At 44.7% G+C, this 70,956-nt stretch overlaps 4 protein-coding genes and 1 long non-coding RNA gene across 14 annotated transcripts in view; 2 read left to right on the plus strand and 3 right to left on the minus strand.

Moving 5' to 3' along the window:
* The first annotated feature begins 1,734 nt into the window (after nt 1–1,734).
* On the plus strand, nt 1,735–7,369 carry scxb (scleraxis bHLH transcription factor b). The gene is made up of 2 exons (XM_023814642.2): nt 1,735–2,545; nt 6,385–7,369. Exons 1-2 carry the CDS (start codon nt 2,045–2,047, stop codon nt 6,421–6,423), a joined length of 540 nt encoding a protein of 179 aa, XP_023670410.1. The 5' UTR covers nt 1,735–2,044; the 3' UTR covers nt 6,424–7,369.
* A 4,421-nt stretch (nt 7,370–11,790) lies between these two features.
* Nucleotides 11,791–13,516, minus strand: LOC140592522 (uncharacterized). The gene is made up of 2 exons (XR_011992835.1): nt 12,919–13,516; nt 11,791–12,780 (listed from the first exon to the last, which is right to left on the minus strand). It is a non-coding gene; the product is annotated as an uncharacterized lncRNA (long non-coding RNA).
* A 10,003-nt stretch (nt 13,517–23,519) lies between these two features.
* On the plus strand, nt 23,520–33,914 carry csnk2a1 (casein kinase 2, alpha 1 polypeptide). 3 transcript variants are annotated; one of them, XM_023815687.2, is made up of 13 exons: nt 23,520–23,656; nt 26,255–26,395; nt 27,948–28,059; nt 28,215–28,316; nt 28,416–28,466; nt 28,552–28,611; nt 28,989–29,072; nt 29,350–29,460; nt 29,558–29,659; nt 30,329–30,429; nt 30,550–30,698; nt 32,564–32,650; nt 32,755–33,914. In XM_023815687.2, the coding sequence occupies exons 2-13, from the start codon at nt 26,295–26,297 to the stop codon at nt 32,868–32,870; spliced, it is 1,176 nt and encodes a 391-aa protein (XP_023671455.1). In that variant the 5' UTR covers nt 23,520–23,656; nt 26,255–26,294; the 3' UTR covers nt 32,871–33,914. The 3 variants fall into 3 exon arrangements, with proteins under 3 accessions (XP_023671455.1, XP_023671474.1, XP_023671465.1); XM_023815706.2 differs by having other exon boundaries at nt 28,555–28,611; XM_023815697.2 differs by lacking the exon at nt 23,520–23,656 and adding an exon at nt 23,969–24,181.
* A 2,470-nt stretch (nt 33,915–36,384) lies between these two features.
* Nucleotides 36,385–58,840, minus strand: ptp4a3b (protein tyrosine phosphatase 4A3b). 8 transcript variants are annotated; one of them, XM_023814313.2, is made up of 7 exons: nt 43,093–43,747; nt 42,822–43,007; nt 42,030–42,512; nt 41,174–41,266; nt 38,510–38,640; nt 37,550–37,624; nt 36,385–37,397 (listed from the first exon to the last, which is right to left on the minus strand). In XM_023814313.2, exons 3-7 carry the CDS (start codon nt 42,132–42,134, stop codon nt 37,280–37,282), a joined length of 522 nt encoding a protein of 173 aa, XP_023670081.1. In that variant the 5' UTR covers nt 42,135–42,512; nt 42,822–43,007; nt 43,093–43,747; the 3' UTR covers nt 36,385–37,279. The 8 variants fall into 8 exon arrangements, with proteins under 8 accessions (XP_023670081.1, XP_072572843.1, XP_072572845.1 ...); XM_072716742.1 differs by lacking the exons at nt 42,822–43,007; nt 43,093–43,747 and adding an exon at nt 58,634–58,840 and having other exon boundaries at nt 36,385–37,438; XM_072716744.1 differs by lacking the exons at nt 42,822–43,007; nt 43,093–43,747 and adding an exon at nt 58,634–58,838 and having other exon boundaries at nt 36,385–37,422.
* A 10,303-nt stretch (nt 58,841–69,143) lies between these two features.
* The window catches only part of ccn4b (cellular communication network factor 4b), a 7,733-nt gene continuing 5,920 nt past the window's right edge, over nt 69,144–70,956 (minus strand). Inside the window, exons 3-5 of the mRNA XM_023811527.2 lie at nt 70,523–70,780; nt 70,207–70,400; nt 69,144–69,732 (exon numbers count right to left, since the gene is read on the minus strand). Of these exons, the coding sequence (XP_023667295.2) occupies nt 69,433–69,732; nt 70,207–70,400; nt 70,523–70,780 (752 nt within the window). The 3' untranslated portion in view covers nt 69,144–69,432. The remainder of the gene's footprint in view (nt 69,733–70,206; nt 70,401–70,522; nt 70,781–70,956) is intronic.

Here is a 70,956-nt window from a genome sequence, read left to right on the forward strand (position 1 = left end):
CAATCAGGTCACACTGCATCATCCATCGTCATGGTGACAATGGCTTTGTATTGTGATTGTGTTATTAAACACAGCAACAATGTTATTGGCTGAAAAGAGCGCAATTTATTTGAGTGATCAGTCTAGAATTGGTTTTAGTTATGCTTGCTAAGCAGAAATTTCATGCTAAATGTACAGATCGTATTCTGCTATGATCATATCGACCATATGCATAGTGTATTGTTATTGCTTTGCATAAGTAGATAAATGCAGTGCTCACAGAAAGTCTTGGGATGCTTAGTTAATTCTGTAAAAATGTTGCAAATTTATTGGTTTCATAACAATAGTCCATTGACAAGCAATATTTAACATCTCTGCACATATGTTCTGCACAGACATTTTCTTTTTATTGTTATTTTTTTTATCTGTCTTATTCTGTTCAGTTCATTTTGCCATAATTGCAATTGTAGTCACTGGCTCCCAAAGGGATACTAAACACAAATATATGGTATTTTATGTTATTGCAAAGGTGTCACTAATTTAAAAGCACCCAATGAGACTGCTTGTCAAGGAACTTTTTAACTCAGAACAGCTCTTCAAGGACTATAATTTGGGTTCCAGTTTATTGCTACTTGAAATGAATATTTTAATTAAACGAAATGGAAACGAATGGAGTAACTGGATTTTTGTTACAAAACCAAACATTTTTGCTGAATTAAGCAAGCATCCCTTGATGTTCTGTGTGCACTGTATTGGAATATTGCAATATAAAATTTTGGAGCATTGCAAAATTTTTAAGATATTCTGTCATTTTGGTGTTCAGACTGATTGTGAGCATATTTTTTGTTTTATCTTTCCATATGTTTCCAATAATTTTTTTTTAGAAAAATCCTTGCACGTCAGCAGTGCTTATAATAAGACACATTATTATATTAAGAAGTAATAACTGCATAGCGGAGCCGGCTGCAGGCACGTGAGACATTTGAAATGCGAGGTATCAGCATGTGACTGCGTTTCAGTGAACGACGACCAGCTGACACTGACATTCTCACCTGTCCGCAAGGCTCTGACCCACCACCCCGCAGCCGTGTCGCTTTCCAGCTTGTTGCTCTCCCCGCTCAGCCGACCCGCGCCTTTCGCGTTTCCCGCATTGCACGGCCAGTTATAGCGCCGCGGCTTATGAACTGCGCGCGAGCCGCGGTGATCTACACGCGCCCAGTGAGATCCGCTTTCTGCTCACTTCCTGCCATCCAGTGCTGCCATGATCGCTGAGATCGCTTGCTCTCGCCAAATCACATCAAACATCGGCGTAACAAGGAGACATACGTCCACCACTGACGTCATGAGTTTTTAACAATAAAATCTGAACAGTCAAAAGCATTTCCATACATTCATATTTCAAGGGATAAGGAGTCTGGAGTTTGTCGGCTGAAAAATCTTTTAAAGAATCATAGAGTGTTGCCATTTAAACCCTATAAATTGAACAAATGGGCCTTTGGGAAGAGACCACGGTGCGCGTCGCCCCGTCCTGGGTGACGAGTCCATCAACAGAATGTATTCCACACATCTGCTTCCATTAGAGAAGCGAGCAGCCCTGTGTTGTGGGACAACCCCCCCACCACCACCACCTCACTCAGCGAGTCAGCCCGGGAGGACTGAGTGAATGGGGGGGGTTGGGGGGGGAAGGGGGCGGGGCCTCACACAAGACATTCCCACTGGCTATAAAGCTGCACCAAACTGAAACTGTGAGGCAGAGACCACACGTGGGTCCATAGCAGGAAAAGCAGATGGTGGGATGAGGGGGAGCTCAGGCCCAGGTATCCTGTCGGGGGGGCTTTGAGGAGCCGCCACCATCTCCCACAGCTGGACAGATTTTTCCAAAAACCTGGAATCATGTCCTACGGATTTGTACTGAATTTCCAGGGGTAGGTGGGAGGCATGCTGGCATTTCTGAGGGATGGCGAGCACTAGCCGGTATGCATGAGCGAGACGGGGCCGCACGCACACGTCCTATGAATAACGAGAAGTGAAAGAGGACAAAAGGCGAGAGCAAGGCTTAGGGACAATGTCCTCGGCGATGGTGCGCACTGTTTCCAGCAGGATCCTCTACTCGGAGGTCAGAATGCCGTCAGAGGACGAGGAGATGGGCAGCGAGAGCTCGGGTTCGGAAGAGAGGCCGCTCCACCTGGACGGCACCGAGGGTGGTTGGAAGAGCCAGCCGGGGGGCATGGCACTGCCCCCGGTGGTGGAGGTGCAGCAGCGCAACGTGGCCAACGCACGAGAGCGGGATCGCACCAACAGTGTCAACTCGGCCTTCAGCGCCCTGCGCACCCTCATCCCCACGGAGCCGGCCGATCGCAAGCTATCCAAGATCGAGACACTGCGCCTGGCGTCCAGCTACATCTCGCACCTGGGCAACGTGCTGCTGGTGGGCGATGCCTGCAGAGATGGGCAGCCCTGCCACAGCACCTCCGCCTACTACCGGAACGTTCCAGCCGGCCGCTACGCAGAGAACCCACAGCCTAAGCAGATCTGCACCTTCTGCCTCAGCAACCAGAGGAAGATGGTGAGTGCATGGGCAGCCATCAACCACACACTCACACACACATAAACATAGACTGACACACACACTCAGACAGACACACACTCACACACATAAACACAGACTGACACACATACTCAGACAGACACACACTCACACACACATAAACACAAACACACAGACTGACACATAAACTCACACATAGACAAACACACAAACTGCTTCACTCACACACACGCAGACACACATGTACAAACACACCCCACTACACTTGCAGGATGTGCCTCTCACTTTTCTGAGGCTTCCATACATTTTCTAACACACCAATCAGTGGGGTATGAGGTCTCAGTGAGGCTACACATAAGATGAGATAATGCCAGTTCACTCACAATGAAAACCGAACTGGCTTTTCGGCAGAGACTGAAATTTCATACTCGAAACTGTGTGAAAATGCATAACCTAAAGTAAGTCGCCAAGCAGAAGCAGCACCACGTACCGAGAGGTTTACACTTGGCTATGTCAATATCTCGGTACTTACAGGGCTAATCAATTAAAGATTATTGATATACACAAAGCAAACAGAAAGAAAAGATTTGTGAAGGAAATTCAGGTAAGACTTTTGGTTTAAAATCTTTAAATTTAGTTTTAAAGTGTGAAAAAAAGTAAAAAGAAAAAAAGATACCTGTTTCAGAAATGCCACTGGCAGGACAGGGTCTGGAGATGGGACCAGCCAACTCTGTGAGGCTTCCAGGGATACTAAAAACATCTGTCTTTTCCCAGAAGTACCTGTGAGTCTTCCTGAGCAATTTACTGCACCCACTGCACCTCTACTGATCTAAGGAAGCCTCCTGCCTTCTCATTATTAATGCTGTAATTGTAATACCAGTCAGGCACCTTTACATATTTGGTACACATTATTGTATATTTGTGTATTGATTTATATTTTCAGAACTACGAATTCTTGTTAATGTATGTCACACAGCTCTCTACAAATGAATGCAAGTCAGAAATTAAACTCTGATGGGCATTCAAGTTTGAAGGGCATACTTTTAAAGAATTTTGTTATATAAATCTAGAGAATTATTCACTAATAATGAAATATGTTCCATTCAATACCCAACTTAAAACTCATGTGATGCGTCAGCTATAACAAAGACCAAACTAATCATTCATCAAGTGTATATATACCAATATACCAGGCCTATATTTAAAAATAACAGACACTTAAGTAACAAAGTAAGTAAATAACATATTTTTATTTAAGCAAATGAAGAAAACGAATCAGATTATTTGGACTTTTCTGAGTCATGAATTCGGTAAGAATAGGGTTTTGTCTTGATGGCATTTAGAAAACTTTAGTCATGTGGCAGAAATAGTGATTAATAAAGAGGAATAACACGTTGGCTTAAAACGAAATGGCTGCAATTATTTTAGTTTGTAATCAATTTTATGCTACCTTGAAACGTTAAGCTTTTAACTACATTAAACTGTTTTAAATATTTCATATTTAGTATTTAACAACTGGAAAAAATGCATTGTACGACGGTGAGGTTACACTGATATTAAATGTTTTACAACATAGTAATGACACATGCAGGAGGAATTAAAGCAGAAAACGCGCGCTTTCACTAATGTACTGAAATTCGCCAATAATGATATGAGTAAAATAGAATCAAAAGCCATCAGCTATAATTCACTTTGATCATGCCTATTAAAGTCCAGCACTAAAAATGAAAATAAAACAGAGCTCAAAAAAGATTATAATTATAACTGCAGACGTTAAAATAACACCTAAAATGCGTATGTGACCCAGGGAGCGCGAGCCGCCCTCGGCCGCGCGAGCTTCATCACCGCGCGCCGTCTTGTCATGTCCCATAATTCATTTCGGCTTCCAGCGGTACACATCTGGCACGGGGCTGCATTTTTCTTGGACCAAGCGTGGCACACGCCTTTTTATTTTTTTAAAATTAATACCCGAGTTAAACGACTTAAGCTTATAAGTAACACATTTCCAGCCCTTGAATATTCCTTGCTTTTAAGCGCATGATGAAATCAGCTGAAATTTTACAGTTAGCGCCTAAAATTGACAATTTAGAAAAATACACTGAAACCACACTTCCCATTAATCGTCCATAATGTGAAAAGAGTTAAGCCATTTGGTCCAATAAAAAGTCCTTGATTTTTCCTTTTGAGTTTCGTTAAATTTAATTTGCTTTTTTATTATTATTATTCAGTAACCTACACTCAGCAGAGTATGTTTCCTGACATAGTTGTAAATAGCCTTAGTAAACACTTTGAAAGTATATATATCTAAAAATCAATTAATGGAACTGCAACCAAAAAGGGAATCTGTAAAAATCACAAGCATATGTACCAAGTAGGCTATAGCTACTGAGTTCCAGCGACATGAAAAGTTTCTTCATATATAAAGATAGCTGCTTATAGAGAATATACTCCCCTGATCGAGTCAAGCTTGTCCTTAATATTTTCCTCTTTAGCCATGCGTTTGCTGTGACTGTAACACAGTAACTCACGTTACAGTATAACAGTGAGCCAATCTTAACTCGTTCGTGACTGTTATTACTTTTCAATACCAAAGTGACAACTAATGGAACTGAATGATAATAAATGAATATCGCTAAATCTGTTTTAAATAAAATTGCTTAAATTCCCGAATACTCGCAAAATAAAAAGCTTTGAAATTAAAATGATAAAAATTGTAATGAAAATAAGTACAAACTAACGCATATTTTTAAAAACTATAAAATGATTTGGTCCATTTTGTTATGGTGGCCATTGTAGATGTATCTGTTAAACCCCGGAGCGATTTCGTTCAGGTATATACGATATATAGTGAATGACAGCTTGAGCCGAAATCACACATCGCTCAAGTGCGCCCAGGACTCATATTTATTCTACATCATGATGATAAATTGAGCTCTGAAGTGATGGTTAATAACCCAAACAGATGTGTCTTCAGAAAGGGTAAGATTACAAGTCTAACAATCCGCAGCCCGTCCCAGCAGGGGAAACTGGCAAGCGCAATCACTTAACAAGCTGCCAAATTTACCCGTCTGGCGGCAAAAAAACTGAAATACTGGTGTTAAAGTAAAATCTCTTTTTGTTAGATGGGGTGTGGAAAATAAGATGTATCTCTGGGAGTTGTTGAAGTATTTTAAAGCTTAATTTCTGTATGAGTGTAATAATCATTTAACAATATTCTTGTCTCTGTCTTAATTGAATCTATATGCATTATATATGTGTATACTTGTTTTTAAATAGTAATTTATTTTAGCTTTAAAACTTATATATATTGTGATATTTTACGTGAATATTTCCACAGAGGTTAATTACGTGCGTGATTTAATTTACACTGTAATTAATATTTTTTATTTCAAGAATCTTGCATGTAACAGTTGACCAGATAGACGACTGCATGTGACGTGGCACCAAGCGTAAAACCCAGCCTGCCTCGTGCAGCGGAGCTGACCAAACAATGACATTCCAATTACGCGGCTTCTCAGCAGAGCAAATGACAGTAATGCAAGCCAGGTGTGTCACTGAGCCTGGAAAGGTGAGAACGGAAAGGCTGAGACTCACTGATCCCGCAGCCTGCTTCCTGCCCTGGAAATATCGTCCCATTCTGCGACATAAAGAAAATGGAATCATCCGGCAGTTCAAGGCTTGGGCTTCGCCCACGTGCTAGGATAACCAAACTGATACATTTGCCCAGGATGCGTGTATTTTTAAAATCAGATTATTTATATTTGTGGATAGAAACGTAGGGAACAGTTGTTTATCTGAACTGGCAGGTCAAATTGATAACCAAATTTGATTTTGTTTTGTTTTGTTTTTTAATGCAGAACAAAGGCAGAGACAGAAAATCAACTTTAAGAAGTTAATCAAAGAGGGACACTGAGGATCTGCACCATTTCTTTAAAGAACATCAAATACATGGAACATCCACTTGGCTGCGTGTGGTTCTATGAATATGTTCCAGGTGTCTGATTCCTCATGGGCCACAAAGGACACCTTTTCTTGCTGACTGCCTTTTGTCTGATGCCTTCATGAGTTTTTCCTAAAAAGGTCCTCATCTGACACTGGGCTTTGTCTGCTTGGTCCAACGCTCTGAGTTGCGGGGACTCCTTCTCCAGCACCTTGGAAATAAACCTGAAGACTGGATTACCCGCCCCCCCCCCCCCTCTCTTGTGAAAGGAAACAGGCATCCTCCCACAGAAGGAAAACCCTGAACCCATGTGCTCCCATGAGCCCCTGCTTGCTGGGGTGGGGGATGGGGGAGTGTGTTATGGGGGGGCCTTTAAAGCACCTCCCACCCACAGGTGCTCTCTCCATGAGCGTGCTGGACCTTATTTCTGTTCTTCACCTTTGATTCTGAGCAGCAAACGTACAGTTAACACTGAAAAATACAAAGGCCGTAAAGCGTGTGCAGTTATTGATTTGTTGAGGGGGGGTGCTGGTTGATGAATTTTTTTACTGACGGGGAGGCTGGGTTATGGATCCTGACAAGGAAGATGAGGGGCAGAGGGGCAGTGGGGAAGTACAACACCCCCCCCCCACACACACACGCACACACATACCCCCAAGCCCGGCTTGTCCAGCTGTGACTCCTCCTTTGGTCCCTCTTTTCTCTGGTATCACTCCCCCCTTTCAGATACTCTGCACAATAATCCCACCTTTCCACAGAAAGTAACAGTCACCTGCTGGCTGTTTTGTCTGAACACAAACAGCTCTGGACAAAATAGAGATCAAGAGATGTTCAGTTCCACTCATTTCTCAATCTATGGGTATGTGTCTGTGTTAAAAATACATTTTTTTTGTTAACTCCAACCTGACTCTTCTGTTTCCCATTAGCAACAACCTTCTTCCTTGCTTTGTGGGACTTCAATCCTGCTTCTAGGGGCCTGTCATGAATTGTCCTAGCAGTGCACTTCACACCTGCACTCAATGTTTCCCATTCCTTTTCAAGGTCACTTGATGTCATCCTCATATTCATGAGAACCTGTCAGATAAGTTAATGGTCATCTCTGACATTAGAAAGCCGCTTCCGCCCTTTACCTGGCTGGTTTCTGGTCATTCCCAGTGTCTCCTGCTTCACCTTACTATACTGCTGTCTTACAAATTTTCAGCCTGGAAGCACACTGTGTAACCTTCTGCCGGAAGAACCAGGATTAAACCAGGATTTAACAATGCAGATTTTTCAGAATTATGGAGGGGTTTCTTAATTTTTCCAGAGCTGTATGTCAGAGAGTTTAGAGGGCAGTATTAGGCTAAGGCTTTAGCAAATGGCTAACACAAGCCCCCAGGCCCTAAGCCCCATAGACCGTAGACTCTTACATCAAACAGGAAAATAGCAATAAATAAATTAGCACCTATTCACTTACCCCATCTTCCTCTGCATGGCAGACAGGCAGGTGAGAGCAACCTTGGCAGCAAAGAGCAGTGGCACCAATGGAGCTCTGGGTTAAGGGGCTTGTTGAAGGGCCCACAGATATGACTACTCTGGTGAAGCCAGGCTTGACCCAGCGACCTTCCAGTCAGACACAGAGGCTTAGCGCCCCCCCCGCCGAGATGTTAATTCTCATTCTTTTCCATCCATTATAAGTGATTAATTTGGGGTGTTGTGGTCCTTTTGGGAAAAAATGCAATTCCAGGCTTCTGCAATGTAGAGAAAAAGCACAGCTGTCTGTCATATTAGCTACATGCGCTGCTGTGTTATGCGGCGCCCGACAGCCGTCTCTCTGGTCATCAGCAGCTGCGTCGTCAGCCAAAGCACCACATGGGGTCCGGGCAGCCAGACCCGAAACCCGCCGGAGAGAGTGAGCGAAAAGCACAGTGCATAAGATGGACAAAAAAGCACGAAGTAACACAGCAGTGCTATGAACACCATTGATATATTTTGCTAACAGGATTCTGCCAGCTGTTGTCCTCTTTACTTTTCAGCGCTCATTCTTTTTATTGATATTACCATCCTGCTGCTCTATTCGCTCATGCACTTGCATGACTGATGGCAGCCTCCCTTTCATAAAATGCCTTGGTGACATTTTTCTGAAAGTGAGCACGGTCAGGAGTTGCTGACGGGCCTGAGGGAGAGAGGGAGGGAGGGTTGTAACATTCAGAGTAACACTGAGAGAGAAATAACAGTAACATTCAGAGTAACACTGACAGCGAAATGACAGTAACATTCAGAGTAACACTGACAGCGAAATGACAGTAACATTCAGAGTAACATTGAGAGCGAAATGACAGTAACATTCAGAGTAACATTATGAGCGAAATGACAGTAACATTCAGAGTAACATTGAGAGCGAAATGACAGTAACATTCAGAGTAACATTCAGAGTAACATTGAGAGCGAAATGACAGTAACATTCAGAGTAACATTGAGAGCGAAATGACAGTAACATTCAGAGTAACATTCAGAGTAACATTGAGAGCGAAATGACAGTAACATTCAGAGTAACATTGAGAGCGAAATGACAGTAACATTTAGAACATTCTAGCTCACAGCGCAATGCGGTGGATGCTTGTTCTAGTGGACTCGTTCGGGATACAGTGAATCATCTATGCACCTGCGATGGCTCCGATAACAACAGTACTGTCTGGTAGCTTCTCCGTAAGCTTTTATGAAAGCCGGCGTACAGTTTTATTTATACCGCACTTGGGTTTTACTGAAGCAAATCATTCTAAGTTTATTCTACACAAGCCTATGACAGCCCCTGAGACTATTTGCAGAAAATAACATTTATCTGAATTGTTATTCATAAGGCCCAGTAGAAAAGGGAATATATGAGATTTATAACAGATGTAATATTACACATCATTTCTTTCACAGGTTGAAAAGAGTAATTAGTTGAACAAGTAGATGGTAAATGAAAGGAGACGACCATGGGAGTGCTGAGGCTTCCTCATCAGACTTTTTACTTATTTTTCCCAGAAACAGCCATACATTAGTGTTTGGACCTGTGAGCTGAAACCTCACAGCTCTGAAGTACAGAGCTGCTGTTGCAAATTAGACACCAAGTGGTCTAGACAGCTACTTTCCTCCGGACACTGAAGGGGGGGGGCTTCTGCACTGCCGCTCTGTCCATCCCCAGCCCCCAGGGGGCCTAGCGGTTAGAGAGCTGCCATACGCATGACAGCCCCCAGCCCCTCTTGGCTCCGATCGTCAGGCCTCTGGCAGGGGGGAGTACTGGGGGGGGCAGAGCAATGCAAAGACCGGACGAGGGGAAGTCCTAAAATTACAGCTATGGAACAACAGGTGGCTGTTTTGGCAGGGGGCCCCCTCTCCCCCGCGTCGCCACACCTGCAAGCGTCCCTCTCACTGCACCATGGGCTGTTTGCACACCCCCACCACGGAGGCCCAGGCTCTGCCAGCACACCAGCACGGACATTTAACTTGGAAGAGAAGTTTTCCCTTTGAGAGACACTAAATACCATTTCCTGCCTAACATACTTTTTCCTCTGGACCAGGTAATGTTTATCATCTTGATTTTTAAAGAACAGTGCTATCTGGAACAGCTACAAAATTGCATAACCCATCCCCCCCCCCCCCCCCACTGCCCCTCAAAACATATGAGCCCTACAGCATCTTTGTGGAGGTGAGAGACGGCCAAAAAAATGCCAGTTTGACAGGAATGCAATCTCCTGACCCAGCTGACAGGTGGGTTTGACCTCTCTGGAGCTCCTTGCAGGCACTAATGCAGCTCAATAATGAAGAACAGCCAATGCCAAAGTGCAGGTTCTCCTCGCTGCACACTAATGCAGCATATTAATGAACTACAGCAGATGCCAAAGTGCAGGTTCTGCTCACAGCACTCTAATGAAACACATTAATGAAGCACTGTAGAGGCCAAAGTGCAGGTTCTCCTCGCGGCACACTAATGCAGCACATTAATGAAGCACAGCAGAGGCCAAAGTGCAGGTTCTCCTCGCTGCACACTAATGCAGCACATTAATGAAGCACAGCAGAGGCCAAAGTGCAGGTTCTCCTCGCGGCACACTAATTCAGCATATTAATGAACTACAGCAGATGCCAAAGTGCAGGTTCTGCTCACAGCACTCTAATGAAACACATTAATGAAGCACTGTAGAGGCCAAAGTGCAGGTTCTCCTCGCGGCACACTAATGCAGCACATTAATGAAGCACAGCAGAGGCCAAAGTGCAGGTTCTGCTCACAGCACTCTAATGAAACACATTAATGAAGCACTGTAGAGGCCAAAGTGCAGGTTCTCCTCGCGGCACACTAATGCAGCACATTAATGAAGCACAGCAGAGGCCAAAGTGCAGGTTCTCCTCGCTGCACACTAATGCAGCACATTAATGAAGCACTGCATAGGCCAAAGTGCAGGTTCTCCTCGCGGCACACTAATTCAGCATATTAATGAACTACAGCAGATGCCAAAGTGCAGGTTCTCCTCACAGCACTCTAATGAAACACATTAATGAAGCACTGTAGAGGCCAAAGTGCAGGTTCTCCTCGCGGCACACTAATGCAGCACATTAATGAAGCACTGCAGAGGCCAAAGTGCAGGTTCTCCTCGTGGCACACTAATGCAGCATGTTCATGAAGTACAGCAGAGGCCAAAGTGCAGGTTCTCATGGAAGGATGCGTCTTATTTTGTCCAGCGAGGGGAATCTTACGGTGTTGTATTTTTCTGTGAAATTTTCAAGGGTCAAATACAAACATTTCCACCATAAACATCTCTAGACACAGTCCAATTCAAGCAGTAAAATCACTTTAAATGGGTCCTGAAAATCATCTTTAGCCTTTAATTTGCATCCAGAGCCGGCAGTGAATATGGTGAATACTCCCAGCACAAAGAAAGCAGACTTCCGCAAAAGTCACCCGGGTTAACTTTTGCATGTTATTTTTTAAATACGTGGTTATAGAAGAAACAAAATCGATCAGAAGTCAAGAAGCTGCCAAGGCAGCATATGTGCAGTGCATCAGGCCTCAGTGTCCTGCAGTATCCAGGGCAGAGACAGACTTTTGGGAGCAGGTGCTGAGGCGATCGGGAAGGAATTCGGCAGCGATGGCGCTTTAGCACTCTGTGGGGGAGAGCAGAGCTGGCGGGAGACCCTTCCGTCTCGCTCATCTTGCCGGTATCACATTCTCTTCATCCCCGCTTCTCCTCGAGGATTGAAATGTGCTCAGCTTGCGTTAAGCATTGGTGCAGATTACCATCGAGGCAGACCCTGGATCTGCTGGCCTGGAGTCTCTGTTTTTAACACAAGATATGGTAGGCGATTCGTGTTCATCCACTTAGCATATTTTTATTAAATACTCATCGAGTGAAAGCTGTAGAACTAAGCTTCTGTCAGAGATATTAAGCAATGTCGTAAGTATTTCTCCAAACTGCTTTCCTGCCCTGATACTAAATCTACCACTATATCTATGAAAAGGAAAAGTAAGAGCTGATTATTTTAAAATATACAAGCTGTACAAATAAAAAAAAAATACACCAGGATAAATTTCACATCAATATGTTTTTATGAGCAAACGACTGTGAACATCCATCCACCTATTTTCTGTGACTGCTTGTCCTACTTGGGACAACTGTGACAAATGAATCAAAATAAGAAAGCAACAAACATGAAACGCAAGTTCTTAAAACTAAATAAAAAGTTATCTAAACCACACAATAAAAGCACAATTGCAGCAGTTGGATGAAACATCCTCCATGTTGCACACAAAGCCAGAACAGCACACAGTGCACATGGACAAACGAGTCTGAGGGTCTCCATGTCCTCCTCACCATGTTCTCTTCTCCATGTTCTCTTGACCATTGCCTCTTCTCCATGTTCTCCTCTTCTCCATGTCCCCTTCTCCTCGTCCCCCTCTCCATGTTCTTCCCCATGTCCTCCTCCCCATGTTCTCCTCCACTCCATGTCGCCCTGTTTGTGTCTTCTTCCCCATGTTCTCCACTTCGTGTCCATTTCCCCATGTTCCCCTCTCCATATTTTCCTCTATTCCATCCTCTCCATGTTCTCCTCTACATGTCCTCATCCCCATGTCCTCCTGTCCAATTTCTCCTCCACTCTATGTTCTCCTCCTGTCCATGTACTCATGTCCATGTTCTCCTACGGTCGTGGCTGGTGGGAAAGGTAAGGCAGCACTCCCTTTTACCAGGGAGCTGAGGAGTTTAATGAATGGCTTGTCAGGGAATTAAAAGTACGACAGTAAATTCCCATGGAGCCATGTACTGTATAGACAGTTTTTTCCTCTGGTCCAGAAAACCTGTATGAAACATATTACTTCAGGAGTTATTAAAAATGTTAGTTACATAAAATATTTCACAGTAGGCATTTTATGCACTTTTGCCTGAAAATATGTGCTTTATTAATAATAAAAGCACTTTAAATATGAAAAACGTACCTTTCATTTCAAACACTCTGCTGCAGTGTCATTGCCTCGACTTAATTAGCTGAACTGATTACTAGCCACACGTGTTCCATAGCTGTTTAAGCTGCTCTGCCCGCTTCCTCAGTGCGAGTTATTTGTTGAGCAATTTCTGTCTTATGTGTCATACCTTGATCTTTCGCCCCTCTCCAGTTCCTGAGTTCTACTCTCCTAACATTCTTTGGACTTCCTGCGTGTCCTCACCATCCTCCTCTTGTGCATTTGTAGGACTGATTCCCCTGGCTATCGATTGCTTCGCTCCCATGACTCCGGCCGAGATTCCTGCCTGCACTCACTGTTCACTGGATCCCCTAATAAACTCCCCACTTTCTGCATTTGGGTCTCCCAGCTTCTGTTCTCGCATACAGTAGGACAGATAAACACAGCTTAGAGAAGCAAAGACAGGGGATTCAGGCATGTCCAGCCCTCCCTGAAGTTACTACGTTCCCCTGCCGCGCTCTCAGCCTGTGTGGCCCCCAGTCTGTGAGTCCCTATATGGTCTTTCGCTGGGAAGTTACCGATTTAAGAAGAAAAAAAAAAGTTACTAGTCCCTTTAATTGGGATCACTTCATATTTTGATTATAGTGACACCTTCTTGAATGAATAAATAACCCCCCCCCCCCCGCCCCCAGCAAACTCCTAATTTCCCAAGAGGAAACGTGACGCAAAGAGAGACGAAAGGCAACGGTGGAGAGAGCGGAAGAGCTGAGGGCACCTAAGTGCGCTTAAACATTTCCGCAGACTCTGCTCGTAAAACTCTTCAGAAATTATCATTCTTTTATTTGACTTTTAGACTTTATTTTACTCGACTTAAAAAAAATAACATGGCTCCTTTGCACCTGAGGACCCTGAAAGCCATCATAGATTCCTTGAGCTTAAAAAGCATGAGCTAACGAGTTCTGATCGCTGAAAGAGCTTTTCCTCCTCAGGGCCACGTCCTTGCAGCCGACCGCAGAGGCGACGGCACGCAGCCGGCAGATGAAAAGAAGGAGAACGGCCAAGCTCCCCGGAGGCCCGGCAGCTGAGAGGCTGACCCCAGCACGGCCTGTCCTTTTTGATTGGGCTTCAGTTTTAATGTCGGGGCTTAAAAAGGGGGGTAGGGTCGTCCACTCGCCATCAGGCTCAGCCTTTAATAAAAACAGCATAGGCTCGCAGTCCTGCTTGCGGTCCCACTAGCTCCCGTCTCCCTCTGAGAGTCTGGGCACGAGAGCATCTGCGGAAACGGAGAAAATCCCCGCTTTTATTGCCCTCAGTGAGCACTGGAAAAGTGAGACCACAGCACATCCCCATCTGGAGCACATCAGCTACAACACCTGGAGAGACCCCAATTAGAAAATTTAACATGGGGATTATGCAAAAAAAAATCTCAAAGGCCAGCTTCCAGATCGCTGCTGTTTTTATTAAGCTTAAGCAGTTTTCCAATAAGGGATTATGAAACGCCTTAACTCCCGTTAAATACCTTGCTTTGGAAGATAAACAGATGGTCTGCTTTGCATTCACTCGTTACCACATTTTGAGAAGAGTAAGGAAAAGACGCAATGATTAGCTGGACGACCAAAGGCCAAGAATGCTGAATGATGATGTAAACAGTACAAAGTAATGGCAAAACCAAAATGTATGTGCTTTGTGATGGATGCCACCTAGCTGAGTGTCTCGACAGTCTGACCAGGAGGAAAACTGCCCTGGTATCCATCCATCTTCCAGTCGCTTACCCTGGTCAGGGTTGGGGGGGCTGGAGCCAATCCCAGGCAGCACAGGGCACAAAGCTGGGCCGGGACTGGATACTATTCGCTAAAGAAGTATTTTTCTTGCTACGTTTTTGGCAACGTGAACTACATCTGGTTCTCTTCTGGCTGTTTACATACTTATCCATCACATTTTCACTCATGTAAACAATAAATATCATTGCGGCAGGGCACATTATGTTACATATTGTGTATTTCTGTTAAGAAAAAAAATATGTACAGATATTTTTAAGAATAGATGAAAAAGAAAAATGTCACATGACCGAAACAGGAAAAGGTGTTCTTACGCTTTTGCTTCCACGATGAAGGAAATGATACCGATTCACAGAATCACTTGAGGAAGTGTGTCTGTAGACACCAAATCTGGGAAAGAAATTTGCACAGTTCTGGGAAAATGCTGCCAGCTCCAGCCGCTAGGTCATCTGGGGTTTCTGGGTTCAACCTGCAGCGGCATAACAGAAACGCTACAGCAGACTGGCCAGATGCAGTGTAAGGCGGGTTTGAGTATGACAGTGTGGCTCTGTGAGTTAGGGGTCTGTGGTTGGAAGGTTATGGGTTTGAATCACCATTGCGCCATTGAGAAAGACCCTTAACTACAAAAACTTCCCCAGAAGTACTAGGGAAAGATGACTGACCCTGTGCACCGAGCCCAAGCTTTGCTCGAAGAGTAAGATGATATCAGTCAAGTTAATTTATATAGAACATTTAAACATGACAATAGTTAATCCAAAATGCTATACACTTTAACAGACCCAAGTGCAATTTAATAAAAGATGGAATATAAAAGTAATCAAACATAATAAGATAAAAAAAACAAATAATGATATAAAGATGTCAACAACAATACAAATTAAAACAAAAAACATATTAAGAATTAAAACATCAAGCAGACCCAAATGCTGAAGAGTAGAAATGAGTTTTAAGCCAAAAAAGTGGTAACAGGGAGACTGACTATACCACAATTTCCACAGGCAAAAGCTAAGAAATTCCTATGTGCCTGTAGAAATTTATTACAAGTTTGAAACAAGTGCTGAAATTGTAAACTATGAAAATACTGTGACCAGACAATTCGTGTCAGGGAGGACACTTTGAGCTGGGACAGGACTGCTAAACTGCCATTTCAATTAAAAGGACCCGGGTTTCACTTGAGCGCTGAGTTCTTGCTGTGTGCTGATTGGTCAGTCTCCTATAATCATGCACGTCTCAATAACGTTAATGTGACACAGCTGAATGAGTCTTTCAATCAAGGAAACAAACCAGTCAAAGCACAAGAACAACTATTTAGCCAAGCACAGGAGCCTTACAGAATTTAAGTAGTTTGTAAAGAGTGAAGTAGCCTAATGAAAACCAATGTGCTTCTATACGCTGGTCACATTTTCACATAAATAGGAATTTACTGGTTCAGAGTTCCTTTCATGCACTCGATTAAACTGGTTTACAGATAAAGGAACACTGCCCTCCAAAGGCATTTTTGTGAACTACATCCAGAAACTTTGGAGCTAGGAATTTAATTTCTATTCAGTTAACATAAGAACATAAGAACATAAGAAATTTACAAACGAGAGGAGGCCATTCGGCCCATCAAGCTCGTTTGGGGAGAACTTAGCTAATAGCTCAGAGTTGTTAAAATCTTATCTAGCTCTGATTTAAAGGAACCCATGGTTTTAGCTTCCACTACAGTAGCAGGAAGACTATTCCATACTCTGACTACACGCTGTGTAAAGAAGTGCTTCCTCAAATTTGTTTTAAAATGTTCTCCTGCTAATTTCCACTTATGGCCACGAGTTCTAGTATTTAGACTAATATTGAAATAGTCATTTGGCTGAACGGCATCCAGACCCGTTAGAATCTTATAGACCTGAATCATATCCCCCCTTAGTCTCCTTTGCTCAAGGCTGAACAGATTCAGTTCCGCTAACCTCTCCTCGTAAGACATTCCTCTAAGACCAGGAATCATTCTCGTAGCTCTTCGTTGCACCTTTTCTAAGGCAGCAATGTCCTTCTTGAGGTATGGTGACCAAACCTGCACACAGTATTCTAGGTGGGGTCTTACCAAGGAATTATATAAGTGTAACATCACCTCCCTTGACTTAAACTCCACACATCTAGAGATATAACCCAACATTCTGTTCGCCTTTTTTATTGCTTCCCCACATTGGCGAGAGTGGGACATGGAAGCATCAACATACATACCGAGATCTTTCTCGTAATCAGCTACCTTTATTTCAGTGGAACCCATAAAATATCTGTACTGTATATTTCTGCTCCCTGCATGTGTCCATAGTGAACATAGGAAACAAAATAGTAGGATAACTGCACAGTGTATTTGGCGATAAAATGTGGCCTGAGCTGAGGGTTTGCTCAGGTGTCTTTGACATCAGTGTTGGACAACAGCTGTCATGTTTCAGCAAGCGAATCACTTCAGATTCCCTGCAGGGCATTTCAGGGTTAACGACCGGGGGGGGGGGGGCTCCCTAGTGGGACACCGGTCTGTGTTCATTCGTAGGTCCCCCCCCCCCCCTTCTGCCGGATTCTTCCAGGAAGTGTGGAGGCCGTGAAAACAGCGGTGTTTGCCACCTTTCAAATCATACATTTGTGTGGGGCCCCCTGTTGGCTATAAACAGTAACTACATTAAGGGGCCCCAAAATAACCTCTTCAGTTGGGCCCCAGAAACAACAACTATGCTCCCTGCCTGAGAATCCAAACCCAGTTTCCTCTCTGTCAAGTGGCTTAGAGAGCTGGGTTCCTCTCCGTCTCTGTGGTAATACCTGCTATAGCTGAACCTTCACTATCAGTGTTGCACACGTGTCACTCTACTCTTGGAAACTCCCAATAAGTCCAGCAGTAGGGAGGAGGTAACAGGTGATTCTGGACTGAGAGAAAGTGTGGGGCAAACACAGGGCAACTTGGTTTAGCGAAAGCAAAAACTCAGCCTCATCTCGAATGGTGTGCTATCAACAAGAACAATCTGCAATATCATTAGTGCAGATTTATTGCTTCTCAGTTTCTGCTATTACATAAAATGCAAATAAGGAAAAATTCAGTAAGCGAAACAGAGCGCTTGTTCGATGAAGATATAGAGTCAGATTTATAATGCTTTCATTGTTCTGGAGGGAATGGCTTAAGATTATAGACTGCATGGCACACAACTACACGAACAGACAAAATCAGACACTACACAGTATTCATACAACAATTTATGTATTTTTTTGACAATAAGTACAGTAAATATTGTACAAAAAAGACATAAACAGATATTGATAGGAATAGAATAGATATTATTGCACATGTGCGCTAAGTGGTTCACTGGCTGTACAGTCTGACGGCTTTCGGAAGGAATGACTTCCTGAGGTGCTCAGTGAAGCATTTATTGTTGAGCAATCTTTCCCTGAATCTGCTCTTCTGTCCAACCGCAACATACACTGCATCTTTTGTCATTTTCCACCTTTTAATTTCTCTCAGAGGAATCCCTCTCTTTAGAGCACTACCTAATTCCACTGGGTCCATAACAGTAGAAAACACAAATAGAAGAGCACTTAACCATCATGGATCTAAGCTAACTTTATGTGGGAGGAAACCTTGGCAGAAGTGACACAAACTGAAGAACGTCAAACCTAAAACATTTGTGGGAAAATAAGGATCGAAATATCACTGTTTTCTCCATAGATCCAATTGAAAGTTTCCACTTTTCCCAGAAATTTTAGCCATGACCCATCGTATGCATAGCCAATCGACTGTCTCAAAAGCTCTTATGCTCAATGTGCCATAAAGAGGCACACATCTTCCAGATGCAGAGATGGGGCCCTGTTACATTCATTTCCCATGAAGGTAGCCACCTGTTGCATATTTTAATTGCGATGTCCAGCAGCATTTCTCAGCCTTACACAATCGTCGTTGCAGAGCAAATCCTGGGAGCCAGGAGTATTTTACTAGCAAGTGCTTTGGGACAAAAGTGACTAAATTAATGAATATTGGATGGCGGTTGGGTGGAGGAAGATAGTTTGAGGACGTACACCTGAGAAAACACTGAATACTAGTACAGGTCATCGTTGACTTACAATTGACTGGTCGTAAGTCGATTTGGTCGTAAGTCGGCCCCTTATTTTATATGCAAAAATTATCATATGTACAGTATACTGTATAATAAAATGATATCATGTTCTTAGTTCATTGCTGCCGGCAGTTGGAGCAGAAACGCTCCAGAATACGCTCACGCTGGGCAGCACTCGCACTGCCAGATGCAACGCAGTCGCGGCCACATATTTGCAGTCTCGGAACAGTTGTAAAGTTCATCAGACTAAGTCGTATAGGTCGTAGGTCGATGACGACCTGTACAGACCGAGCTGGACGGTGGACTCATAGTCACCTTCTCTGCTTTCCAACGTCCTCCTTACTGCAAATGATATGTGCCGGTCCCGCGGTGGGGAGAGGCTGATGCTCTCAGACATGACGATGACACCCACCACCATGTGACTCACTGCTGACCCCTCCCTCCTCAAATACTGGTATTCTCCATTATCATTAACGGTTTCTTCTTTGTGACTTTTTCATCCTTCCTTTACAACTTTTTTTTTTTCCATATGATCAAATCAGTCAACAGTAGTAGATGTTTTTATCAAAAGAAAAACATATTTTTGAGAAAATAGGCTCAAACAGGCCCTAGAGCAACGGCGCTTTCAAACCAGTGACCTTCCAGTCACAGGTAAAGCATCACAACCAGTTTGACCACTCAATGGCCCCATGACGCCTTGCATGCAATCAGTGAAGTGCAACAATAGACTATTTATACAGTCTGCCACTCAGAGCCCGCCCCAGAGCACTGAGGAAGTAGAGGTAGCTGATACTGCCTGCGGTCGTCTGATCAAGGCAATGTCACATTGGACAAGTAGCCTGTGAAAGTGGATTGATGGATGGTTATCGTATCAAAAACAAGCACAGTCAGGAAAGAAAAGAATGCAGGGCAATGAAGACAGTAAAAATAAACCTAGCTACTTAAGTACTTTAAGTGCGATAAGTTATAAAAAGTATATTTGCAAAGATTAAAACAGCTATAAAGTTACAAAGATTATCCCCAGCAGGATTAACTGCACTGAAACACGGGGGAGCCTGTATTATTTCTGGCCATATATAATCATCTATTACACATATTTTGACGGTTTGATAACATTCTTAGCATATAAATAAATGTTAAATTTATGTTGATGTTACATTCTATTTCTCTCCACTGCAAGAAGCTATTTCATTATACGACAGTCTAGGTCTATAAAAACATTACTATTGTAACAGACACAGTATTTGGAAAAAGGCAGCAGAGATGAAATCAGCCAAACGCAGCACAAATAGTAAGTGAAGTTTGAAAACAAGTTCTGCTGGACTTTAAGTGAGGTCTGCCCCCACCCCCCCACCCCCAACCAGTCATATGACCACTATCACCAGGAAAAATGAAGTGCGGGGTTGCAGAGAGGCTCTGGATTAGGTCGAGACGCAGAACTGTCAGACTGATGAGCTGACGGAAAGGCCGAGATGGGAAAACAGCAAACCTACATCCACCGCTTGCCCTATTCTTTAAAAGTTTCCAGCAGAAGGTCTCGCATATGTTTTAATGAAGAATGGCACACGCCATCTGTAGATACACTGATGAGGCGAGCGCCAGCCCCCGTTGACCGAAAAAATCTGCCCTGCTGCTAAGTTACGGATCACAGCGGGAGAATCCATGCCAGGCAGCAATAATTAGGGTTTGAGTTTGGACCCGCAGAAGGCCGAGAGGTAACACTACGAAAGGCACTCACGCACAGCACGCTAGTGCGACTCGCACGATTCCACGCACACCTTCACACCTCCTCCCTCGCAGACCCCAGACACCCGCCTCGCTGATGCCAAACACGTGCGTCAGAGTGGAACCGGTCGGGACGGAAGCACGGCTCGTCTGTTCTGGGGGCTGGGGAGGGACCCCCCTCCATTCGCCCACGCACGGCGGCGGTGCAATCAGAGCGTGGCTGCTGCGTGTAGGCCTCCCGATGGGAACATAACCCCAGCGCTGGCACGCTACGTAATGGGCCCAAAGCTTCATTCAGAAGAATCCAGAAGGAAGGCAGTTTGAAATGGATTAAAAAGCTGCAGGAGAACAATGTGTTCTGCTGACTCCAGACAGAGATTTCAGGCTTACTGATTACTTCCAGAATGTTATGACGCTGGAAATGCACCATTCCCAATTTACCATAACCCTTTCCTAGCCAACCTAATTTATGATGTGTGTGCAGTCTGTTCTCCTGTTTAGCTTTATTGCATGATAAAAAGCCAGCTTAGCCTTTGCTTAGGAAGACAGAAGTCACTATATATATTTTGCAAGGATGATTATGAATCCTTCAGCTTCAGCTTCAGCCATTGGCTCGTGCTCGTGGCACATTTCTGTAACTGGTCAGTTCAGAGAGACTCTACCAAAATGAATATGCTGTGTTTCATATCTTCTTGGTCATCTTTTTGTTTTAGTTCACCGTGCTGCTATTATGATACAATTTTAACCCAATGAACACAGAAGGACTGCATCAGCAAACATTACTCATATTACTGCACATGAGTTAGGTGAGTTATCGTGTTGGTTAATCACATTCCCCGGTTTTCCTCATAAAGCCTTAACGGGAATTCAGCAGCGGAGTCCAGCTTTAACACAAAATGACACAAAATCTCAGAAGTACAGCACCCCTCACCTCATCGAAAGTACACTGCATTTTACAAGCTACACAGAGAAGAGCGCCCCCTACTGACCATCAATACCACCAAGCAGCAACTTTCAATTCCCCCCAGAGGGCCCCAGCTAAGCTCAGTCCAGGCCCAGCCTTCCTCAGCATCAGGCGTTTGGCAGGCAGGATGGCTTGGCTGCCAACATTCCAGCCACGCTGCGGTCCTCCGTGATTTCAGCGACTAATGTGAGTTGACTCACTGTGACATTTCTTCCATGTGATCTCGTAACGTGAGGTACAAGGAAACACACGCACATTCCTGCGATCCTTTACAAAGCTGCCACCAGATGATGGAGTTTTTCCCAACGGCCTGCCAACCAGTTGGCCGAGAGACGGGCAGTGGGTTGAAGGGGTACATTAGCTCCTCATCTCACACAGCAGCTGCTGCGCATGGTCAGCAGGGGGCAGTCTTACGCCACAGCGCCACCACTGATTCATGAAGAATGACAGTGACTTCATCCAATACGCAACAGCCGTGTGATGAGGAATGACTCCTGAATGTGTTTAGGCGACACTTTAATGTATACTAAGCTCTGCTGGGATTTAAGCAGTCATTTTAACTTCTGCCAACTGGAATAGCAGACACATAAACAAACAAAAAACATGAAAGCAATTCGGATGCTAGCAGGCAGCTTATGGCCCAGAAAGTGTTTTGTCATATAATGTGGCTCTGCTTTTGGGCTGAGCCACTAAGTCAATTCTGGCTGTGTTTTTTTTTTTTACAGTGTGAAGAGGGCAATGAATTCATTGGGAAATGCAGGTATCTCAGAAGGACATGGATTCCATGACAGATTCAGCAGGCTCAGCACTTTACAGAGGCCCTTGAAAATGTAAAAATTACAAAATTATGTAATTAAAATTATGTAAGTGGGGCGGGGGGGCAAAATGACATTATGTCTAGCTACTCCCCTGGAGAAATGACATGGTCACATTCACACAGAGGTGTTAAGGGCACTTAGTTCCCTGACTGCTGCCTGAACCTATCCTCATGTTCCATGTCTGGAGTAGATTCTGCATATATATTTCTCTGAAAGATGTCAGCTACACAGGGAAGGTGTGCCTAAAGTGTTGCCTTTGGCCAGCCTGCAGTGAGCTGCCCCCCCCCCCCCCCGCCCCGTTACACGTGAAGCCTGCATCATCCACGTGGAGGGAGATGTTCCCTGGAGTGCCACGATGTAAAGAATGCCGTGCAGTTACACTTCAGAGGGACCATCAGTATCACCACAGAGCTGGTCACTTCAGATACAGGCAACTGACCTCAGTGCAACCTATAGGTGTTCAGAGCTCCCTTGGGCTACGCGATTATTTTGGAGGATCGGTCCTCCTGTTGCCCCAAAGTAAGCCCCAACCCCAAGCTCTGGACAGGATGCACATCAGACATGGTTATTGGTCACTGACCAAATCCCAGAGTGTCTGTCTTCACTCCAAAAAATGTCCCTAATTTTCCATGACTGAAAAACATGTGTGTGTCAAGAACTCTGGCATCCAAGGGCCTCTGAGGTAAAGTGAGGCTTGGGGACTGAGGGTTATTTCATATGATGCTCAGGTGTTGATAAGACTTCATAAGACGCTAGATACTAGACATGCCTGTGACCTGCTTACTTGGGCAGGGCAGGTCACTGCACCTGAAGCAGTTGTGCCAGAGCTTCAGCTTGTATTATCCAGGACAGCTGCATGTCTTATTTATTTATATATTTCTTTTAATTGCACACCATACTTCATTCCTCTAGGGGAACATTATATTTCAGCATAAAATTTTACACAATGCTGCATTGTTGCAACATTCTAGCTGCAGTGAAGTACAGTATATCTGAGTGATTGTGACTGTTTAGCATCCTGTTATACTAATGGGTAATTAAGTGTTTTTGAAGTGGTATTAAAATCTTAAAATGCAAAGAGACATGTATGTTAATTATACATGAAAGTGCATTACAAGATAGTCGCCCTAAACAGTCCCATATCTATATTTCTCTAGTCTTTGGTTAATTTGCTATTGAAGAGAACGTAATACCATTCTGCAGAGTTTGAACACAGCACTTTAATACCTTCACCGACTCCACCGACCCCACCTACCCATCCTGCCTGCCTGGCCCACTCTCTCCGGCTGCAAGAGAAGGCGCCCCCCAGAGGAATGGAGGGCGCTCTTTCTTTTATCGCAATACCGTTCGCCGTATTTCAGCGTCTGCTGCATAGGACCCGCCATATTGTCAGCCAGGAGACGCTGGGAGGTAATATAATATACATACACTATATTATATCGTATTATTTTTTCCCCGTGTAAATGCACGCTTGTTTTTCGTAAAGTATGACCTATATTTATTCGTTATTATAGCTGTTAATAATAGTTCGTGCGTTTTTCTCTCCTTGAGGGAGTTATTGCCGGACTTCTTTCTCCTTTCCCTTGGCTATATCCATCTCCAGCTTGTTACGTTTAAAACCACAGTGAGGACAAAAAGCTACTGGAAATAGATCCGCACAGTTACACGGCCCGGCTTGGCGGCGTCGGGTTTAAACCAGTCTCTCCTTGTAGCAAACGGGCTTTCCGAGGTTCGGTCCAGCAGCGCTCGCCGTGTTAGACGCCGAAGCCCTCACTCCGTTGTCCAGCCTGCCCCTCAATGAATGGCTGCTTAGCCGCCGATACGGCGGTGTAGGGGTGGACCCGGCCTGGTGGGGATGTGCCGACAGCGGAGATAAACTACCGCAGCCTTGCTATGTGTGGAGGAAGCCATGCGGACCTTTTGCGGCTGACTCCGGTGGGCGCAAACCATTAACGTTAGCCAGCCAGCCGGCGTGCTTCAGGTGGTAACCTGTGTTAGCTGGCCGGCTAGCCGTCTCAGCCGGGTCCCTCAGGTACTTTATTGGGATAATGTGTGTTAGCTGGCCGGCTAACCGTCTTAGCCGGGGTCCCTCAGGTACTTCATTGGGGTAACGTGTGTTAGCCGGCAGGCTAGCCGTCCCAGTCGGCGTCCATCAGGTACTTCTTTGGGGTAACGTGTGTTAGCTGGCCAGCTAGCCGTCTCAGCCGGGTCCCTCAGGTACTTCATTGGGGTAACGTTTGTTAGCCGGCCGGCCAGCCGTGGTCCCTCAGGTACTTCATTGGGGTAACGTGTGTTAGCCGACCGGCTTGCTTAAGGTACCATGTGAACTGTATCTCCATCTGCAGGCGGACAGTGGTTCTCCTGCTACAGGTACCAACTAGACATTTTTCTTGCAGAACTAGCCTGCTAGGCATATTGTTAGTGTGAGAAGCTACTGTAGGGGCTCCTACCTTTTAGGCAGAATTCATCCTCCCTTACCTTTGCTCATGCGTGCAGGGTGTGGTGTTGACGCATGCTCAAGCGGGGACGCGGGTTCTTTTTGGGTGTTTAGGCACGCCGAAATAAACCCACTTGTTTTTTGGCGCTCTGCTTGTGTTGACTGCATCTTTCCCCTTTTTGGAGCACCGTAGCTCGACACTTCACAGTGCTGTTTCTGACCAGCGCAGACTTACTCAGTCGCTGAATTAGCAAGCAAGCTCGTCCCCTATAACTTGGCGTTGGGAAAGCCTCTGAGGTGCAAACCAAGTATGGTTATAATCACCTGATCAGTTTATACAGGCGGCCTCTGCATATCACACTCTGCCGAATAGCTTTTGAGATGTTCTGATTAGGATATACACATGGATAAAACATCTACTCGGTGCCTAATTGTAGTGCCTGTGTTTGGCTCTTTGACTTAGGGCTCTACCCATGATCATAAAGTTGTCAGTTGAAATCCTGTGTCTGACTCACTGATGTCATTATAGGACCTTTGAGTGAGACCCTTAAACTCATTTGCTCCATAGACAGTCAGACTTTGATTTCTGGTCCTTGCTTCTATGTGGCTTTGGACAAAAGTGCCTATAAAGTAAATATTATTTTTTTGTGTGTGTTATTCTTAATGATACACCTATACCTGTTTGTGTGAAGCATCGTTAATAAGAGCATAGGTTTGTCAGGGACTTGTTCCTTTGTTAATTAACCTGTGTTATTTTATTCACAGCAGTTAAAGTAAATATAATGTTTGTGATTTGAAGATGCTGAGGAATTACACCTGAAATGGTGGTGGAGAGGCATGATAAAGTACTCTTAGCAATGTCTCGGTGCTGTTGTGGTGCAATCTTTTGCATGAGGCAGGAATGAAATTCCAGGGAGCATGTTGTTTTTCTACATGTACATTTTTGTCTACCTCAAAGACCACCACATATTCTGTCTTGTATATATGACATCTTTTGAAAGCCCACCTGTGCATTGGGAACAATGCGGCTGTGTAGTTGTTTCAAATCCTGTTGAAGCTGCTTTATTTGAGGCTAGTTCCCTATTCATTGTACCACTTTTACCTTTTATGTAAACTACAAGAATGATGGTTCCAGGAAATAAGCTGAATTGTAAGGAATTGAAAGTACAGAAATCAAAAGTGGCAGGTGGATTATGGGACCTGGAATGGAGGTGCGCCGTTGCTTCTCCTTTCGTCTGCGGTGGGTTGTGTCAGCTGTGCTGTCGCTTTCATACGCTGGCCTCATGAATGGAGGGTCTTGCACAGCTTGTGAGAGCAAGCCACCTCGCTTTACAGAGCGTGCTCTGTTTTGGTGCTGAGGTTTGAAACGCAACTGGGATACTTGTATATTCAGGTGTGTCTGTTGCTCTAGTTGCTTTCTTAGAAAGCTGAAAAATATTGAATTATTCAATGGCTTTGTGTATAAAGGAACTAGCTACTTTATTTTCTGATGCAGTCATCATGTCAGATTTAATCTGAAGGCCATGAGCTGGCTAACAGGAAGCTTTACCTCCTGCTCCCTTCTCTTACAGGTGATCCAGAGAACAGCGCCCTCACCTCCTCGTCCAGAATATGTCCGGCCCGGTTCCCAGCCGATCCAGAGTTTACCCTGATGTGAACACGCAGAGGCCCCGGGAGTACTGGGACTACGAGTCACATGTTGTCGAGTGGGGGTGAGTCTCATTGCGGCATCTTCGGAGTGCACCCATCTCTACGGTGTGTGATTAGGGGCTCAAGTTGAAATTGGTTGCGCATGGATGCCATCCCCCCAGTGGGGGAAAAATGACAAAAACCATCCCCTCAAAAGATTTGACTCCATCATCTCTCTTGAAATATTTTGACATCTTGACTGCGGGTGGCTCATTTGCTCCGAAGCCAGAGGCAGGCTTCCTGTTTGGGCACTCTGCTGTTCCGTTTTGCTGTGCGGTGGCACGTTGCTCTGCAGGTTTAGACTCTGTATCTGAAAGTGGAAGGTTGCTGGTTCAAATCCCATAGCTAGCAGAGTGGTGTCATTGTTGAGGCTGATTTTATACTCCATAGAATCTACGGTGTCTTTAGCCACGTGGCCACGGGTCCAACACCATAGCCTGATCCCTGTAGTAACATTTCAGGGGAGGTGCACGTCAGGCTACGGTGTAGGCTATGTGGCTATGCTATACCGGTGGTGTGGATTCTGCACAGAAGTATAGATCTGTCTTTAAGCCCTTGAGCAAGGCTCTTAACACCGATTGGTGCAGAGATGATGTCTGACCCTGCTTTCTTGTTTGGTTTTGTGTGTTGCTTTGAATAAAAGCACCTGTTTAATAAATATGTGAGTGAAACCACGGTTAATTAAGTTTAGTTTGTACATACAAGTAGTTTGAAAGTGAAATTGATATCAAGAGGATGCATTTGCTATGTGTCCTCTGCTCTCACTGACATGGTATTGGCTGCAGAATTGATTTATTGGTTTGTGAGATGTCTATTGGGTAATGTAGCTGGTTCATTCAAAATTCTTATATTGTACCTTTTTAAGAAGTGGCTTGGACTGTTTGAATTATTAGGAAATGTCCTTTTTGCTGTATCAGGGTTTCTGCTTAAAGCCTTCATTATCACATTGAATTTTTTAATTGCTGCTTTATTTTTTTCGATTGACTATTTTTGTTCATGATGGTGTTTTCTGAAAGGGCACCACCTGCTGTAATGGCTAAGGTTACTCATTAGAGGTTCATTGGGTCTGATTTGCCAGATGGCCAGAGGGTGGTTTTGATGCTGCACTTGCATGGTACTCAACCCAAAAGTCTTCAGGAAAGGTCCTGCCGCCTTAATCAATGCGAAACTCTTAGCTGTGCATGCATGTGCTGATAACCTCTGAGTATAAACCAAATGTGCCTGTCACAGCTAAGCAGTCCTGTGTAGGTGATTGTCTATTTTGAGAGGGATGTGTATTTCTTTTTGTGTAGTGTGACATGGTGCTCTATGTTAAAGCACCACTGTTTGCCTTTACAGTACTGTGGGGAAACTGTAAATGTCCTCTGATTATTCCAAATAGTTAATATTCAGTAGTTTTGAGGTTTATTTTCATAAAAATGCTCCATGTTTTTCTTAACGCCTAAACTTGGTAGCGTATTTGTAAGTGGTTTTAACTGACCTCTCGCTGCTTTCGCCATTTTTCTGTTTCACACATGCTGTCCCTCGTGTATTTGCTGGTGTCGCAGCTTTATCCGAAATATTTTTGTTCCTCAGAAACCAAGATGATTATCAGCTCGTGCGAAAGCTGGGCAGAGGGAAATACAGTGAAGTCTTTGAAGCCATAAACATCACGAACAATGAAAAAGTTGTTGTCAAAATATTGAAGGTATTCCCCACCCCCCCTTTCATTCTTCAGTTTTGCATGAACGGTCTTGAAATGGCAGCATTGCATTTGTGGCTGTATCTAGCTGTGTTCTTTATCTATGCAAAATCATTAATCTTGTACTTTCCCCACCAAACAAATGAAATGATTGTCTACAGCCAGTAAAGAAGAAGAAAATCAAAAGAGAAATTAAGATTCTAGAAAACCTAAGAGGCGGACCCAACGTAATCACACTTCTAGATATTGTCAAAGATCCTGTGGTGAGTTGATTTATTATATTTAAAAATTCTAAGCTCTTCCTGTTAAACTCAGAATTCAGAATAAAATGACGCTTTTTTTTTTTTCTTTCTGTTCGTCAGTCACGGACGCCAGCACTTGTTTTTGAACATGTAAACAACACAGATTTCAAGGTGAGAAAACTGGCCGGGAAAAGCTTGTTCTTGCCCTTACACCCCTGATGTGGTGCTAAATGTTAGCCTTTCGCCCTCCCTGCAGCAGCTGTATCAGACGCTATCGGACTACGACATTCGCTTCTACATGTATGAAATCCTAAAGGTGAGGCGATCTGCTTGCGATTGCTGTGTTTCTCATGGGAGATGCTCTTAGATGCCCTGGGCTGGGAGTGCTACAGTGGGGGGAGGGGGCTTCAGGGAGTCCCGATTCCTTGTTGCCATTTCGAGGTGCCCAGTAACCAGTAAGGTTGTTGTCCTTTCCTGTGTTAATGGTATCAGCTCTCCAGCAATGTCAGCCTTTGGGTGTCTTTGTACCGCATGTATTTCAATTGACGCGTTAATGCTTAGTATGTCTCCGTGCTTCAGTATCATGGCTGTGCAGTTAGCATTTACGTCATCTGTTTGTCGCTAATATGTAGTCGTTACCTGCTTCTCGCAGCACCATTCATGTCTTGCCTTTTTCCCGTTTCGTTCACCTAGGCCTTGGACTACTGTCACAGTATGGGCATCATGCACAGGGATGTCAAACCTCACAACGTGATGATCGACCACGAACACAGAAAGGTATCGAATGCACATGCTCATCCTGCGTGTTGCTTCTGTTGTAGTGAGGTTTATAAGTTGTGCTTTTGATGATCTTCTAGTAGGATGCTGCTACATTTATTAATTTGCTGGTTGTGTTGGGTCTGAAGTCTTATCTAGTGTGTGGTGCCATCTGTATTGGGCAAATGATGCAAAAAGGTATATGCTTAATATATGCACTGTTACCGTATAACATGTCTCCCCATGTGACTGCTGGCCAATGCTTGCTCAGGTCGGTTAACTGCTGATGTGTCTGCAGCTTCGCCTTATAGACTGGGGCCTGGCCGAGTTCTACCACCCCAACCAGGAATATAATGTCCGTGTGGCTTCCCGGTACTTCAAGGGCCCCGAGCTGCTGGTGGACTATCAGGTAGGGCCTCGGCGAGATGCTCCTTGTTGCTCTTGCGTTACTGATCAAAATGAGTATTTCTTGTCATCATCACTGTCGTGGCCGTCGCCTGTTTCAGATGTATGACTACAGTTTGGACATGTGGAGTTTGGGCTGTATGCTGGCCAGCATGATCTTCAGGAAAGAGCCCTTCTTTCACGGACACGACAACTACGACCAGGTCTGGGCAGGCTTTTGCACATTTGAAAGTAGTGATGCCATTTGGTCACAAACCCATTGTCTTTTGCTAAAAGTACGACTGCTGCTCTCCTAAATGTTCTTGCGGGATTCTTAGTTACGGGGTTTTAAAGAACTTTCGGCATGGACAACATCAGTCTGTGGGAAGTTCATACCAGTGTTCCCCAGTTCCTGGAGGTCTAGTCAGCAACACAGTTTGTGGATTTCCCTGCTGAAATGCACCTTATTTAGCTAATCACCTAATTACCAGGTTTAGTAGATGTGTTTGAGCAGGGAAATGTGCAACCCGTGTTGTACACTGGCCCTCCAGGACCGAAATTGGGGAACCCTGGTATATACAAAGTTTTAGCTATTAAATGTCTTGTATAGATGCTACAGGCGCAGGGCAGGGAACAACACAGGATGGGGTGGCAACCCATCACACGCCACAGTCACATACCATCCAGTCACACAGGCCTGTACACCTATGGGCGATTTGGTAACGCCAACTAACCTCAGCATGTTTTTGGACTGTGGGGGGGGACCGGAGTGCTCTGAGGAAACACATGGGACCACGGGGGAGCATTGAACAAAGGTCCCAGAGGTGTGAGGCAACAATACTAAACACCGTGCCGCCCCTTAGATGCTAACATTATCATTTTAATATTTACAGCTTGTGCGGATCGCTAAGGTCCTGGGTACAGAAGACTTGTATGACTACATTGACAAGTATAACATCGAACTAGACCCACGTTTCAATGATATCTTGGGCAGGTGCGTATCTCTGCAGTCCAGTCAAAATGCTTGTCAATGCTTGTTAATGTTATAGGACAGGAATATTTGATGAATTGATGGATTGTTACTCTTCTTCTCTCGCACCTACACTGTCCTCAGACACTCTCGCAAGAGGTGGGAGCGCTTCGTCCACAGTGAGAACCAGCACCTGGTCAGCACAGAGGCCCTGGACTTCCTGGACAAGCTGCTACGATATGACCACCAGGCCCGGCTCACTGCCCGGGAGGCCATGGAGCACCCCTACTTCTGTGAGTGCCCGTAACTCTGTTCACCCTAACCCTGCTTCTGTGAGTGCCCGTAACTCGGTTCACCCTAACCTGCTTCTGTGAGTGCCCGTAACTCGGTTCACCCTAACCTGCTTCTGTGACTGCCCGTAACTCGGTTTACCCTACCCCTACTTCTGTGAGTGCCCATAATTCGTTCACCCTAACCCTGCTTCTGTGAGTGCCCGTAACTCTGTTCACCCTAACCCTGCTTCTGTGAGTGCCCGTAACTCGGTTCACCCTACCCCTGCTTCTGTGAGTGCCCCTAACTCGGTTCACCCTACCCCTACTTCTGTGAGTGCCCGTAACTGTTCACCCTACCACTACTTCTGTGAGTGCCCCTAACTCGGTTCACCCTAACCTTGCTTCTGTGAGTGCCCCTAACTCGGTTCACCCTAACCCTGCTTCTGTGAGTGCCCCTAACTCGTTCACCCTAACCCTGCTTCTGTGAGTGCCCCTAACCCGTTCACCCTAACCCTGCTTCTGTGAGTGCCCCTAACCCGTTCACCCTAACCCTGCTTCTGTGAGTGCCCCTAACCCGTTCACCCTAACCCTGCTTCTGTGAGTGCCCCTAACCCGTTCACCCTACCCCTACTTCTGTGAGTGCCCCTAACTCGGTTCACCCTAACCTTGCTTCTGTGAGTGCCCCTAACTCGTTCACCCTAACCTTGCTTCTGTGAGTGCCCCTAACTCGGTTCACCCTAACCCTGCTTCTGTGAGTGCCCCTAACTCGTTCACCCTAACCCTGCTTCTGTGAGTGCCCCTAACCCGTTCACCCTAACCCTGCTTCTGTGAGTGCCCCTAACTCGTTCACCCTAACCCTGCTTCTGTGAGTGCCCCTAACCCGTTCACCCTAACCCTGCTTCTGTGAGTGCTCCTAACTCAGTTCACCCTAACCCTGCTTCTGTGAGTGCCCCTAACTCGTTCACCCTACCCTCAGTTCACCCGAACCCTGCTTCTGTGAGTGTCCCTGACTGAGACAGACACAGCTTCACACATTATGTTCCAGACACGGGTGCACCTATTTCTGTATTTTTATTTCCTTCCCGTGAATACTGTGCACTCCTGTATTTTTAGCATGGCTTCTTGTGCTTAAATGTGCTTCTGCACCATTCTAAGTATAGAAGGAAATTCTAGAAGCGGCCCCACACTCTGAGGCCCCTCTTGCAGTGGCGCTTTCAGCTTTATCATCAATAGGTGGCGCTGATTGACTTTAGATTTTGTGTTGCAGAACATTTTCTATGTTTATCATCTTGTGGTAGTTAAATTACCTCAATAAATCTTTGTAAACAAAAATTTTTATGTGCAAAGGAGGCCATAAGAGGGGTGATGTTTACCAGGGTAAAACTGTGCCATGTTCAATGTGAAATGTGGTTTGGATAAAAAAGATAAGGCATGTTCATGTGATAAAATGATCTTGTCTTAAACAAGGGTCTTGAATTTCACTTCTTCAGTTCAGTTTCACTATGCTGATTAAACTTTCTAAGAACGTTGTTAAAAACAAGATATCTGCATCCGTAAAACCCATCAGGAAAGAGGACTGATGAAACACTCAGACCCGTAGGAAAGTAAAGAAAGAGACGACAAAATAGTTCAGCTGGTTTGGTTGCATATCGGTTTACGAGATGATAGTCTCTTACAAATCTCCAGCAGAAGCGCTTCGTGGCTCAGTGACTAGTTTCATCTGACAGGAAATCGATGCCACACAGTGAAAGCATGTTGCGGTGTGTATTTTGTAGCATCAGCGTAGCGGTGTTTGGCCGTGTCGTATTTCCTGTGCCCGCGCCACATCCTCGGCTCTGTTGGGTGCCGTGAGTGATCAGGTTGCTCGGTTTTCCCCGCGCTGACAGACCCCATCATGAAAGACCAGGCGAGGATGGGATCTGCAGTGGGGGCAGCCGCCAACACCCCGGTCAGCTCCTCCAGCATGATGGCAGGTATGTCGGGTCACATCACTCCTCGCCTGTGTTCTCTCTGTGTTAGCTGGACGTTGGTCTGGGTCATTTAACCAATCGCTCCACCTCCCATTTCTCTCCTGCAGGTGTCACGTCAATGGTAGCTTCTCAGCCGCTGGCAAACATCGCGGGGTCCCCAGTCATCTCCTCTCCGAATGCCCTTGGGCCTCAGGTTCCCGCTGCAGCCGGGACCCAAACCTGAACTTACCTCCCTTACACGTACACGGACACATCTACACATATACATACGTACACACACACGTGAGGGGGCCGGCGGGGTACAGCGGCCTGCATTGGTGTTACTTTAATTATAAAAGACACGCGTGTGCAAACACACACACACCCTTGTTTCTGTCTCGTTTGGTAGCTATGTGTGGGAATCTAGTGGCACTGCAGAGATATGTAGCTGCCGTCTTTCACGCTCAGTATCTGGACATGCAACAACAGGAAAAAGGACAATAAAATGTATTTTATATGTCCCTTAAGGACCTTCTTGCTTGAAGTGGTTGGGTAAAAATGTAAATGGTCAGGAGGGAAAAAGATCTTCCATTAATTTTTCCCCCTTTTAAAGAGTATTATTAAATTTGTTTTTAAGGACAGAAATGACAAAACTCAGTTTGTTTCACAGTAGAAGGTATAACACTTTCTGGTCAGGTTTACTGTTCAGTGCTTTGTCGAATAAGGTCAGTAGTTTTTATTTTATTTTCCCCTGGAGTTTTGTTTTATAATGCAGCCTTTTGACTAACAAGTATTTTTGATATCATGACCATTTCTTTGTAATTCATCTTTTTTCTGTTTGAGACTAGTGGGGATTTTTGTCCACACAGTTAAACACAAACATGTTGACATCTGGTTCCATGGTTGCATGTTATATATAAATTGCTGTAACACGCCAATTTATTAAACCAAAAAAAAGAACTTTAACAAAAAAGATTTACAGTGCACACTACTACTTTGGCCAGGTTACAGGCTACATTGCAGTTATGTCTTAATGTCATTGATTCACTGACATTTTTTTTGAGTAATATAAAACTTTTGTCTTGGTAAAACTTGTTCATTAATATATTGGTGTTTACAACAATGTTTAGAACAGCTTGAACGAATATATCTTGTCTTCCTATGACAAGCATGAGGATCTTCAAAATTCACTGTAAATTAAATCACAAAGTTTACTATAGGGACATTTTGTAGTTTTCCAATATTTTGTTTTATAAATCACTTTCATAAAAAGAATTGTTGAAACAAATGTCATCTGAATTTTTATCTTTATTTAAACATGACCTCCTCAGATGTTACTTTACCTCACTTGTACCTCACTCTGCTATATATATATATATATATTTTATTTTTCTTTACCATGATTGATTTGAGTCTATAGGGGCTGTAACTGCTTTTTTCTTATTTGTAATTGAGCATCTGTGCTATTGGCAGTAAAGGGTTTTTAATTGCTCGGTGTACATCAAGGTTTAGCTAACATTCATTGCATGAACTCACCTTGCAGGCTGCTTTTTAACATGTTTGGCTGGGCTCTGTTTGGGGGCTGATTTCTCTCTCCTAAGTGACGCCACGACAAATGTTTGTGCTTCTAAGATTGTATTGCAGCCGCCCGGTCTCTTTATGGAGGAAGGGTACAGCTGACGGTTCTGTTTGAGAAGAGAGACGTGTGGCAGTCAGGACCGACATCTGGTTCTGTCCCTTGTGGAGAAGCTCAGCTGGCAGCGAGACACCAGCTGGGTTTCAAATGGTTCTGGAAACAGTTTTCACACCACAGTAAAACTGACCCCAAAGTGGTCTGACCCACTTCCAGGTCCAGGATTGCAACAGTTTCACCGAAAATGCAGGATGGTACTACAAAAGTACCTAAGTACTAAGTACCTATGGGATCACATGAGCAAGCTTGTAGTAGGGTGTCTGCAGTGAGTCTGACTGGGCAAAAGATTTAGCTTTCAGGGATGATTGAGATGTATTGCTAGTTGTCATGAAAAAGGGCAGAAATCACATTTTGGAATAAATTCAATCGAAAGGTGAAACCTGAGAAATTAACAGTGCAGTTTTATAAAGCTCCCTACTTGATTGTGGGCAGGATGGAAATTCATTCTAATTATTTTTAGAATTAAATGATTAGTTATTGTTGACACACCACAATGAAATTTGTTCTCTGCATTTAACCCATATGTGCTATAGCAAGGGGCCGCTAATTCAGCGCCCGGGGAGCAGTGCTTGGGGGTGGTACCTTGCTTAGGGTACCTCAGTGGTGCCTTGCTGGTCAGGGATTCGAACCTGCAATCTTTCAATTATGAGTGCACTTCCTTAACCATTAAGCCACCACTTCCCACATACACAGAAAGCCTCCAGCTCACACAAGATGTGGTGGAATTCTCAGCCTGAGTCAGGCAGCTCCACCTACCCTTTTCCCAGATATCCCTCCGTGTCTGGAGTGTGGCCAAGACAACAGGGTATAGCGTTAAGGCTGTGGTGGAGTTTCCCAAACCATGGAGTAGAGAAGTCATTCATTCACCATTTACAGCTTCTGTACTTTATATGGGTTTCAAATCATAGTCATTTACTCTGGCAAAAGCTTCAGTGAAGTGTTGTTGTTTTAAGGAGGTGGTTTTTGCCATTTCCCTCCTCTGTCAGCACCAAATACTCAGACAACAGAAATGCGTTATGGAGATAGAGTGCTGGGTGGGGTTCTCAGATTCTACTGGATACACAGGACTGTCTAAAGATGAACTAAAAACACCTTGGGTACACAGAGTTGCAGCTGTAAAGCCAGTAAGACGCACATGGAGCAGTCTTAACCATTTCAACCTGAGGTGAGTGACCTTGGACATGAACCCAGGTTTTACAATAATCACTTAATAGCGCTACAGACTGCACAACATACATACCAGTAACAATAACGACACGAAAATATCTTGCTTGTAAATACAGCATCAAAATACTCAAAGGTTTTGAGTGTCAGGTCCCTGAGCATGACTGCAAAAAATATATAAAATCAACACAATTTTAGATTATTAACTCATCTGCTTATTAACTCAAAATGTTCCTCCAGACAGCCAATCATGGTATAAAGACATACAGAATCACTAACAGGGACAGGACGTTCACTTACTGTGCAGATAAACAGGTCTGTGACACGTCATGTGTGCAATATATATATATTTTTTATTGTGGTGTGACTGATGGTGCCAAATTTGCTGGTTCACACATCTCAGAATCAACTGCCCTCCATGGGACTTTCACACACTTACAGTGACTTGAGTTGACAGAGAACATCTAGTCGGCAGCATTTTTCTGTGGGTGAAAATACCTTGTTAGCGAGAGAGAGGTCAGAGGAGAACGGCCAGACCAGTAAGAGCTAAGAGGAAGGTCACAAGTACAACAGTGTACAAAAAGGCCACTCTGATCACAGCTCATCTAACCTTGAACTGGTTCTAGAGACATACGGGGTTGTTTACCCGGCACTAGCTGGGTGAACCAAATGAAGGGTATATGATCCACTATGTGTCATAATGACGGGGGCAGCATGTGACTCAGTGGGCTCTGTGCCTGTGAGATGTATCACCAGTTCAAGGCCTTGGCACGTTTGTGGCCCTGGACCCTTTGCTGCAGAAAGAGAATTTCCCCTTGGGGATCAATAAAGCTTCATCAAACAGGTGTCACTTGTCCTAATCAGTCACTTAAGGTAACAAAACAAGCACAAACCAACCATCTGCTTTTTAAACATGTACTTTATTACTTCTTTAACAAACTGAAGTGGTTTACTTTCAAGGCAGAAAAAAAAACACGATATACCTGGAACCCAGCATCCCTGGCCATAGTTTACGATTATCCAAACAGAGAACTAGAACAGGAACTGGACGACATTAGGGTGACCAGGTGTAGAACCCAGGTGGACTGACATGCCCGTGTCATTGGTCCAGAGGAGAGTTCCTGTTCAGCGTAGAGCCTCCTCCAGCTGAAGTCATATGATGAAGTGAGAGAGAGTGAACAGCTACAGGCAAAACGCACCAATCCCAGAGAAGTTTATATTACTCTTGTAAAAAATAAAAATTTCTGCTTTAAAAACACAGGCTCCTCCAAACACACGCCTGTCCCACCACGAGCGAGGGAGGAACAGAGTGATATGGGAGAGAGTGAGAGATGAAGTGGCAGGAAATCATGATGGCAAGTTAAACATGACTGAGCTGCACACGGCCCTGAGCAGGAGGAACAGGACAGACTGAAATATACTTCAAAAATTACTTCATGTCCATGCGGACATGGCTTTAAGGAAACCCCCCTGGGTTGGAAGGTGTGATCATCTGCAGTGGGGCACAGAATAGGAAGATGCTGGTGATGTGGGGGAAGGGGGGGGGGGGGTTTGTGTGTCAGGGCCAGTGAGCTACAGTGTTGGCATCCAGATGCTCACAGTCCACTTTGGTGACGCGTGTCGTCCTCCGACTTTCTCACGTCAAGAAATTTGCTGACAAATTTGGGGAGACCCGGCTCTGACAGCCCTGAGCTTAAGATGCATCCCAAAGACGACATCAAGCTTCAAAATGCTTCAGACCTAAGGGGCGTCGTCCGTGTCCATTAGCCATGTGAGTGGGGGGTGAGGGCCTAGAGTCACATGACACAGCACTTGGTCTTGTGGTTGTGAGGATCCTTGAAACGAAGTCTCTGCTTGGGCCGGTACTTCTCCAGATAGGTCAGCTGCTTGCTGTTAATTGCCCCCCTGCGCTTCCTGAAGAACAAAAACAAGTGGGGCACTGGCCACCGACCCCCCTCCAGGTAGAATTTTGGGAATTTCAACCATCATTTGCCAAACAGCAAAATGAAGTTGTTTTTACTCCAGTGGCACCTAAATGACATACATAATACACAGAATGTACTTACTGCCTGATGAACTGTATGGCATCCTCATATTTCATTCCACTTTCAATCAAGGCCAATGCCACCAAGACGGGAGCCCTGCAGAGAAATTAGCCAATCGGTGAACAGCCCTGCAGAGAGAGCCGCCAATCGGTGAACAGCCCTGCAGAGAGGGCCACCAATCGGTGAATAGCTCTGACAGCCGCCAGCATCCTCCTTTACTACATGCACACCTGCCCAGGTTAACGGGAAACTGCAACCGTTTCCACCGAAGGGGGTTTCTGGCCTGTCTGGTGGGTCTAACATGTAAATCTCTACCAAGGTGCTATGACGTTGCCACGGCAATCAGCCTCAGACAATGCTAAATGACAACATGTCAACGAGGAGCCAGGAAGACTGTGCTGTTTGAGAGCCGAGGCTCACTTTGTGACCTAATAAGGAAGGGGAAAGGGCTGCTTTGTTATAATCCATGAGCTGTTATGCCGCTTGGCTTGGACCGTCTTCCTGAAGTGAGGGGGGGGGGGGGGGGGATATAAAACACTATAAAATGCGGAAGTCCAGAAGACAGAGGAGCAAAGCTTTGTGGACGTGTCAGAACATGGCGATGGGCTAAGGCTCCCTCTGACTTAATGCTGTGTTCAACAAATAAAACTTTCTAAAAGAGTAGAGTCCCCACTGTTGTAGAGCAGTTCCCATCTGAAGATTATTAAAAACAAGCACATGAATTTAAAGCAGCCTTGGAGCTCTTACAGGAACGGCAGGCCGGGGTCCCAGGGGGGTGAAATGCGTCAGAAATCGTGCTCAGAAAGAGGAGTGCCGACACAATTACAGCCAACCGACATTGAAACGGCCAAAACAACACGGATAAACACACAAAATTCGATAGTTATTTGGGAGCAATGAAAAAGGTCATAAAAAACCCTCTTAAATGGTCTTGAGTGTATAATTCAGGAGACGTACTAAATAAGCAGCCCCAGGACTCACCGGCCCAGTCCGGCCACACAGTGGACGGCCACACAGCAGCCCGGTTCCTCACAGAATTTGCTCTTCAGCAGTTCCAGCCAGTCGTCCACAATCTTGGTGGGGGGCGGGGCTCCGTCATCAAAGGGCCAGTCCTGGGAATGGGGAAGAAGCACCGCCACCGTAAGTGCGTTGCCTGAATTCACAGAGCATTCGCTCTCGGGGAGGTGAGGAAGATGGCAGCTCATTGTGCTGGAACCCCAACTCCAATGACTGGCCGTCAGGATACTACTGGGGCAACATGTGGATAGGAAGCACAGTGCAGTTTATACCTTAGAGCAGAAGGTGGCGCTCTCGGCATCAGCGTCCTAATGTGATTTTTTTATCAGCAGCTGAGACGCCTCCGTTTGCTTCACTTGGCATCTTCTCAGCATGTAATGGAATTACACTTAGGACCTTCACAAGATCACCAAGGTACAGGAGTAATAATCAGCGGTTAGGGCGCCTGGCGCTGCTGTCTGTCTGCCTGTTGTTCTGTCCCCCACTTCTGCAGTACTTCACTATCCTGTCGGAAGCCCACTCTCCATTAATACAGAGAGAATTCGATTTTAATTTCTAAAAGGGATTAAGAAAATAATAATTTGACATAAAAGCCTCAACCGGCCACGGATCTTCTGTCGTTAATATAAATTGCTAGAGGCTCACTAATCCGAAATGTCATGACTGCGATATTCAGATGGCTTTAGGGTTTTCGGCTTAATCCCCCGCCATCCCAGACACACAGAAGCAGTGTCCCCAGCCTCCACCATTGTAGGAAGCGGCCATGAAGGCTGGGGGGGGGGACGACACACGCCTCAATCCCTCCCGACACAAAACTATACGTTTTGGTCAGCATGCAGGAGACAAGCAGGCTGCCCAGGAATGACAAAGAACATGCTACAGTCCGTATAAGACTGATAATGCAATGTCTAACAGAACATAATACGTAACACTCACAACTCAGTGTGTTAGGAAATGTGCATTCAATTCTGTCCAGGGTGTCCCCAGCCTTGTGCCCTTTGCTGCCTGGGATAGGATCCAAGCTCCCTGCAACCCTGCACTAGAGAAGAGGCATGAAACATGTATGGATAGATGGTTAAATGTGTTAAGGCAAAGCAGAGCTCTCCGTCAGTAGCGACCATGTACACTTGCCACTCCAAACTACTCTGACATGGTGCTGGGACGACACTGTCTCTTGGCTTTTTGGCAAAAGAGGAATCATCCCCTCTGGGCAGCCAAAGTCTAAGTAGATGTACAGCCCATACTGCCAGTGTGAACAGCACTTTAAAAATAACCTGTGTTGATCCAGAGTCAACAGCACTCATGTATATTTCATAAAAGAAAAGTTTGCCGAGCTTTATTTAGGTTGAGACTGGAGCTCTCTCAAGAATCTACCGGATTAAAAATAACTCTCAGATCCAGTAAAAGGTTAACATTCTGCCTCTGGAATGTCAACAGTAAGCTATTAACGGCGCAGAGCCATTCTAAGACGCGCTGTAATCGCAGCCGTCGCTCCCCACGCTTCCCCAACGCGACGGCCCGCAGCACCTGCCGCGTGTCAATACGACCCCCCCGACATCCTGCTGGAGCCGGCATCGACTGCCACGCCTCTGCAAAGCAGCCTGCCTCAGCACAGGCGGCGACCAGGGAAAACAGCATCTCCTTACGTTACAAAGAGAAGCTGCACAGCCACAGTTACTCTATGCAGAGCCAGACTCCAGCTGCGCTAGGCTGCAGGCAGTCAGCAGTGGCCACGCCAGAGGGGCATCTGTGAATGTTGCAGGGGTCGCAAAGCAGCTGCACCTGATCCTGCTCCTCTTTGTCAAATGGCCAATCACTGGACAGGGACAGACGAGGGACATGTTAAGCAGGAGGGCGCGTCATATCAGGCCCCCGTGTTGTTTTTATGAGGTAGAGAGAGAGAGAGAGAGAGAGAAAGAGAGAGAGAGAGAAAGAGAGAGAAAGAGAGAGAGGGAGAAACAGAGAGAGCCCCTGCCAGGCCCTGTGCAGGGGGGGGGGGTGGGGGACCTCACTGACTCCCATGGCAACTGGGAAATGTTGACAGGGGAAATGAGAAACACATGTGGGGTTTGGAAGCCGGCTGTGCTCAGCCCTATAGGGTGGGTAATGACACCACACTGTAGCTACGGGGAGAGGCAGGGCGGTTGGGGGATTCACACTCAACATGGGTCCTCTAGCCACTAGCTGCTTCTTGCCGAATAGAAATCTATTTCGCCAAAGACTCTCTGGATGTATTATGGGATTCTCCCTTTGTGCAGACAGGCTACAGTTGAGGCGGGAGGGCCGGTGGTGGATGCAGAAAATTTCCATCCAGATGTAAACGGATCCAGCAGGGCCAGACAAAGCAGGCTGGATTGTGCGTCACATATGGGCTGTTGGTTCTGGGGCTGCCAGCTTAACGTGATGCATCATGATGCAACCCAAAAACACGGATGGTCATCGCAGCGAGAGCGCAACAGAAATGTCTGCTTCTTTTTAAAAGCACACGAAGTTTCAAAATGTAAAACGTCAAGAAATGGCATCTGAAGCACAGAGACAGACAGCCATACGGACAGATACACAGAAGGATAAATGGATGGACAGATGGAAGCCCGTATGCACATCATCCCCAGCCACCTCACCACTCACCATGACCGTGATGCCATCCCGCTCCAGCGGTGTTTTATCATACGTAACCTCACACACTCGCACCACGGTCGTTGCTCCATACTTCTTCAGATCCTGCAAAGTTAGAGAGAGTGTGGGGGGGGGGGGGTATTAGCTGGGAAGAAAGAAGGAAATCGAAACAATGCATATGCCTTTAAGGGCTGTGGCGGTAAGGCGTACGCCTTTAAGGGCTGTGGCGGTAAGGCGTATGCCTTTAAGGGCTGTGGCGGTAAGGCGTACGCCTTTAAGGGCTGTGGCGGTAAGGCGTATGCCTTTAAGGGCTGTGGCGGTAAGGCGTATGCCTTTAAGGGCCATCAGGAATTTGACATGACCCACAATGCACTCTACTCTAAATCCATGAAGGCCTGGCATTGTTTAACTCCCTCCGTTTTTATCTTTGCTATGCGACTGTGGCCCTATGACTGGTATCCATGGCAACAGGAGGTTTTCAGCAGAGGTTATCCTATAAGACCTGGCTCTCGCAGATCTCCCTATGAAATAATGCAAGCTATGTGGCCACCTCCCAGCATGCGATTCTTATCCGAAACGCAGATCGGTTGCAGGGGATGCATCAGGGCAACAACTGTGGTTCTTTTACTACAGGCCCAGACAAAAACAAAAAACAAAAACAGCAGAAGCCTACAGCCAGTGAACCATACTCAGTATCTGAGTTCATGAACATCAGGTCCAACTGTGTCCAAAATATACTCCAAACAAAGCAAACCACAGCTAGTTAGCATGCTAGTTTTTTAGGCCTTTATCCAACATTTCAACTTTTCCAGAAATACTGGATACTATACCCTGCCGAAGGCCTATTCCCAAGACGACGGTCTCTCACCTCAATAAAGTTGCTGAGGGTGGCATTAGTGGGGTTGTGTGTGATCAGGAAGCGCATGGTCTTATAGCAGACTTCTACTGGCGCGGGCCGGTTCATCCTGGCCATGACGATGTCAGCGCCCACTCCCAGAGAAAAGGGGCCAGATTTCAGAGGTCCCCAGACAATAATTAATAATCAAAAAAAAAAAAAAAAAAAAAGCCCAGTGCTTGCCACAGAGAGAGCCCTCAAAATCCGTCCTGAGCAACGGAAGCACTCAGCTGGCGTTCGCTGGCCCAGTTCCGAAGGCACCTTAACCCATGGGTGTGCTTTGGGGCGTCGCTCCGCTGGAACGCCAGGAAGCAGCTGGACGGCCTGGTCTTTCTCCTTGAGACTCGGGAGGTGTCAGGGCAGGGCAGGAGGACGGAACATCGTCCTCAGAGCCGGGCACCGAGATGTTGAGCGTGGCAGTAATGGCCGCTTCCCTGACAGAACTCCATCAACAGCCTGGGGGAGAGCGGGGCAGAGTCAGAAGGGGGCTCATGGAAGTACGGGAAACAGCATTTCAAACTTAACTACAGATCTGAGAAATCCTACATGCGAAAGTAATCCTAATTCAACATAGCTTTTTATAGCCGCTCATCACACAGGGGGACACCAGGAGAGGTGTTGCCACAACAGTGCACAAAGCTATTTAGTATCAATATTTTAAATGCTAATACTTAGCTAAATTAATATCCACTTAATTCAATGCTTTGAGAAACAAAAAAAGCAATTAACAGGCTGAACAAATGTTCAAGTTCAAAGCCGATTCACCTGGGTTAACGTCACTATCAAGCTTCATGGGAGAAGACGACACACATCCAGAGGATTTCAGTAAAGCAGAAAAAGGTCTCCCATTGGACCAGAACGTCAAAAGTCACGGAAGGGAGCGGGTAAGATTGTAGGTGACACACGCAGCCTGTCGCACCTGAGACAGCAGGCAGCGGCCCTAACGGAAAACTGCCACAGCAAAGGGAGCAAGTACCCCGCGTTACTGCCTTTGATCTGCCAGCCCCACGACCCCCCACTCACCGACCTTGCTTACCTTTCACTTCAGATCAAGCTTTTGCTTCCGAGGGGAGGGGGAGGGGGTGTCCAACAATGTCAAGAAAACAGTCGCTATTGCTGACAGTAAAAAGCGTCCAGCACCCCGACTTGCCACATGACAGTGACAACATTCACCAGTCAATGTCACAAACAAATGCACGCTTAAAGCTCTGGGAGGAGGAGTACCCCCCACGCCACCCCCCCCCCAGCCTAAAAATAGCACGTCCAATAAGTCTAATAGGAAAGGCCTGCACTGTTATGCAACAAGTACATAGATTTAATAATATCCCCCGCGAATCCTATTTTACCACATTTAACAAATGAGTCCTCATTATGAAAAATGAAAGTGTTGTTGCCTAAAATTCAGTGCATTCAAATTAAAGAAAAATAATAATAGCATGTAACTAAATTACGTACATAAGATTCAGGGCTACAGGTGCTTGTTAACTAATACATCATGTTACACATGCAAGCTACGTATTTGTGTTAGTATTTGAAAGTTATTTTTAATTTGCCGCCACCAAAACGAAGAATCGTCATCCCTTTTACCTTCCCGTCTCTTTTACGGTCAGGTAATTAGCGCCACAAGCATCCCTGGAGCAAACCATGTGTCACAGAGCCCCGGGGGGGGGGGGTCACTTAGGGGCTGCGGCGATCAAACATACTGCCGCATGGAGAACCTCTCCCCACCACACACACACGCCCCCACCCCGAGCTCTGCACCCCACTGCTCGCCCAGCCGCCTCGCTGTGGACGACAGGAAGGAGCGGTTCAGTTCTGAGTTACATAAATAAGGCACTGGAAACAGAAGGTGACACTCGAGGACAGGAGATGTATCCAGGAGGCTGTGATCCCAATTTCATAACAGAGATGCAGACTGAGCACTTTGCTAATAAGGAATATCAGAGCAGGCTGAATGGCAGCTGATAAGCCAGCGGGGAAGCTCCTTATAAGGCACAGGGCTCTGAGGCCGTCTCCGCTCACCTGCATCGCCGCCATGAACATGCCCAGGTCTGAGTCATGCTTCAGCGGACAGCTTTTATTTTCCAATAATTCCTGGTACCTCAGGAAGTTAGCGTGTTCGGTAACTCTCGGGTCACGTAAATAGACTATAAATAAGCATCGAAAGTCTTAAATTAGCCAAATTATTTCAGGTAGCCCCTGGCCGGTGGAGCAAAGGTGGACAGGGGTTTCCATTACATGTGAGGGCCTCTGAAGCCTGCCATAGCACAGCATAGTCAGGCCTGCGTCAGTCGGGGCAGGCCTGCGGTGGACAGCTCGTGGCATTGTTTTGACATGGCTCTCTGGGGGCACTTCCCCACTGGATAAATATGGAGCCACGTCTCCACACCACCTGCTCTGCTAAATTTAAAGCAGCGGCCAGCTGCTGGCCAATAAATTTAGCTTTGCTGAAATCAAGAGCTGGGATGGAGAGCCACTTTTGAAGCCATCATGCCACTGGCACATGCGATGCACGTGTAACAATGTGTGCTCTCAGGAGACAATCGCCCAATGAGCCGTGTTCATTAAGCCAGTCGGTCCTGGGAAAACAAGCGGTGTATGAGGCAGAATAATGGCTGGGGGGGGGGGGGGGGGGGGGGTCTCCAATCCACAGGCAGGCTCTGCGTGTGAATCAGACTAGCAATTAAAAACACAATACGCTCCTTATTGAGGTAAACAGGTGACAGCTCATATTTTTCTGTGAAAATAAAATTGTTAAAAATAAATAATGAGAACATCTTCAGTCCGCTGACTGCCTTGGCACAGAGTGCTGACTGCATGCAGCAGAACCAATCCAAGCCACTAATTAACACATTAGAACAGGTCTCTCCTGCTTTAAGGTCCAATTACTGGCGATTACCAGAAAATCCAGTCTTCACTAGAAACATTAAGCTATGTGGGCTGCACAGAGAAAAATTACATGCGTGGTCTCAAACGCCTAATAATCAAAAATTACCCCTACCCATCCAAGTTAGTGTCAAACCACAAAGACTACTAGAAAGTTTCCTTTCAAACATCCATTACAAATTAGCAGCATCGCACATGGAAGGTCACCGGTTCGAGTCCCAGCCTTGGCAGACTAGTCACACTTCTGTTGGACCTCTAAACCCCCCCCCAAAATGCTCAGGGGTGCCAGATAAATGGCCTGACCCTGAACTTGGACCAGAAGCTTTACTCTCAGCTATATAATGTGTGTGTGTTTGTGTGCGAGTGTAAAATATACAGTACCGGTGAAAAGTTTGGATACACCAAGCCGCTTGCAAAGGAGAGTGAGTGTCGCATCACACGACTCGTCGACCTGACCTAAACACATTAGAAATGGTTCTGGTGGAGTTTTACCAGGAGTGTGAAGGAAAAGCAGCCAATGAGTGCTCGGCATATATGTGGGACCTCCTCCAGGACAGCTGGAAATGCATCCCAGGAGGCCACCTCATGAAACTGGCATAGAGGAGAAAGTAGGGTCAACCAGTCCCTGGAGCAATTGGGGTTAAGGGCCTTGCTCAAGCGTCTTGCACTGCTGACCACAGGATTTGAGCTTCTCAGTCCCAACCCAGAGACCTGCTCCCCAACAAATAAAATATATATACACAGAATTATGCACTGACCAAGACAGTATGCATTTTTCTTTATATCTTTATGATTATTCTAAAATGGAGAATAGTACAAATAAACATTTCTATGGGTAGGTGACGGGTATTGTATATTAATATCTCAAGAGAGGAAGATGAGATATAAAAAAAGAAGAATTCCAATTTACCTGTACTCGTGCAAATGGGAAATAAAGCATGAGGTCATCCTTTGGCACTCACCACACATACACATCACACACGTCTGTCTCGTTTGTGTTAGTGCATTCACCATAGGGTCTGAGAGTGACAAAATTTTAATCCTCTGTGTGTCCTGTACACACGGCAGAATTGTCAATAAAGACTTTTTGACTGACTTGATAGTGTTGAGAACAAAAAAAATTTGCCCTTTATTTTACTAGGCAGTTTATTGGCTGGCAGTCGAAAGTATCTCCTGAAGAAAATTTTAACAACAGATGCAAGGTTCTTCAAAAGGCTTTTCCTGCTACCCTGGGTCTTGCCTCCACTTATCCAGGCAAAACCTGTTGCTGTACTTTGCTTAGTTCATATGTGTAGTGATGCACACTTAGTATTTTTTAAATGCTTAATTACATCACATAGAGGTCCTTGCAGTCTGTCTGCCAGCCTTTATTTCTGGGTGGACACCCTTAAAAACCCACTCCCGTCACGCAAATGCAACGATGAAATTGTCAAATTGACTGGAGATGCAGCTGCACCCTGAACACTCAGCTACCTGTGCTTGAAAAACAGCTAATACATTCTTAGCACTTCCAGAACATTAGTATGCAAAGACGTTACCAACAACCCAGACTATTTACTCCATAAGAGCTGGGGGCGTGAATTCTACAACAGTCCTAAAATCCTGGCAACAGCTCTTGTTAATCCTGTCTGTTTACATCCAATGACTGGCAAACCCAATTGTCTAATGGTCTTTAATTAGTACACAAATACAGAGCTATATTTACAAATCACAAAGCTAAACCTAATGGACCAAACATTTGATAAAATATTTCAAAGTATGAAGTAGGGCTGCAACAATTAATAAAATTGGTCATTGGTAATACAAATAGTTGACAACTAATTTTGTCATCGACTGATTGCATTTTTGTGGTTTGCTATGTAAATTGTATATAATGACATCACCATCTAGCAACATTAAGATTGGTGTGTTAAGCCTAGTTCATGGTGATTCGTGTAAATCATTAGCAAGTAAAATATAGCTGAACGGTATTTGTGTGTAATCAGAAGGTCATACCAGGAAGCATCACATTCTCTTTCTCTCACTCACTTGAACAGGCCAAGATTGTGCCAGTCTGACAGTACTGGACCACTGAACTCACAGCACGTTATTGACAATCTGAAAGCATCTGTCAAGGTGGGCAGGATAACAGATTCACTTTTGTCAGCAATGATGTTATGTAGAGCTAGAAACTAAATTTTATGCCGTAAGCCAATTTGATTCACATCTGTACTGAAACATAATGGACAAACCCCTTTTCAGACAGTCAAGCCTGATGCATTTCCATACACGTACAGAACCATACTCAAACTCTTAAAATAAAAGCTGAATGATGCTCAAACTCACACACACATATTGTACAATAAAATTATTTACAGACAATAGCTGAAATGTAGGGTTCAAACCTGGAAAACCAGTCAGCTCCAGATCACATGAAGCCTTCCCGCCTTCCCTAGATATATTACCACATTCAGCAGACATACAGTTCAAAACATTCAGAACAGACAAGAGGTCATATGAAATAAACATCAGAGTCAATAAATAAATTGTTATCATACTGAAACTGCCAACCAATGCAGAATTACCACATGGACAGAATCACCTCACTGCCAACCTCAGAGTAAGACCAAGGTCTCTTTGAAGTGTGTGAATGGTAGGAGAGGAAGAAACATAATATATAGCAACTGGATTGGCACAGTTATTAAACTAAAAATAAATCACTCAAAACGTTAAAGACCTCCCACCCCCATAAAAATACAAAGGATTTAAAAAAAAAATCAAATTGTCAACTGAATTTTCACAAAATAATAATCTTCGAAAATAATATTGCCTTTGGGTTTGGACAGCTTTTTCCTCACTTGATTTCCACTTATCCTGCAGCACCTTCTTCAATTATTACATCACACATCAAGTGCGACACAAATGCTGTTTACGTTCAAACCTCAATCACACAGAAATTTAAAAAGAGGTCAGGAAACAACGCTTCATCTTGTGGTGTAAACAGAACAGTGTGCCCACACATGCCCCAAGTGGAGGCATTGCAGGAACAGACAGACAGTGGCGGAATATCCCTGCCCGTCCCCGGGCCACCGCGTCACTGTGCTTACCTCCAGCCGGCTTCCTACGGGGTCACGCTATCCGTGCTCTTTGCCACCCACCAGTGACCAGCCAAAACTTAACCCTTTGCACCTGTGCCACAAGGGAATGGTGCTCAGGATGTGCAGACTTCCTCCACCCCATGGAAGTGGCATGTCTGCATAAGCCCCAGTGACTCATTTGTGACTGTCTTTTACTCCTGGATTTACTGCAAACAGAACGATATAAATAGAAAATGAGATGCAGTGGAGGGCAGAACTGAAAAAAAATCTCTTAATACGGATGGGATTCCAAGTGCATTACTGGCTCTCATTCGTCCAGATACTTTTAGTGTCTCGGTTGGCATCCTGTGACGGAAACGGCACAAGAGAAAGGTTCTCCTCAAACCACGGACCGGAGCGTTGTTAGTGAAGCCCCCTGTTGCTTCCGTTTCAAGGTTCCTGTTCACTATAAATCTCTCACCACAATGACTTCTTGCTATATATAATTAGTCTGCTTTGTATATACTGGGTCCCAGTCAGCATCTCTGAGATGAGCATTAGAGTGCCTTTGGGGTGGGGGTGGGGGTCGTATGCAGGGACTGCGACTTGGTTCGAAGCCCACCATCTGCAGCATGTGCGCCAATCCTACAGGTTGCCACCTGACAGATAGAGGCAGGTGATTGCGAGCCCACATGCCGTGTTAGGGCCTGCATGATTCATTCAAAGTGACATAACTAGAAGAAACTTCTGCAGAATTTCATATGAAGATCTGAGAATGAAAACAATGCAGCATTAAAAACACATTTAGGCAACAGTAACAGCCCAACTAAAACACCATTTCCATCAGTGCATGGAAAAACATCACTGACAACAGACAGAAGAGAGAGCTCCATGTTGGCATGACTCCACCCCTGCCATTATTAAAATAGCTGACTCCCCCAACCAAAATATTTTGGCCAACTTAACTTCAGTGTAGCCACATGACGCAAGTCTGGATTACTGAAAAACTGAGTGACACCAGTTCACCTGACAAACAGCCGGACGTCATCTTAAATAGATTCTTACCGTTTGCATGTGCAATGCTGTGACTGGCTTTTTTTTTTAAAACCATCACAGGTATTCGGTTTCTACTGCTTAAAAATATTTTTGGAAGGTTTAAAATGTTTTGACTCATAGCAAATAAAAGAAATCACATCCTCTAATAACTGATGTTTATTTAACAAAGCAGTAAAAACGAGCACATGAAGTTGTGCAAATATTTAGATAACCAATACAATACTCAAAATAAATACTGCCAACAAAATTCCTGCTGAAAGGTTAACTAAGCTTGGGAACACCTCACTCAAATCTGGGGTCCTGCTTATAAACTTAAAAAGCCCAGAATTACAGCACAGCCACAGCACGTTTTACAAGGTCCACTCAAGTGAAGACCACACTAGACGCAAAATCTTTTCCAGAGTCAGATTTTCCCCTGTCGGGTCAAGAACAGCCTTTTCCAAGGCACGCAGATTAAATAAATAGACATCTTCCGGTAAGTGCCCGGGTGGGATTCACGCGAGCCCATACCCTCCTTCCCCTCCAACCAAGCACGTTGGCCAGAGCCGTAACCATGGCCGCTCAGTCACGGAGCGGCACACAACACTGATAAACAATTAATAGCTCAATAATGCAGCATAAATTTCCGACCCCCTATTACTGCAAACACACTGGTGAGACTTAATTAAGTAGCATTAAATCAGGCAGCGACAGCACTGATCCAGGAAGCCTCCAGGTCAGCTTCTGCTTACGCACATGTTCCTCAGCAAGCAACAGTAAAGCTCTGCCTCTTTATGATACAGCCAAGATGCTCATGTGGGCCAGCAGCATGTATCATATCATCTTGTCAGATCAAGTGCAAGGTCAGCAGGTCCCACAGAATGCCCTTCGGTCCCCAGTGGCTAGGCCCACCTGCCTACTATCAGTCAATCCTCCCACCAGTCTGCCACCACCTTCCATGACTGGTTACATGCCCATATTGCTTTCAAAGTTTATCATTTAACTGGAAGTGATACAAATTTAACTGGGGGGGGGGGGGGGGAGAAAAAGAAAAAAAAACAAAAAAAAAAACAAGAATTTACTCCTTGCATTCGCTGCTTTGAGCTCAGACAGCCGGAGGCAGAATCACACAAGGAGATTCTGATATCTGTCTACAGACGCCGCCTCCGAAACTGGCTTACGTGCTGGAATCCGTGCCGGCTGGTTCTGCCATTAGCACGGCAGGGTCCTGCAGAAATCTGCCCGCTCCATACATGCAATTCCCATGCAAAGCAGCCGTAAGCATTTCCATAAACGCTTCATTTTTACGGTTGGGCATTTGCACAGCAAGTGAGCCACTGATACTTCTAGCAGTGTGCTTTGCCCTTTCACGAAGAACAATGCAGGGATCTCACTATCACGCGTTGACAGGTTGGAATGTTTCTGTTGCCATGACAGTGTGGGGCGGGGCGGTTGATTAATTTACAAACCAAAAGGATCATTCCCTATTTACAAAAGATCAAACATACAGGATTTTCTTAAAATTTCACTTTCACCTACTTAAATCAATGTTGTTGGTCACCTGGTCCACCCCAAACAAGCAGGATGATGCACAATTCCCAGGTGCCCCCCCCAAGCCGGACAGGAATGTACCCACAGGACTTCTCAACTCCCGCAAATAGCAGCGTTCTCAATGACACCACCATAAGCCCTTCAAAAGATCATGACCTCCCCCACTGGCCCCAGCCACACACACAAAGCTTGGCTGGTTTCTTCAAATTTAGCGGAATTTTCATAACACACATAAGCCAAGTGTGTGAGGACTTGGCAGAGACCCACAGGAAGCATTTCCCTTCACTGTGTCTCTGAACTGCCCCGGGGTCTCCAGGGCTCCAAGGGGGGGGGGGGGGGGGGGGTAAATTAATGCATAAACTAACAGAATGTCTTTCAAAAAAGCCATGTCAATGGAAGGTAAAAAATTTTAACTGACTTAAGTAAATCCAGACTTACTCAAAAAATATACGTGATACATTGTTTAGAGAAGTACTAAAGCAAAAAGGCCACATGCATGTACATTTATTTTCATGTATTCTTGTGTTCTTTAGTATGTGTTAGTACATTTTTGGCTTAAGTGTTTTTTTGCTGTAGGGTGTTATGAAAGGTATGGGAATGTAAATCTGACTTACATAAAAGTTGGTGGAATGAATTACGTCAATAGAGAACTACCTGTATCATGGGCAAACACAGTACATGTTGAAAAACAAGAGTCAACCTCATTTTAAAACTGTCAATTACTTTGTTCTACCTTTGAAGACAACAGACTGGACTAAACTACCAATTCAGAACTGCAAAACTTCTTAAAATGCATCCTTTCAATACAATTGCAAGCATGTACAATACTTAAGCATGTTCAACAATCTTACTCAACTTTCAAACCAAAAACTGACAAGAAAAAAACAATACATACTTTATCCAAAATGTGCTACCAAAAAAAGTCCTTTTTACAACTAAACCACTGATATCTTAAAGTTCTAATTAAGAAATTTGGCTTACCCTGTTGATAACTGCTCATGACATAAATGTCATGCAGGTTAAGTGGAGAGCATCCTCAAAATTTGGGGAAAAAAAACAAGAATGGAGAGATGCCAGGCTATGGAATTAAGACCTCATATCCGGCTTCCTCAAAGCTAAAATGACACTCTCACTGCACTTCCAGATACACCCCCTTTAAAACAATACACTTCCTGTGCCCCTCTCCCTTTTCTGGAATAGAGTATGCATGCGTCTCACAGCTTGCCTGTGTTCAATTAAGGAACCAAAATGCCAGTTTAAAAGGAGAGGCCAGTTCCTTTGGGAAGGGCAATATAACCATTCCTCTAGCTGCTGCTCCCACCTCAAAACTCTACTAGTTCACTTTTTTTATGCACTTCTGGAAGTGAGCCAGCAGCAGCAGGCCTGAGGCAGATCTGGGCCTGTTTACTTGGCAGGTTTCCAGGGGCAAAGGCTGCCGGGGGTGATGTAAGTGGGGGGAGGATGGTTAGAGAACCGGTTCAGCTTTGAACCTGTGGTAAATCGACGTCGTCTCAGCACAGCGGGTTCCTCTGCTGGGGAATGACTAAGACCGCATGGTTTCAAAAGCCATTTCAAACACAATGCAAATAAACACTCCAGGTAAATTCTGAGTCCCAAATGTAGGTCACACTGAAAACCTAGACAAAAAAAGAAAAAAAACACATGCCACACATGCCCCAGTTTGGCATTTGCCAAAGATGTTTAACCATACATTCAAATAACGGTTGCAATAACAGTTGCAGTTTCTACTGCAGTTAACAGAATATTTGCCAAATAAGAGTGAAGCATGCCACCATTACAGAAAGGAGCATCATGGTCATAGCAATGCACAACCATCATGAACTTTGGGGGTATGCTTTTCTTTCATTCTTTCAAACATTAAAACGTTGAGTTTTGTACCCGCCACGCTCCCCACACAATCAGCCTCAATGCAAATATTTTCCCAATAAAAGGGGTGTTTGTGAGGAAGCCATCCTGTCCCCCAAACCAAGCGTTCGTATCAGAAAATGACCCTCCCCAAGCCAACATTCCACTTACATGACACACACTACCATGAGCAGCGTCCACTCCCCAGGTAGGAAGAATCCCAGCCTTCCGACAATGCTTCCGGTGCAGCCTGTGAAGGGGTTCAGCCCAGAGAGCAGGGTGGGACTCACCTTTTGGGTCCTGGATTAGACCCGTGAAGCCCACAGCCCTGCCTAAAGCGTCCAACTTGGAATGAATACAACACGGGTATTACCTTAAAAAATTAGGAAACCAATGACTAGTGATCAGAAATGGCCAATTTTTGCTCTGATCATCACTGACTAGCAGTCTATATATGGCCCAAGTTCCAACTCAGTTTCCACCCACAGTCATGCCCCCCACCCCTCCCACTAGTGTTGCATGATAGGTGAAGTATGACACTTACGGGAAATACACTATATGGCCAATAGTATGCGGAACAGTATGTTAAGGATGGAGCAAAACCGCATTCCAAGAGTTGCCTTAAAATGGATACCACCTGGACAAAGAAAATCTGGAAGACCCAAAAACACCTGGCATAGAACTGTGGTACAGGAGCTTCAAAAGGTGAACCTGTCATGGGGAGAAGCACAACATGCTGCCAAGGACCACATGCGATGGAGAGCGATCACTGAAGCCTTATGTCCCACAAGGGACCAAGAGGATTGATGATTGATTGATTGATGATGCGGACACTCCAGGTAATCAGACAAATTTATTTAATCTGCACCCACTGCTGACTTATAATTAAGCCCACAGTTCTGCAATCTCCTGCAACAATTATCAGCAGAATGTGTAGTTGTTGTACAGGGGAGGTTAGTGACTTTCCACTTGCACCATCACAGGAGGCCATCTTTACAACAAGTCAGTTCACCACATTTCTGCCTTGCTAGAGTTCTGGTCAAACACAAGTGAAGTGATTGCGAAGGACAACACATCTGGGAACAAGTTTGGGTACGAAGTGGTCAGGAACACAAGCTCTCAGAAAGGCACCGGATCACCCCATATTAATACCCAACTTAAATGGCAGCAACTTCAGCAATGTTCCAGCATCTAATGGAAAGCTTTCTCAGAAAAGTAGAGGCAATGACAGCAACAATGAACCGACCAACTTCATACCCTTGGTTTCATAATGAGATGTTGGACAAGCTGGCATCTACATACTTTTGGCCATTTAGTGAATGTCTGTTATTTGGAGATTTTATTTGTCTGTGTGACAGGCATGTTAAATTTCCAGTGTGTAAGACGTGAACAAAATGCTGTTCTTGGAGGAACTATTCCCAAAACATTTGATACAACCTATTAACTTTGTTCTTCAATTAAAAGTTGTTCTTCACACAGGGACTGCCATGAGGCAGACTGGGGTGGTGGTCCCAATGTTTAAGAAAGGGGACCAGAGGATGTGTTCCAACTTCAGGGGGATAACGCTCCTAAGGTTGGTCAAACCGCAGATCCAGGAGGAACAATGTGTAGTCCCATCCTGGTTGCAGAACACTGGACCATCTCTTCATCCTCATAAGTATGCTGGAGGGTTCATGGGAGTTTGCCCAACCAGCCTACATGCGTTTTAAGGACTTGTAAAAGACAGACGACTGTGTCCTTTGGGGGTCCTGTGGTGGGCACGCCAGAAGTATGGGGTACAGGGTCCGTTATTGCAGGTCATCAGAGTCCTGTACAAACGGAGCAAGAACGTGGTTCGCATTGCCAGCAGTAAGTCAGACACGTTCCCGGTGGGTGTTGGACTATGGTGTTGCCAGAGCTGCCCTTTGTCACTGATTCGGTTCATAATTTTTATGGACAGAATTTCTAGGCATAGCAAAGGGGATGAGTGGGTCCGGTTTGGGGGCCTCAGGACTGGATCTCTGTTTTTTTTCAGATGATGTGGTCCTGTTGGCACCATCGGGCGGTGACCTGCAGCATGCACTGGGGCAGTTTGCAGCTGAGCGTGGACGGCTGAGATGAGGATCAGCACCTCCAAGTCTGAGGCCATGGTTCTTGAACGGAAAAGGGTGAATTGCCCTCTCCTGGTGGGGGATGAGTCACTGCCTCAAGCGAAGATGTTTAAAGTATCTTGGGGTCTTGTTCACAAGTGAGGGAAAAAGGAAGCGGGAGATTGACAGATTGGTGCAGCGTCGGCAGTAATGTGAACGCTGTACCCTTCTGTTTAGATGAAGAGGGAGCTGAGCCAGAAGGCAAAGCTCTCAATTTACCGATCGATCTATGTTCCTACCCTCATCTATGGTCATGCGCACTGGGTAGTGACCAAAAGAATGAGATTGCAAATAGAAGTGGCCAAAATGAGCTTCTTCAGCAGGGTGGCTGGGCCTTAAATAGAGTGAGGAGCTCAGAACTTCAGGAGGGGCTCAAAGTAGAGCCACTGCTCCTCTGCATCAAAAGGAGCCACTTGAGGTGGTTCGAGCATCTGTCTAAGATGTCTCCTGGATGGCTCCCTGGGGAGGTGTTTCAGGCATGTCCAACTGGGAGGAGGCCCCGGGGCAGACCCAGGACACGCTGGGGAGATTACATCTCTCAGCTGGCCGGGAAACGCCCTGGTATTCCTCCAGTGGAGCTGGAGGAGGTGGCTAGTGAGAGAGGTCTGGGCAACCCTGCTTAGACTGCTGCCCCCGTGACCTGACCCCGGATAAATGGCGGAAAATGGATGGATGGTTGGAAGGATTTCAGATAAAAACAAAAAGAAAGAGTGTGGTCAAGGGGGACATGTTAGAGATGCCTGGACAAGTCACCCATCGCAAAGCGACAAAACGATGCATGTAAGTAAATAAATAAACAAACAAACGTGAACTAAAAGCACCTATTAAAACAGTTTTTAGGGGCACAAAGAAAAGAATTCAATAATACCACCAGACTTAATTAACAAACACTTTTATCCAAAGCGATGAACAATTGAGAAAGCAGGATCACACAGGTCCTTAACCCCAGTTGCTACAGGGGCTTGCTAACTGGCTCAATCGTGACACCATTCTTCTGACCTTGGAACATTAACCTGGGACCCTCTGATCACAGGCACAGTATCCTGAGCCACACACCACCAACTCAAAAGCCTGGAAAAGTTAGTCAACATGGTTCCAGATTTGACAGAACATAGGGAAGTAAGATCCAGGTTACCATGTAGGATGCAGGATGATTCTGACAGCCAAAGCATTTTCAGTGAGTTACAGGTTAAAAAATGCCCTGTTGGATTAAGTAAAAAGGAAGAGCATGGGCAGCCTAGTGTTCATGGGCATATCCTATCAAACCTCAACTCTTCAAAAAAGTCACTAAAATACCTTTTGATGGTTTTTTCAATGTGATCTGAAGGTGCCTTGAACATGGGCGTTGCGAGACACGGAACAGTTGCAGAAGTGGTGACCAGTGTGCATCCAATAGGTAAAGGCATGGCACCTGCACCATTAAAGCAGGTTGGCTTTCCACAACGAACTGCACACAAGCCAGTCCTTCAGCTTTGAAATGTAGAAAATGTCACTGCAGGGGTCCCTTCAATCAAGGAAAGAGTGCTGGCCACTCCATGTGCAACCAGCTCATTCTGTACACCAAGCTGCAGCACAGTCGCCTCACAGGCAGTGAGGTCAGCATGGCCACAAAGCGCAAGCGGCGGACGGAATGGGGCCAGCCTAAGCCTGTCTGGACACCCATATGACACATATGTGCCACAGTAGTCACTGAGCATAAAGGGCTTAATAGACACAAATAATTAACTGGATCTACAACATGGCAGCACTGATAAAACGCTGAACAAAGCCAGGCAACGCAGTTACTCCCATGCAGGGCTGGAAACAGACATTTCTTCACCATCAAACACTGACACCAACTAGCCTAAGATCTAATCCACAATACAAAGATATTGGAGCGCAATTCAGAAACAATGACTATCGTGAATTGCAGGGTCCTTCTCTACTTCTCTTTAGGTTCATAATAAGCTTAATCGTGGGACCCATTAAAGCAACATCCAGATTCTCTGCCATGGCTGAAATAAACACTGAGCAAAATATTTCTCTTGGGTCTCTTTGAAGTGCGACAAAGTCATTGGGGGGGGGGGGGTTCCCTCAAAAAACATGAGCTCGTGGGACTGCCACCCACAAGGCAATCATGCCTCCCCTCTAAGAAAGGGCTGCTAATTAACCGATGGGCAGGAATGAGTGATCCAGCCAAGCAGAATAAGTGCAGGGCAGGATGACACTGAGCAGCAGGTAATACGGCATTTAAGGGCACCGCGTCCAAACCAGTTTCCACATGGGCAGCTAAATATAAACTGCCAAGTCCCTTAACTTTAAAAATAATCTGCAAAGACATCAACACTGAAAAACTACAATTGTCTTGTGTTATTTATTTATTTTATAACATAAAATTCTAGTTCAGACAGACCTTCAGCTTGGCTCTTTGCGCCATTTCATCTTTTGTACTTATTGCATCTACGCAGACTGTTTCATATAAGCAAGGAACACAGTGGTGTTCTTTAGGTATAAGTACCCAGATGAACAATCTGCATTTTATTTGTTCTGTCGTTGCCATCAAATCAAAGCCCCTGTCAGAGAAAATGAGCCAGAACATGCAAATTTGTTTTTCTGCTCTACAGCAAAGATTTTCAGGAGCTAATCCCCCAGGTGTGAAAAACAAATAGAAGGAAACAGGGGGATTGGAACATCAAAATAAACAATGTCAATTAAACAATAACAATCAATGTCACATACATCATACAGATTCAATTCTATTGAGTTAAACATCGAACTCAGAGCGGGGGAATCCATAAAGGAAAAGAAACTAGAAAAAAATTATAAAACGGTATCCAATATTTATTAAGCGGGCATGTCGTTCTGTATGCTACTAATTAAACAAGTTTGCAAAAAACAACTGCAGTGACTAAGGTTTATAAAATATGCAAATAAAATGTTTTCATAAGGGCTACGTAGTGTTGCGGTCGGCAAACATTTTTTTCTACCACAGAAATGCTTAGACACTGAAATTTAGAATTCGTTATTCCGTACAGTCTGTTCTTTTAAATGGGCAAGCGTCCACAAACCTGAAAGGCACATTTCAAATTTCCTAAACTCAAATTAATATAAAGGATAGGACAGCACAGAGCCAAAAAAAAGCTCAGCGAGGAACAGACTAAACATGTTCCCATCGAGGGGGCAACCTGTAGCCCGTTCGCACGGCGCGTTACGGGCCCGGCGTCCTTCCCCGCTGTGATTTACGGCATTTCCTCTCCGCTATAAGCTGCTTTTAACCATTACCCTGGTTACCAGTGTCTGCGTCTGCTACCTTACTTGGTCTTTAATGAGCTCTGCATCTTCCTGGGTCATTGTCAGGTTACCGGGGTAACAAAGTCGGTGACCGCCGCCCGCCGCGCGACCAGACGCACGCGGGATGGACCCGATTAGCCGGTACCGTACTGCAATCGGGAGGCTGTGTGAGCGAACATCAAATCTAAAAACCACCCATCGTTCACTGTTAACGCGTTACGGCACCTAGGCTTACGAGCGATTTCGGTCTCCAGAATTCGGATAAACAGCGTCCCTGGTAAGACGTAACAGAGCAGAAGCCGGTAGGACCGCCGGCACGGAGATCCGTCTCACCTACTCGTTTCTGACCCCAACGGAACCTGTTGCAGTCTTTGTCGACCTTTATTTTCTGAAGCAGCTGGACTGCGAAGCAACGGAGCCGTGCGTAAAAAAGCGGGCGTGTTTCAGTATAAGCTACAATGGAGAGAAAGCCTCAGTCGACGTGTAAGTCTCTCTCCACGGAGCCATTAAACCAGCGCGGCACGGTTCGCCAAGGACCATCATGCGCGCCTTCAAAACCCACACCTTTCTAACCCTAAGCCGAGTGTTACTTTGTCCGACGGAAAAGCCAGCCGAGCGAGAAAGCCCTGATGTTGCATTACACGAGCAAAATCAGATGGCGGCGCTACCTCAGCTCATCATCTCGGCATCTTGGCTAGCTTAGCCACACGGCGGCTGGCAATATGTCCTTCCCAAGAACAATCAAATATTTTGTTCCTTAGACGTAATCACAGTTTATACTTACCGTCTCCAAAGAGAAGTGTTCCCCTTTCCTGTTAATGAATCTTTTTAATATTTTTTATTTTAAGAAAATTACTTTAATGGCTTTCAGCGTGCATTGATTAAAGCAGAACCCCACTTCAGCAGCAAACCGAGTCCATGTGATTTTAGTTCAGACTGACACTGTCGTCCCTCCTACGGTCGCCATGGCGACGGCGCGTCACGAGCCATCCGCGCTGAAGCACCGCGCGATGGCGGCGCCCGCAAGAGCCTTTTAAAAACTGGCGGGAAGTTCATGCTCGCTCTGGCTCGTGCACAGCTCGTGCTTTTCCTCTTTCTATTGGGTCAGCATCTGCCGTTCTCTCCGTTAGTAAAGTTAATCAAGTTTTAATTTAGTGTCAGTTCGGGTTTCAGACATTTACAAATTACTATCTAAAGCATACTGAAATACTTTCATTACATTCCCAGGTGTGTTTACTGAAAGCTCCATATAAATTATCCCAATATACATGTTAAATTATTCAAATACCTAGGGGAATCAATGATACTTCATTGACAATGTTGGTAGAAAAATATGAATTTATGAATAAAGTGATTAAGAACACAGAATATTTAAGACCAGAACTATCCCTGATTTCGCCACTGTATAAAGGATTGTGAGGGTCGCAATGGCAGAACAAAAGTGATTATTCATATTATTTATTCAAAGCACAATCAATTTATTTATTATAATTCAATTATTATTATTCAATACATGTATATATTTGTACTAATCCTGCTGTAATTTTGGGGTAGTGATGACTCCATGTGGACACCCTGAAAATCCCCACAACCGTAATAATAATACAATATAGTTATAATTACCCTCTTATTTTACGAATACACAAAGTTCAGGTTATGTCCGCAAGAGAACAGAATAAATGTATATAATTTGTAAATGTTAAAATTGTCAGCAAAAATCAACAATGTAAAGGAGTGTGATATAAAATAAGATACATGTGCATAAAATTACAACACAAAATAATTTCCTACGTAATTATTATTTTTCTTCCAACAAGGAAAAACAATACTAATCTTTGACGATTTAGAAAACGTTGGATCTACATAGATCATTGATTCTCAACCCATCGGTCGCGACCCAAATTTGGGTCATGACGAGTTTTGAAAGGGAGAGTGGAAATGTAAGCATTTTTAAACCAGTAAGCTCTTGTGCTGATCCACGATCAGATCCACGACCTTGGGAAAATGGCGGTGCCCATGCTGGCTGCGGCTTCCAAGACCGCGGTGTTTAAACCACATCATCTAGTTTGCGGATGATACAACTGTGTTTGGACTGATAAACAGGGATGATAACTCTTCCTACAGGGAGGAGGTGGAACGGCTGTCCGTATGGTGCATGGACAAAAGACCTGTCTCTCAACATCGACAAGACTAAAGAGGTTAAGACTAAAGACACGTCCTGCCCACATCCCACTCAGTATCAATGGGTCAGCTGTGGAGATCGTAATGAGTACCAAGTTCCTCGGTATGCACATAACTGAGGAACTTACGTGGACGAACAACACCACCTCCTCTGCCCAACAGAGATGCCACTTCCTGCGACGGCTGAAGCAGGTGATCTTCCCCACTCCCATCCTCACCACCTTCTACAGAGGCACTATTGTGAGTGTTCTGACCAGCTGCATCACTACCTGGTATGGAAACTGCAACACGTCCAAGCGCAAGCACCTGCAGCGAATAGTGAAGACAGCAGAGAACATTATGGGTGTGCTTCTCCCCTCACTTCAGGACACATTTCACAAGCGCAGTGTTTGCAAAATTGTGCAGGACCCCTCACACCCCTCCTACCATCCAGGAGGAGATTCCGCAGCAGCAGAGCCAGGTCCACCAGCTTGCGGGACAGTTTTTACTCCCAGGCTGTCAGACTCCTTAACACCACACCGCCCCCTGGGATCCTCAACACTGCCTCATCCACCTCTTAAAATACGCACGAGAACTCATACTCATGCACAGCCACTTTCCCATACACACACCCAGGGGCGGATTAACGCACAGGCTAGATATGGCTTAAGCCTAGGGGCCCCACGTGTGCCAGCCTGCAAGGGGGCCCCCATTGGCGTGGAGGGGGGCGGGGTTGGGGGCCCCACAGACTACTGTAGCCTAGGGGCCTCTGTACACCTTAATCCGCCCCTGCACACACCAAAAGGACTGGAAATTCACATTCCATCCATCTAAGTATTTTTGCACGCTGCAATTGTCACTTTGTCATGGCTGCAATTTAAACAATCATCATTGTCCTGTACTGTGTCTATTGATTAGCTTTGCTGTTAAATATTTTCTATGGTCAACTGTTACACATGCTCTTAAACATGTACTATAAACATCTGTCATTACACACTGCTTCCATACCGTAAGCCATGCTGGTATTTGGATAAGCTTGATGGTCGATTTTACTACTACCTCATATTGTACTTTATATATATTTAAACAATATTTTTTCATATCTATAAAAACACGAATATACATTTCATCAATGTACATGTTACTTGTTACAACGCCATTCTCTGTTTTGATTTGCACTGTCTTGTCTTTTGTACAATGTTTTGTCATGTCTCATCTTGTTTTTCATTTTTAATTCTTATTTGCACTAGTATCTGTACACTGCAGACCCCGAGTTTCGCCCTTTTCATCTCACTGTATAATTTATATGGTTGAGATGACAATAAACTTCACTTTGAATTTGATTTCCCAGCCCTAATCCTAGAATTAACCTACAGTATATAAACAGGTCATGGGTCTGCAACTGCTTAGCGCAGAACCGTTAAATACAGGGCTGCAGCCACCCTTCTCACGCCCCGCAGCTCTCTGGCCTGTTCCGGTTCACGCATGCTCAGAGCAATTAGCTATTCTCAAGCCTCGCACCTCTTATAACCCCGCATAAGCAAAACAGAATAAAAATTATTATCGTGTAACGATATTGCTTCAGTACTATTTTAATCCTGATGTAAATGTATATCATGTGTTCAGAATGAATAACGCAGCAGTTAATGCGGTAGATGTTTCCAAATCATTATAACACCGATAATGTTACAATTAATATAAAGAATTCTTCAGATTTTAAGTGATCAATGAATATCTAGGCACGACTTTGACAAGTTATGCCACTTCCTGTGACGGCTGAAGCGGGCGAGCTAACCCATTCCCATCCTTCTACAGTGGCACAGCTGCTATCAATAAAAATGCTATTTACGTTTTTGTTATGTAAATCTTTATGCATAAACAGTAAAAGTTTGAAGAGGAAAAAATATGATGAAGATAAAAAACGTTTAGATTTATAATACATTGACAAGCATGAAACATAGATCGTGCGCAAATATAAGCGTAGAACATTTTTTCCAAACAAGTTAACCACATAAACTTCACTTCTAAGACGTGTGAAACGGATAAAGAACGTATATCTTTGTTCTCTAAGCATGCGTCAATCCAACCGCAAAGAGGCCGGAGGGCGGCGATGGCTGAGAAGGGTGGCTGTAGCTGTATATCATTTGCAAAACTAGTGAACACTCAACCGATCCAAAAAGCCAAACCACAAACGTATACTGTAAAATTCACTGGCACATCCATTCAGATTTGTATGATAGGCATTGATTGGCGTAAATTGCAGAGTGTACTGCACGCTTGACCACTGCGTGGGGTCGCGAATGAGCTGGCATGGTAAAAGCTGGGTCGCGATGCAAAAAGGTTGAGAACCACTGATATAGAAAATATTAGCTCCATCTGCTGGACTACAATAAAATATTATCCAAGAAGCTAATCGTTTAAACGTTAAATGCTGTGACAGTCTGTCTATTGAAGATTATTATAATGGGTAGGGAAATTTGTTATTTCAAAACCATTTATAATCATAAACCTTTATAACAGGCAAGTCAGGCGGTTTAAGAATGTCTATATCTATAGCTCTTTGGCATCATCGCGAATTGCTCTTTACTTTAGCTTCTTTATAAAATCCCATATGGGTCTCGTAGAAAAACGATATTAACTGCAATTTGATCGGAATTTGTCATGTTTCCACAAGTTTTATTTTATTGTAGGCCTATTCTATTTTTAGCAAGATTAAATTAATATCATGAACTAGTAATCTACCCGCTTTTCTTACTCCAATCCACTATTGCCCACGATTTCGTGGACTGACACAGGTAGCCTAGGTCAGGAAACTAATGATAACGACGTGTACTGCAAAAACAACAACAATGAACGTCTTCTGCGTAAATTATAGGCTCCTAAAAGTAAACTGGCATATCTTAAATTACATTATTGCCCAGATAAATGATTACACTAAACCAGTCCAGGTCTACAACCCTGCGCGCAGATATTTGTTTGCATCGTCAAATATATATCGCAATACAATAATTATGCTGTATTATGACCAGTGTTACTCAGTAATGCGTTACTGTAATATCACTTCTTGCCCCGATAAGGAATAGTGTAAGGGATTACAATTTGCAAAACAGTAATAATATTACAAATACTAATTCAACTAATAATGCGAACCCAGAACGTAGGTAGGCATTTTTATTATGACGAGCACCCACGACAGATCGGGACAGTGCTGCCTTTGTCGGTGCAAAACGGTGTAAACGGTGTAAACGGCATAAAATAGAACGTCGAATTTATTAAAACGTCTGACACGGCAGCACAGCAGCAATATGGCGCTGACTTGGCGCTGACGGGGGATGATGATGATTAATGTCAGACTGGCCAGCAGGCTGGACATGATGTCTTTAATGTGAAGCAACGTTTAATGTTTTGTAAATGTTTGGTAAAACCGTTACACTCCTTTCTAATGTGAGAATTCTCCAGTTAAAACGTCGGGAGAGACTATAGTCGGCCTACTTTTTATATTTATATTTTTTCATACAGGCTCCAGTGTTTGTGGTTATGCTGTTTGATTTTTGACTCCTTATGTACAACGTTAATTGTTTCAATGAAGTGGATTAATTTTTAAAAGAAGCTAGTTGCATGACCCTGTTATAGGGGGTTGGGGATCGAGAGTAATATAGTAATACAACGAGTAATGTAACTAATTACGTTTGATACTAAGTAATAAGTAAAGTAATATTATTACTCATAAAACGAGTAATAAGTAAAAAGTCATTTATTAGTCTTCTTGAGTAACTTGTCCAACAGTGATTATGACAAGTCAAAATCTAGAGAGATGCACTTTTGTGCAGCAATTTTACCGTCGTTTAAAACGTAAGTGGATCCTATGAAGTACAAATGTTCTAACTACATCTTGAAAAGCCTGGCAATTCCAAAGACTGATGGTGATAATGCTGCATAATTTCAGTTCTACGTTCAACGAAATCCAGTGCTTCACCATGAGTCTATCCATAGACTGCAGTTATGTATATACCAAACTATCATGGCCTACATCGGCTTCCTGGTATTTCTGCTTGTGCAGGCTTTATATGTAAAGGCTTTATGTGAAGTATTGGATTCTCAGAACTAAAACACAAACATGGAAAAACACTTAAGTTCTTTTTAAGTTAATTTGAAGTTACTCCTGAGAAATATTTACAGAAATGGTAAGTTTACCTAGTGACAGATATAATCATTCAGCTACAGCATGTGACCGTTATGATCTCAGTATTACACACTGTCAGAAATAAAGGTACAGTTTTGTTCCCCAAGGTACAAACAACAATAATATACCCTCAGTGGTACAAAAAAACATTCCTCAGTGTCCATTTCTATACCTTGAAAGGTACATTTACTGACAGCTCGGGTACAGTTGGCAGACTCTTGAGGGTACGCCCCCAGTGACAAATAATTGTACCCTCAAAGGTACAAATTGGTACTGTTTTTCCAGACAGTGCAGGAGATGGACTGTGGTAAAAATGTAGATCTAAGCATTCTGAGCTTTACTGTATACCAGAGGTCACTAACAGGCAGACCGCAGGCCGGGTCTGGACCCAGAAGCTGTCCTATACAGACCCGGACCGATAGCCAAAACATTAAGTTATTATTTAAAACCCGACGGGATGCTTCTATTTTAACCGGCACAGCGCTTGTAGTCTATTCAGTAGTGGTTTAGCCTTAGAGCTGCTGTTTCCCACGCCAATGAACGTCAAACGCCTTTGACCGCTAAGTAAGACATAGTTCGGCGTATGCAGCCCTTTGTCTGCGCTAATGTGCCGTTAGTGTTAGTAGCAGCATCGAAGCTAAAACCACATCCAAAAAACCGTAATGTTCCTAACAGAGTGACTGGTCTGTCCTGAAATCGTAAAGCTGAACAGTTTTCAAGTACAGTATGTATTATATAACATACTGGATAAATAGACGTAGTTTATTGTTGATTTCATGTTCGTTGAAGTTTCTGCTTTTTAACATATGTATAAAGTGATGTTATCTGTTATATAAATAAACTCGGGTGAAACAAAAAATGTACGTTTTCATGGCTGCCAAATCTCAAGCATCTGGCATGACACTCACGCTTTCAGACTCACGCTTGGAAATCTTACGGCAAATCTATATTATTTCATTATAAAACCTAAAATTAGCTACGTCAAAAGTGTATTTACACGGTTAAATACAAAAGCAGACTATTTACAAGGTAAGAACTGTTAGGCCTACATGTGTGTGCAGACATCTCGAGTTGCAGATCTCACTCCAGCCAGCTGGCCGAAGTTCTTTGTCACGTGACAATAAATATTGTCAAAACGTTTTTGAAATGTACTGAATTAATTTGATTTGACAGTCAGGTACTGATTACATGCAATGTTGGTACAACTAATAGGCTACTTAAATGTAGATCACACTAAATAGTTAGACAGTATGATCTTCCGGACCTTTGCTTCAAGAAGTTTTCTCTAACTGGACCTCTTTAAATTTTAGTTGAATACCCCTGCTGTATACTCAGGTACAGCAGCACGTTAAACTTACAGTGAACCCTGTTTACTCATCAGCGCTTTAGTTCTCAGTACCTGTCACCAGCTTCTGAATCTCTGGTACATATCAGTGTGTTCATTCCAATGAATTTATAGTCATTTACAAAGTAAACCAGTATCTTGCAATGTCTTTGATTCTTATACACTTACATAATTCTTATATTCCTGTTTATGATAATAATAAAAAGAAATATGTTGCTGTCATCATGATTAGTAATATGCAGGAATCAACAGTTTAAAATCCATTCTCTGCAGATCATGTGAAGATGGTCTTCTAAGTGCAACGCTGCTGCAAATTATAATGACACTTTATAGGCTCCTAAGCTGGTGTTCTGTTAAGCTTAAGCACCTCCAGTCACCGCGAGGACAGCGTGTATTTACTCTCGGTGCTATAAAAAGAGGGACGGCCAGTGGGCTGGGGCTGCTTCCTGGTGCTTTCTGAGATCACGAGAGCATACAAAGGAAGGTGTATTGTGGTTACAGAGAGCTTTAAGCTAAATGCGTGTGTCCGTATGCAAATACATTCGTTTTCAATAAGTGATCCCCTTCGCGTTTTTGAGTCTCACAGGTGGGGGCAGTCATTCTGAAACAGGGGGCCTTCTGGTGCCTATACAATGTGCCCGGCTCATTAGCTCATTGCCACCTTCCCTGTCATAACCAGACAGATCACACTGCATTTGTAGGACATGGAAAAACAGTCACTCCCTGGCCTGTGGGGGCACCATCTGCCACTCTCCTTCATACACACAAGGGCGCTGCTAGAGATTTTGAGCCCCATTAAAGCATATCATTGGGCCGGCAAGTCAGACCAATCCAATTATGTTCCATATTTGTTAGGGGCCTTGTTACTCATCATAGCTTTGCCCCTGCATATGCACTCTGTTTGGGTCAATCAGATTAATGCAATCGTATTTCCGAGGCAGACTTGTAGTTTTTCTCACATTGCTTACATTTTATTCTAACAGCTCTTCTGCAGGGATTATGGTTCCATGGGTCATGGCCATTTATCCATCCTTCCAATTCTGTAACGTCCAGGTCCAACACATGGACTAATAAGTGACAAACAGTAGTGAAAGGAAGTGGAATTAAAACCTTCTTGTCTGTAGACATTTTGTAGTTAGAATGTTACACTGAATTTTTTTTTACTAGGGAGTCGGATCGCCTGAACGTGGTAAAGCCACCCATCAATAGAGCAGCTGTCTGAAGGTTTTCCTCACATCCTGGATTTCTTTTAGCTAAGTTTGAAGATCAAGATGCCTTTGAAATGAAATGATCCCAGCAGCTGGACCAGGCCAAGGGGACGCCCACGTGACACCTGGCTGCGGCAGACAGACGGCCATTTCCGGAAGGTGGCAGTGGACCGCTTGTCGTCTTGGGATGTCACCGACCAGGACCCAGCTGTGTTTCGCCGTGCAGTGGGTACTGCAATGCACTGCACCAGTACATGCTCCCTAACCTAACCTGAGCTGACCTAATTAATCAGGGATTTTCACATGCTGAAATATTATATTGACTTCAGTTGAATCACTTAAATCTAGGGGAGGCACTTGACCTGACTAACATTAACCCACATGCCCAGGGGAGTTTCTAGCTGTTGAAAAATATTAGGAGCTAAGTCAAGTTTACCTGACTAATACAGTTGTAAGTAGCCATCATCTTAATATTTTAAATAGTGAAACCTTGTATTTAACTTGTGACACAATCCACAAAGTGTATTAGTATTTAAATGTATTAAAGTTGAACAATTGTCCAGCCTACAGCATGTAAAAATAAATACTAAAAGAAAAATTATTATTTGAGAAATGTATAATGAATGTATAACGTGCTTCTTACTTTCAGGGTTTTGGGGATTAATTATGCAAAGAATGGACTTTAATTATTAAGGAATTATAAGTATGCATGTTAAAAAGCTGGTTTAATAGCTTATCTAAAGCTGAGTGTTCACAGGATGAGAAGCCCACGGGAAAACAGCTATGAATGCAGCACAGGACACATGCAGACTCTGCTGGACATCATCATCATCATCATCATCATCATCATCATCACTCACCTGTTTGGGAAGGTGGGCTAACCTGAGTCACACTTAAGGTGCATCAGATACTGCTTTGGCAAAAAACGTCCATCGTGTAAAACTTTGGCATACAGCGCATTTGCCGTTGCCGTACAAATTCCATTTTTCTGTCTTCTGTTGCTAGTTTGAACGACCCATTGTTACCACTGTACTGCTCTTTGTTTTTGCAGGCATATATTTAGAACAATCAAGACCTTATCGACATACATCAGCAGCAGAGTTTTAATGATATGGAGCAGACCGACCTGTAGCACTTTATCAAGTGTTATGAGAGGTGGGTAACTGATCCATACCTGCCCGTCAGGGCGGAAAAACCCAAAGTTTTATGGCTCCTTAGCTTCTATATGCTTATGGGTGGGGTTATTGAGTTATTTTTGCAGGTACTATACCCTCACTCTTAGATACTCTGAGAGTGACGCTTTCGCAGTAAGACTCCCTCTCCTCCGCCACTGATACTCCTACAGTGACTCTCGCTCAACTCCCACACTGATATGACAGTGATAGCTTGGAGCAGACTCCATCCGGGTTCACCGAAATGTCGTAAAAGATGGTTTTTCTGGGACCCCTCGCCTGTGCATCTCTACAGTTATTAGTGACCGTACAGCTTGTTACTTTAACCTTATCTACCGTGTTCTGAAACTACTTTCCAACCAACATCTTGAAGGTTTTCTCCCTCCTTTTTCACATTCCAAAGAGCGAGAATAACACTGTTCTCAGGGACAAGCAGCTCTCTCTGCTTGTTATTGCATCTATTGCATAAGAGCGTGTTTTCCCCAGTAAAGCCAATTTACAAAGCCCAGTGTTACATAGTGAAGGTCTCCTTTTCTCCTGCAGACCTTGGGTGGGCTTTGCTGATGAGCGGCTGAGCAATATGAGAGAGTTATATAAACAGTTATATAACCTATATACGTATACGTTTCTAAAAAGATTATTTCCTACGCAAGACGATGTACCATTTAAGAAATGTTTTCTATCGGTAGTGTTTAATGGGTTCAGTTTATTTTTTCTGATACGGTAACTACTTGAAGTATTTCCTCTTCATTAGTTATGCTTTGTCTTCCATCCAAGCATCGCTGGGAATCTGTGGGCTGTTGTAGCCCAGCAGGTTAGGATTCTGTGCCTGTGATTGGAGGCTTCCTGGTTTAAGTCCCATGGACGGATGCCATCATAGGGCCCTTGGGTAATGCCGTTAACCCCAGTTATTCCAGGGGCACTGAATACTAGCTGACCTTGCGTTCTGACCTCAAAACTTGTCCTCCCCTGCATATGTGTTTGGATATTCTAAATATGAATCAGACAATATAATCTCTGTCAGGGTTAGGTGACTTTGTTAGTGTGGCTTGTCCTAACTGATTTTACTGGTAATGGTGACTCTTTCCATTCAGAAATGTGTCAAAGAGTGTCACTGAATGTCAATGACTGGTGCAGCTTTGAATGTCACTGTTCAAACGAAATGGGAATCGAGCAAAGTGTTCTTTAAAACAAATGGTGCATTTTGGACACAATAAGGGCAATCATTATGTGCATTACAAATAAGTAAAACTCTTTTATTAAACAAATATAATAAAATATTTTTCCAATGGGAAAAAATAAGATTTTGCATATATGCATTCATTTTGAAAAAAATACTGCAATCATAGAAACATTCTGTAAGGTACTGAGATTAAATAACTGCGTAATATGTTAATACAGAAGGGAAAATAACTGGTTTAATGATATCACTGCTTAAGCTGCTTATCAGGTAAACCATATAAGAATGGGAATGTCCACTTGGGGTGGTGGGCTTATCTGAAACTCCCCACCTTCTCAGTTCACGATCTCGGAATAGTCATAATAGCGCACCAAGTCGGCAAAGATGTCATTGGGATTCTTGCAGCTGAGGTTACAGAAGCAGGCGTTGATCCACATGACACTCCTGGAGAACACGGCGCCGCTGGGACACTGGAAGTCCACTCGGATGGTCTTGGACTTGTAGGGGGTGCAGCAGCGGTCGTCTGTGCAGACGCCGCAGTACTTCGGCCGGTAGGGCCTCGTGCTGACGCATCCCGACAAGGTGAAATTCTGGCTCTGGTTCTCCCTGTAAATGTTCAGGCATTTCTTCCCTGGCTGAGGATGAGAAGCGACAGCATGAGTTTTAATCGGCCGTCCTTTGTTTTATTTCATCGCTTGCTTTCATAGCGGACACTGAAATCTGAACCAATTTGGAAATTTGACCCTTTAATACTGCGGATATTTTACTGGGGTATTTCACTAGCTCACTGGGGAACTTGGTGGATTGCACCATATAGTCTTACGTTCGCAGGGGTGTGAGATGAACTGATGCTCCTACCCGTCTATTATCGTGTACTAATATAACATCTAAGGTGTCCTGTGCTTCCTTTGAGAAGCACTTATGGTTGGAATTAAGTGTCCTGCTCAGAAGTATTTGAGTTGGCAGCCTTTCTCTCCATAGTCTGAAGCTCTTTCCAGCTTAATGGATTTCGCTTTCTTTCTAAAGTGGCTGAGTGTACTTTTGCTTGGCACCTTGTTTCTGTTCATGAGGCGTGATCACGACCCGCCCCAGGTGAAGGGACTCCCTACCTGGATGTGCCGGCTGATGTCCACTTTGCAGGGACGGATGCTGCAGAGGCGTGTCTCATGTTCGGGCTCACAGCGGTCATTGCTGCTTGTCATGCGTACCGACAGCCCCCTGCCGCACGTCTTTGAACATGGGCTCCAGGGCGTCGTCTGCGTCACGCAGTTTTGTGGCCAGGCTTTGCTGCTGCTCGTTCGCGCTGTCAGCAAATAAATGGCAGGGCGCGAGATTAGAGGCGGGAGATCAGAGGAGGGACCTTCCCACGAATCACGCGGCTTCGAAGACGAGAGAGTGGAATGTGGTGGTGGAATTGCCCAGTACCTTCCAACGTGTGCCTGGGGAAGGTCTTGCGGACCTTCTGTGGCCCGTCGTCGCAGATCCACTGCTCGCAGCATCGGCCGGGCAGCCGGACCTGCCGCGGCGACTGGCACCAAACCCGCGGCGGCTCAAAGTCAGCACACAGTCCCAGGCAGCCGATGGCACCGTTTATGCAGAGGCATCGGAACCTGCAGCTGGGCTGGAAGCTCTGGCCGTTGCGGTAAATTACCCCATCGTGCACGCAGCCCGTCCCCACCACATCTGCGCATGCATGGTGAAGAAAAACAAACAAGAGGAAACGGCGCCAGCTGCTGGCCCGGCTGATACATCACATGCAGGTCACCATCACACTGTTAGGGACCCAAAGCTGCACTCAGATCAAGGGTGTAGGTTTCCACATTGGCAGGGACCAAATCAGTCCCAAATCCCCCACCCAC

Source organism: Paramormyrops kingsleyae, chromosome 9, assembly GCF_048594095.1.
Source record: "Paramormyrops kingsleyae isolate MSU_618 chromosome 9, PKINGS_0.4, whole genome shotgun sequence".
Taxonomy (NCBI): Eukaryota; Metazoa; Chordata; class Actinopteri; order Osteoglossiformes; family Mormyridae; genus Paramormyrops; species Paramormyrops kingsleyae.

Excerpts from the sequence above, each read along its gene's own strand:
- ptp4a3b (XM_023814305.2), bottom strand. The coding sequence starts at position 42,134 with ATGGCCAGGATGAACCGGCCCGCGCCAGTAGAAGTCTGCTATAAGACC. Across the intron at positions 38,641-41,173 it reads GGGATGGCATCACGGTCATG|GACTGGCCCTTTGATGACGG; the intron begins GTGAGTGGTGAG and ends CCCCATTCCCAG. Across the intron at positions 37,625-38,509 it reads TGTGTGGCCGGACTGGGCCG|GGCTCCCGTCTTGGTGGCAT; the intron begins GTGAGTCCTGGG and ends ATTTCTCTGCAG.
- scxb (XM_023814642.2), top strand. The coding sequence starts at position 2,045 with ATGTCCTCGGCGATGGTGCGCACTGTTTCCAGCAGGATCCTCTACTCG. Across the intron at positions 2,546-6,384 it reads TCAGCAACCAGAGGAAGATG|AACAAAGGCAGAGACAGAAA; the intron begins GTGAGTGCATGG and ends TTTTTAATGCAG.
- csnk2a1 (XM_023815687.2), top strand. The coding sequence starts at position 26,295 with ATGTCCGGCCCGGTTCCCAGCCGATCCAGAGTTTACCCTGATGTGAAC. Across the intron at positions 30,430-30,549 it reads TTCAATGATATCTTGGGCAG|ACACTCTCGCAAGAGGTGGG; the intron begins GTGCGTATCTCT and ends CACTGTCCTCAG. Across the intron at positions 32,651-32,754 it reads CTCCTCCAGCATGATGGCAG|GTGTCACGTCAATGGTAGCT; the intron begins GTATGTCGGGTC and ends TCTCTCCTGCAG.